The sequence below is a fragment of the Cyprinodon tularosa genome, unplaced genomic scaffold, assembly GCF_016077235.1.
Source record: "Cyprinodon tularosa strain WSP-4 unplaced genomic scaffold, ASM1607723v1 ctg1398, whole genome shotgun sequence".
Lineage (NCBI taxonomy): Eukaryota > Metazoa > Chordata > Actinopteri > Cyprinodontiformes > Cyprinodontidae > Cyprinodon > Cyprinodon tularosa.
In genome coordinates this window covers 1-65,166 of record NW_024038219.1, presented here as the reverse complement: position 1 = coordinate 65,166, position 65,166 = coordinate 1, and the positions used below count along the sequence as shown (strand labels likewise).

The 65,166-nt window shown below is 37.1% G+C and overlaps 2 protein-coding genes across 2 annotated transcripts; both read left to right on the top strand.

Moving 5' to 3' along the window:
* Window positions 1-8,730: 8,730 nt before the first annotated feature.
* On the top strand, window positions 8,731-11,977 carry LOC119778831 (thiosulfate:glutathione sulfurtransferase-like). The gene is made up of 4 exons (XM_038278217.1): window positions 8,731-8,983; window positions 11,156-11,281; window positions 11,381-11,543; window positions 11,637-11,977. Exons 1-4 carry the CDS (start codon window positions 8,803-8,805, stop codon window positions 11,689-11,691), a joined length of 525 nt encoding a protein of 174 aa, XP_038134145.1. The 5' UTR covers window positions 8,731-8,802; the 3' UTR covers window positions 11,692-11,977.
* A 9,772-nt stretch (window positions 11,978-21,749) lies between these two features.
* Window positions 21,750-59,529, top strand: LOC119778832 (D(3) dopamine receptor-like; the record flags this gene model as incomplete). Its single annotated transcript, XM_038278219.1, has 5 exons — window positions 21,750-22,280; window positions 25,712-26,038; window positions 45,360-45,472; window positions 50,636-50,772; window positions 59,336-59,529. Coding segments are annotated over exons 2-5 (729 nt in total), but the record flags the coding sequence as incomplete, so codon positions are not given.
* Window positions 59,530-65,166: the final 5,637 nt, after the last annotated feature.

Here is a 65,166-nt window from a genome sequence, read left to right as displayed (position 1 = left end):
CAGATTTTGCTCTTGCAAACTCTCCAAAGATGTCTTGTACGTCTTTGCTTTATTTCCTTCTCTCCATTCATGTCAGGTAATGGAATGTATGTCTCTGTTGTTCTGCAGTTTCTGGTGTAGGTTTGTGCATTGTCTTATTTCTAAGTGTATGCATTGTCTTATATTGGATTAAACTCTGTAATTCTGTGATGTCAACATGCCTTGCTGATTTTCATAGTGACCACACGCAGCTCGCCGAGTGGACCTGGGGAAGGGAAGAAAATGAAAAGCCAACCTTTTTCCAAAGTTAACTATGTTAGAATATTTTCTTCCTTTACAGAGTCCTGGCCAAGAGGCGGCAAAGTTACATGATAAACAAAGTTACATTAAATTAAATGACAGGTACATAATAAAAAAAACATAATTACAGATCATTGAGGCTGCTTCACATTCTTTCACTTTCAACTTAAAAGCATTTAAAGATAAAAACTCACTCAACTTCCAGTTTCTTTGTAAAAAAAATTCCACGCACAAGGAGCGGTGTAGCCAAAGGCTTTCTTTCAGAGTTCTCTGTGGGCAAAAGGAACAGTGAGCAACAGCTGATCGTTGGATCTCAGGGCATAAGATGCCATGCTTTTTGGTGTAAGTAGGGTACAAATGTAAAAGGGCAGTAATCCAAGAAGGGCTTTGTAAATAAGTGTACCAATGACACTTCCTTCTCGTAGAGAGGGAAGGCCATCCCACCTGAGAGTACAGGTCACAGTGACGTGTCATGGCTCTACAGTCTGTGATGAACCTTAATGAAGCATAGGAAACAGAATCCAACATTTGAAGTCATGAAGAATTAGCATTCTTATAAAAAAGGTCACCATACTGTAATCTAAGACCGACAGAGACAGGGCGCTTTTTTTATTCAAAAGAAAAACCTGTCTTATTAAAAATTTCTTAACAAGTTTATCAATAAAAGGTTTGATGGTAAGGAAGTCATCAATTACATTTCCAAGGTGTTTATTTTCATGTACACCTCAAACACATTCCCCTCCAGAGTGGAATGTGCTTATAAGGATGGGCCTTCAGGTGCTTTATGGTATCAGTGCTCCATCTACAGGTTGCTTAAGTGCAAACAGAATTGACAAAGAAGAGTCAGGTATTTTGAACCACAAAGAGTTGATCATTAAGGGCCTTAAAATGCCCCTTAACTTAACCTTTACTGTTGTGGGTGTGTCTCTAAGTAAAAGTCAGAAAGTTCAGAAATTTGCAGAATTTCAACAAATATTTCAGCAAACTAAAAGAAGTTGAACCTCACGAGTATTAAAGTTGTGAGACTGCTGGAAATATAAGCAGGCTTTGAAAGGATAGAGGAGACCAGGATGGTTTAATATATATAAAACACTTTTTGCATATCTAAATCCCCTTATTTTTGAGATACATGTCTCCGATATTTCTACATTATGTTTCTTACTACATATTAATTGATATTGATAAAAACTTTGGATGTTTGTCACATGCATGACAGATTGTAAAAAGGCACTTGAAAACGACTTTGCTACGACCTCCCCCAACTCATGTTCAAGTTATAAAGGTAATACAAAAGGAGCAAAAACAGAGGCTATTGTAGATTACATTTCACAGGTGTATTAGAATAACATATCAACCCAGAACACTGCCACTTTATGACTGTGAATCACTGGATGGACCTCACCATGGAGATTAATCACAAAATAAAGTAAATGTAGTGAAGAACTAACCCTGCAGATCACCCACAATGTAACGTTAATCTCAGTAAGACATGTTGATCTTTTTTACGTACTGTCTGTTGGTCTGTAAAATAAAAAACATTTAAATGTGTTTCATAGTTGTGAGAAAATATGCTAAAGCATTAGGAGCAGAAATCCTTACGCATGAAGATACATTTAAATAGATTTTTTAAAGCCATCAAATATCACTTCTTTTCATTTAGGTTGAGGGTCTAAATGTAGAGATGAGGAGGCAGAGATGAGTATTTGCTGATTTAATGGCAAACGGAAACAAAATCCAAGAACACAATGCAGAAAACAAAAAACCAGTAGACATCAGAGGAAAACACATATGAAGAGCCAAGTAACGACAAGACACCAGCAATGATGAACTGCAGGGGAGGTGTACTGTATCTATGGGGAACAGAACAATGAATCAGCTAATGAGCTGAATATGGAGCAGGTGTGGATAGAAGTAATTAGAAGGGAGCTAGGGGAAAAGAGAGTAACTCAAAGAATGCAGCACAGCTTAAATAGTACACAGAATGGAAAATAAACTAAAGATCAACAAAACAGAATGACATAGATAACTCAAAACTCAAAGGGGAGAACATAACAGTTATATCTTTAAAATGATATATATAAGCTAACGTGTCCTGTCCTTAAAATGCACCATATTTATAACATGTTAATCGTTGTAAAGCTTTAAGAAAGAAATCTGCTAATGGGATTTAATCTGATCAAAGGACTTTATGTTAACTCTAGTCTCCTTTGGACGGTCCAAGCCTCCATTGGGTCCTAAGCAAAAATTGATATGGTGCCCCTCTGAATCAGCCCATAATATAGAAAGCTGCGATCAACAGTCATATGATTTTACCATTTACAAACCTACCTTAAACTCTTCACAGCACTGGCAGTGCTTTCTACAGTTTACTATATGTTTATGTCATTTTAGCATGTCATTTGTTTATAGTAGAGGTATCATATGATGTTTGTCTACCTTGTTTTTAGAATACTCCCCCAGGAATGTGCCAAAATGATCATCAATGCAACAACAAAATGAATAAAAAGATTTGATAAAAAAAAAAACATTAATTCAATCAAACAAAACCAGACATAATTTAATAAAATAAACAATAAAACATCAAGCACAAAACTAAATAATGTAAATAAATCGTTTTTTTTAGTTTGGAATAATGTTTTGCATATATTGGAAATTATGCAATTATTCAGTTCTAAAATTAAGTTGGTTTTGCTCAGATAGCAGTAGCAAAATCAAAATTTATACAAACAAGTGTTTATTGTTTACTTAGTCTGGGGGGGCTTTCTAGTGGCCTAAAGCAGCCATTTAGTTTGCATCGCCTTGGGCTGACCTGAAAAAAAAAAAATGATTTGAGTGGAATGGAGAGAATCTGCTGAGCAAGTGTAAAAGAAAATCTGCTCCCAGAGAAATTCTGTTTTGAAAGACTTCCTAAGCCGATTCATTGTGTAAAACAGAAAAGGACAGCTTTATATTCCAAATTTGGTCAGCTGGCCGAGATTCGATGTAACGTCTGTAAGCTTTTGCATAAAATAAGGTTTTCATCATGACAATAAAAAGCTGAAAATGCCTAAACAGTTGTTTATTCGGGCCAAATGTAACTGGAGCAGGTCCATTCAAAATGAGAACATGGTATTTTAATTTACAGAGGAAGTTTTGCTCTTTTACTGCATATTACAAGCTAGAAGCCAGTGTTTACAGTGAACCACGTCCTTTTTGTCTAGTTAGTGACAGATCAAACTGCGATCAGGTACTACATGCCATTTTCTTTTTATTTACAGTATTACACTGTTCAAACTTTATCACACACTATAGTATTCGTCCGTCTAGTTTTACATAAACATAAACTTCAAAAACAAACTATTCTTAAAAAAAACAGACTGCATGAGGTATGCAATGTGAATGTTCCTCTGTCTTGTCAGCTCATTGGATACTACCATAACTTGATGCATTTAATCTAGTTTAATTGGCTTGATCATGTGACTAAATACTTCTAAGAATATTTTGTATTTGGTCACATCCCAGCTAATTTTTTATTTTTTTATAGGGATTGCATCTGGTATTTAAATCATAGATTAGCTTATAGTTCTACTTACCATGAAATACAAATAAAAAAGTCAAATATTTGATCAAAAAACATTTTGTGTTGTTATGAGGAGTTTGATTTTTCAGTCAAAATGTTAAATATATGTAAAATATCCACCTTTTTCAATAGCCTGCACTGGAGGGTTAGATTTTAAACATTCTTGAATGTGATCTGGAGAAAAACTAAATCTCTCCAAGGGACACAGCTCATCTCTCACAGAAAAGATAAAACAAAAATAAAGCACATGAAGGTTTGTTGTTGCAATATGACAGTGTATGGAAAAGGTCAAATAGTGAGAAAACTTTTGGAAGGCCATGAAAAAAGGCTACATTTCATGAACTCAATGCATTTCCTCTCATGGGTGGGATAATTTTCAACAGGAGGAAGGATTAAAATATTCAGTAGCTTGTCTAATATTTTTGCAGTATTTGTGTTTGCCAGTGAGATTGTGATAATTGTCGTTTAATCCCAAACACATTTATGAAGTGAGCCAAGAAAACTCCAGATTGGTCTATTAATAAATAGATCAAATACGGTCTCAGTTATTCTCTTTGAAAACGATTATAGCTCTCATTTGTGCAACAGCCCTCAAACTGCCTGGAGCCTTGCTGCAGAGCCCCGCACATTAACAGCTATGAAGTGGAGTTTTCTTGTAAATTATCTTTAAAGCTCTCAGATTTATTTTTTGACTGCCTGAAGTGTCTGATTTAATGCTCGCCTGCAGTGCCCTGCTATCAACTTTGGCTGAATGCTATAAACAGGAGAAAAGCCATTACTTTGCAAGTTTTTCCACAGGAAATCTTTTCTTGCGCTTTACCATCAAAGTGTGATATAATGCACAACTGAGCATGATTGTGTGTGAGAAATAGAAGTCATTTGCAAAAGCAGACTTTACAGCTTTTTTGGGGCAGTTGATGTGGATGGAGATCTCCTGGGTCACTGATGAGGTGCTTTAGTAAGCATCAAGTAAGAGCGCTTAGCCTTTATAGTGATGCTTCACCAAACTCCCTATTAACGCATCGGATGACTTCCCCTGAGGGAATAAAATATGGAGCTGTATGCAGTATGCTTCCTTTCAGCAGTGGTGGTTGATCACTGGAAAGCTGTGTTTCCTTGCTCTTTTTTTTCCTTTTTTTAGTTAAAGACTGAAAGTTTCCTATAGAGATTAATGAAAGTAAGTATGGATAGCAACTCAGCAGATTAACAAAGGGAGAGTCTACTAATCAAAGAGCCAACAACTGTGAAAAATTAGTTTCTCTGGGGGGCTGTCTTGCCGAAAGGAAGATTATAAAATCACAAGATTTTTAGAAACATGCCAGGGTACTTACACGTCAAGCTACATCGTTCTTTGTAAGGATGTGAACTGAGATGAGAAGAAGCATGGAGCTGGAAACACATTATGTGCATGGATTGTTAGCTTTGCTAAAAATTCAAATGTGTTGACTTCAGACACAGCTGAAAAAGAATGGATCGATAGCAACATACGTCCCGTTTTTCTTAGAGCGCATTCAAAATTGGCAAATATTCAACCCGTTTAACAGTCACGACTGTTATCATTTTGATAGAGGAACAGTGTGTTTTTCTAGATTACAATGTTTACATGTTGTAAAATCTTGTAATATATAGCATTTGGTAATTGGTTCAGTCTCACAAAAAAACATAGGGTAAACCTTACCTGAAGGACTGTTATGTTACTTATAGAGTAGCCTTATTTTCTATTTGTGTGAATCTATGTGGTGTGTATTAAACAATTATTTAGTTTGATAACATGTAAATGACATTTGCAATGCTGAATAACATGCATACATCTTCAATTAAAGGTGATAATGACCCAGAACAATTTGACTAGGTCCCTATAACCACCAAAGGGTACAGCTAATACAGAACAGCTAAGTGGGAGGCAGTGGAAGCGATTATCATGAATGGTTGCTATTATCACAAGGCACAAATCTCACATGAAAAGGTGATAACAGTTCTTCACATATATGACTTTAATTTATGCCAGGAATCTATGGAAGCTGTGAAGTGCACAGTCTTCACCTGTTTGAAAAGAAAGATCTCTATCCCCAGTCTATCGAAAGAGAGAGTATCTGAAATTCATTTAAAAGATGATTATTAAATTAATTTAATGTGATGCTTAGTGAGCGAACATATTGAGCCAATGTCCCGTTGCTTAAAGAAATGTAGCACTAGGTCCTGCAAGACAAGATTTTCAGTATGTGTTGCATGGCTGAGCACTGAGGACATCCCTTGAGGCTATAAAAACAGCACAAGTGTGAGATGGGGAAATATGCTGCTTTTGCTCAGTAAAACAGATGTCTAACTATTTAAGTGTCCCCAAGGAGACAAAAGGGAACAACAGTTATTCAAGGTTACTTAAATAATTTTAAGGAATGATTTTCATTATCTCTGTTGTAACTCTCTGTTTTAACTTATAAGCCAAAGGGCTGCTGGATGTCTACAAGTGAAAAAATAAATTAAATGAATTTGGATAACATTGAAGTTGTGTATGATATAAAAAGTCTACATATAGTGTATTTATGCAAGGCTTTGAAATTCAGAAAAAATAAAAAAATAAGAAGAGAAAGAAACTGCATTTAAGTGGTTAAAAAAACAGTCAAATGAAATAAAAATACAGGATATTGTACATCACTGAAATGCAAAGAAGATAAGTAAGATATTAATTAAATAAACTATTTAAATTTGAAGTTAGCATCAAAATAACAAGGAGATGGATGTGTCTCTGATTTTAATATAACTTTCAAGGGGAACAGATCATTAATAAAAACTATTTGATTGTAAGGCTGCACAGTGTTGCAGTGCGCAGCACAGCTGCCTTGCAGCAAGAAGGTTCTGGGTTTTATTCCTGGCCTGGGGAATTTATGCATGGAGCTTGCGTATCTTCCCCATGCATGTGTGGGTTATCTCTGGGTACTCCTGCTTCCTCCCACAGTCCAAAAACATAACTGTTAAGTTAATTGGCTTCTCTAAAGTCTCCTTGGCTGTGAGTGTGTGTGTGTGTGGGTGAATGGTTGTTTGTCTCTGTGTTGCCCTGCGATGGACTGGCGACCTGTCTAGGCTGTACCCCCTCGCGACCACAGCAGAGATAACCGTGAATTCTGAAATTTAAGTGAGATTTCTGAGAAAAAAGTCAGAATTCTGAGATTAAAGTCAGAAATCTGAAATTAAAGTCAGAATTCTACGATTAAGATGTAATAAAATTCAGAAATCTGTCAATTTTTTTTTTCAGTGGCCATAATCCTCTTCCGTATAACCACAATAAAGGGATCAACGAGAAGAGACACCTCTGCTAGGGAGGTGGAAGGCCGGAAAGATTGCATGTGGATGGTCGTTTGGTGCATGGCGCGTGTTTTGAAGCTGCTTATGGAGAAATGTCTTGGGCCGTGAGTAGTGAGGAAACAGGAAGCGATTCTTGTGGGATGGAAGAGGGAAATAGTGACAATGAAGGTTGGAAGATAGCAACATCAAAAAATGAGAAAAAGCGGAAAAAACAGAGATCAGTTCAAGGGGAATCTAGTTCAGAACAATCCAGTGATGATCATTCCATACATTCCACAGCACAACAAAATGAATTCAAAGTCATATTCAAAGTCGTTAATCAGGCAGACTCTTTTACAAATTGGAATCCGGTTCACTTAACAAAAACCATCAATAAACTTGTCGGAGAAGTCAGAGGTGCCAGAATTCTGTACAGTGGAGACCTGCTAATTATCTGCAGAGACAGCGCCCAGCAAGGCAAAGCAATACGGATCAACAAAATTGACGGGATAAGAGTTCAGTGCAGCTTAATGGAGAACAAAAAGTTCAGCAGGGGAGTCATTGGAGGAGTTCCTCTAAAAATTTCTGAAAAAGAGATTCTGGAAAACATAAGAGGTGCAAAAGTAAAAGAAGTAAAACGGTTAAAAACAACAAGAAACGGAGAAAGATCTGACAGTTTATCTGTGCTAATTAAATTCGAAGAAGAGCAATTACCAAGCAAAGTATTCATCGGTTACATAAGCTATAATGTCAAAATCTACAATCCTCCACCATTGAGATGTTTCAAATGCCAAAAATTCGGTCACATTGCAGCAGTTTGTAAAGGGAAACAGAGGTGTGGAAGGTGTGCAGGAGAACATGAGTACGGAAAATGTGGAAAAGAAGCTAAAATAAAATGCTGTAATTGTGGTGGAGAACATACTGCTGCCTATCGCGGCTGTGAAGCAAGCAAAAGGTCTGAGGAAATTAAAAAAATGAAATTTGAGCTCGGAATAACCTACGCTGAAGCTGCAAAAAGGATCCCATCTCAGTCAGAAAAACCCAAACCTACAGTTCAACACACAGCAAATTCCAAACCTCTAGAGAAATCTCTAAAAATTGATGAAGACTCACTTATTGTTAAAAAGACAAATTTTGTTCTTTTCATGGTAGAAGTTATTAATTGTACTGCACAGACAACAAAAAAAACGGAAAAAATCAAAATAATAGTGAAGGCTGCAGAAAAATATCTGGACATTAAAGATTTGAACTGGGAGATGGTTGGAAGTATGATGGGAGGACCGATGGGACCATCAGAAACTGGCAGAGTTAAGATGACCTAGAGTAAATTAAAATTATATGGGCAAATGTGATTTAGTATTATGTTGGTTTAAGTTACACAGGTTTTTTTTTTTTTTTTTTTTTTTTTTTTTTTTGGGGGGGTGAATCGTTTCCTGTTTTCTTGCTTTACTCCATATCAGTTGGTGGCGGTAATGCACAATTCACAAGTCTGCCAACCGCCATAAAATCCCATAAGAAGAAGAAGAAGACACCTCTGCTAGTTGGTGGTCATCCAGAGGGGGCGCTGTCGCGGTTTCGTACCTTTCGAAACAAAGAAGCAGCCAGGAGACCTTTTATATTTCCAAAGAAGAAGAACCCGGCTTTACTAATCCTTTCGTACTGTACGTCATATTCAGTTGGTGATGATCTTGTCGCACAGTAGTCTGTACACTATTCCTGTCCTCATAATGCTGTCCCTCCTGGGGTCACGAAGTCTATGTCAAGTTGTTACCGAAGTCAACCGAAGGTCTTATCCGACTGTAGCTTCGTTTATCCGGAGTTACACCACCCCCACTCCAACATGCGGAGGAACATATGACGACGGTAAATGAAATAAAAAAGAGATTTTATAGGACCGTGTCCTTCTGGAGTCACCTCTGAAAGCACACATGCATGAATGTGACATTTATATTTAACATAAGAGCTGTTTTTTTTTCTTTTCGTTTTTTGGTAGATATTATGTTCTAATTGCTTAATGTTTTAAGTCTGCTTCTTAATTCTGGCATTTCTGCTTACGGCAAGTTGGGAAACGGCTAACTCTTCCTGTAAAGTTGTGGGAGTTGCTGAGCCATGGGTTTGATTTTACGAGAGTATTTTAATGTTTTTGAACGCTTGTTCACCTTAACCTCTGAACGTTCAGAGACTTTTCTGCTCAGTCACGGTGACTGATGGTTTTACATGGAAACCTGCATTGTTTTTTTTTTATCAACTGTGTAACACTCTTCCTTAGGAATCCAGCTGTCAGACCAGATTACAACCTATTTTTATGAGCTGATTTTACACCCAGCCTTATGTGTTTGATTAACATACATTTTGTTTTTGATCAGAGCTGTTTGACATTCTGATTTTGGGAATTTACTTTTTGGATAAGTTGTACATTTAACTGAAATTCTTCATCAGCAGCACAGAAGATGTTAAAGCAGCTGGAAACATGCAGGAGCTGGCTTTACTAAAGTTGGTGAAATTGTTTTGTAGATAGTAAAAATCATCCATCCTTGGTTAGTAAAGCATTTTTCTGGATGATTTAAAAACAGTTAAAAGAAAAAAACCCAAAACATTAAGAATACACCTGACAAAAGTTCCAGTGCTCTGAAAGTGAACTTGGTCACCACAGTTTTTATTGATAGTTGACAGCTTTTACAACTATAACCACTAAAAGCACAGACTAAACATTATATATAAACTTATATTAAATACTTTATACCACCTTTCAAAATTATTAACAAAATACATAATTATAAAAAGTGAAAAGTCAGAAGAATGTGAAAAGGTAGACAAGAAATGCTCTGACTTTTCAATATCAGTGTATCTTGAAACCTTCTCCGGAATGTAAACAAAGACGGTAAAGTTGAGCATTTATTTTTTCTTTATGTACAAACTTAAAGTCCTTCTTATCTAGTCTGGTCCATAAACCCTTTAACCTTAGCTTAGCCTGTTATGCAATCATTTTCTGAAAAAGTTTATTTTTTTTCTCTTGGGCTGCTGTTTGCCTCGACGTACTGAACAGGGTATTATAATTCTGTGAGAAGTTGCTTGACATAGAATGTGGTTTCAAATAGTTTTAAAGATGCATTATTTGGTTTACAAATTCTAACATTTGGTTTGTGAGAGTTCTTTGACGGGATTTCCTCAGCAGATTTTGATGAAAAATAATCAATACATGTCAGTATGGACTAGGGTTGTCAAAAATATTAATACTTCAAAAAGTGCCGATAGTTGATGCTGTAATCGGTTTCAAAACTATTTTTGCTATTCTTAAATTTTAGTTTTCTGTAGTATCTATGAATTAAAATAATAATTCCTCATGCAAACTCTGATTACAATTAAATTGTTTTACTTTTGGATTAATAAATTCCCCTTTAAGATTAATAAAGTGTTTTTGAATTAAATTGTTTGCATTAATTTGCACACTTATTTAAATAGCAACTGTGTTTCTATTTAGAAATTATGCTCCATGCTGAGATAGAATGATTTTTTATGCTGATAAAAAAAAATTTTATGCCTCTAATTATTTCTTTCTTTTTTTTTTATCTCCATGGTAGTGTATCGACAATCATATCTATGTTGAATGTTTTCCTGGTATAGATACCAAGTTTGAAATGTTGGTACCGTGAAAACCCTATAGTAGCAATAGATTAGGTAGATTTATATTGAGGGAAAGATTTGAAGTCGGTTTGTTTCTCCTCAAGATTTTGATAATTATAGCTTATAGATGCTGCAGACGTGCAATTCAGAAACAGGCCTTTAGATATAATGAACCTTGATGTTTTTTCTGAAAAACTGTATCTTAGAGAGTGCTGAGTAAAACTCTTGTTGCATTTGATGTAAAATCTTTATTACAAGCTGTTTTTAAAAGCGCCACCAGGTTTTGGTGAAGTGATAAAAAGCTGTTTGGAGGCTCATTAGCATAACATCAGGGAAGAGCTGACTGGAAAATGTCATTGTTTCAATAAAAACATTGTAACTATGACCTTTAACCTCTCTTTTTCTTCATAGAAGCGTCAATAGTGACCCCCTCACAGTTGAAGTCCATGCTGTCCAGCCGTAACATTCAGCTTTTTGATGTGAGGAACCCAGATGAATACCAGGAAGGCCACATTCCTCAAGCAGTCAACCTTCCATGTAAGTAGCAATGCATGTACAGTCTAGTTCAAAGCGATTTATCTAGAGGTTTATCTTTACCATTTCCTTCGCAATGACTGATTTTTTCTTTTTTTCAAGTGGATGTTGTGGAGGAGTCTCTGAAGCTGCCTGCTGAGCAATTTCAGCAGAAGTTTGTAGTCAAGGCTCCTGGGAAAGATGATGCCAACATAGTGTTTCACTGCAAAACCGGCATCAGGAGCGCTGAGGCTCTGGGCATTGCTCGTCAACTGGGATTTCACAGGTAAAAACAGGCACATCTCCATTTACAAATCGTTGACAAAGCAGGAGCTGAGATAACCCCTTATTTTTTTTCCTGCATGCGTCTTTTTCTCAGGGCAAGACATCTGAAAGGAGGATATAGTGCCTGGGTTGAGCAGGAAGGAAACTGAATCCCAGTAAAAATCTACTTGCCATCAGAGACAGCTTTTTAGAAGTGCAAAATACTAAAGCAACACTCCAAAACGTAAACATTTTTCACTTTGGCAGCTTGCGAAACTTTGGTTGTTTTAAGTTATGACATTTTAGAAGCTTTATTTAAACCTACGGATTTTAATGACAGTAACTATGAAATCTGGGTAACTACTGAAAGTGTCTTTTATTCTAGATAAAGTCGTAGGACATGTGCTCAGTGTAAAAATGTTTCATGATAATAAAGTGTTCCAAGTTTTAAAAGGTCTCTTTCTGGAGTTTTCCTTTTGAAATAATCATACAGGTTTGTACAGTAAATTTTATTTCTGCAGCTGAAATCGAGTGTTGTAGGTTCCTAATTACTATGCTGCGTTGGATGATTTTGCAGCAAACATTTTCTTTAAAGTCTCTACACCACTGAACATGAAGAAACCGATATCAGTAACCCTTCTTTTGTGAACTTCTGGTAAGATTGAGAAAGTTTAAATTGAGGAGAAAAAATAATTAAAATGAAAACAATGGCTGAATCTTTGGTTTTTTTCTACCTGAACTTGATTTAGAGGAAGACATTGGAAAGGGAACAGCAAGGCTGTAACAAACCTTTGGTTTGTGATATATATAAAAATTGAACTATCAAAATCTATGGTTGTTGAGGTAATATGGTTGATCTCAGTTTCAGTTTATTTTATTTATATAGCACAAATTCACAACACGTCGTCTCAAGGCACTTTACAGTTCAACCAGATCATCCAGTCAAATTGATTCAAAGTTTTCGATTTAAGGAAAACCAGTTGATTGCAATGACTCATTGACTCGGATGCAATCCCTCACACTAAGCATGCTTGTAGCGACAGTGGAGAGGAAAAACTACCTTTTAACACGAAGAAACCTCCAGCAGAACCAGGCTCAGCTCTCTCATATGCTTATATTAAAGTCCTCCACATCTGTCTTATTGAGCTTTGGACCATAATGGCAGTGAGACGTCAGAATTAGGATTTTAAAATAAAATGGGAGATTTAACTGTATAGATGTTACAATTATAAAGGGCTAGGGTTGGTTGGAAGGATCTTCTGTAGAGGTCTGTCTTGCACTAAGTCTGGAGAAGCCTCTTACTGAAGACAATCTGTTAATGCTTTAACAGTATAATGATGAGGGTGATCATGCTGATCCTTTTTTTTTTTCGGAGAAATTCCCTGTAAAATCATCTCCCAAGGAGTCCCTAGAACAGAGCCGGCCTTATTTATAAACTTTTTAAGTTATTTGCTAGATGCTGTTTTCCCAGTAGATAGTGGCAAAAGGATTTATAGAAGATACACAGCATCTTGCTGCAAACGCTGAAGGTTTTCCAAGCAGGACTTGGACAATTTAACATCCTAGTCTGAATAAAACCTTGTTCTTGTTGCACATTGGATATTCTGTTTGTTTTCCAAAAAGATTTCCTTTTCTGTTGAAGGAAACATACTTTTAAACATTTATTTCATTAATTTCTAAGAACCTTTATTTTAAAAACATAAGCACCATTTTAATCACTTTCAGTTAGAATTGTATCTTTTTTTTATGAAACAGGAAAAATAGATTGATGGGAAAGAGCAATGGTAAAAAAATCTGGAAGTGTGGTCGATTTAAGACTTACCTCAGTAGGGTTTTAGGATTGTTGAAATATCACATAAGTATTTAAACCATGCCAAACCCTTTGTAGGAGATATTTTGATATCTACATTGAGTTCATAACTGTGAGAAAAAACCCTTCATGGCTTTGGGTAGTTCAGTGCACAAAGGTCTATGTTGGTAGCCACAGCACAATGGAAGTTGGAACTTTTGACTTTAAATAGCTCCGCTTTAGAAATAATTCCATATAAATGAACCACATGGGATCAGAAACTCTCTGTAAATCATCATATTTCCGCATAAACTTCACTTGAAATTGGACAAACAACAAAGTAATCTATTGTTTCAAATGGAAAGGATGAAATACTTTGTAGAAAGTGAGTGTACATGTTAAACTACAGGCTTATGAGTTCAGATTTTATCTGCTACTCTGACTATTGAAGTAGAGTTTAAATTTACCTCTACAGAAAGTTTTAAACTGATTGAACAACTGAGATCTCAAACACAAAGCAGAATCATTCATATATAATTTACAATTGGGCAGGTTTTCAGCTAAAACACTTTTTTTTCCATCACTGTCAAACTGTGCTATATTAAGAATTTTTAGATTTAGAGAAATAAAGCAAGTCTGCCTCTTCAGAAATAAAATATAGAACAAAGTGCGACAAGCCTGTACTGGCTTTGCAGGGATGTCCTTTCCTTTGAGGTCTGTATGGTTGTCTTGGTGAGGCAATGTAAATCCCCAGGCATTGCCTTGGAGCAGTTACCATGTGCCACCAGTTCTGCTCCCATCCTGATTTGTTTAACCTTTAAATAAAGAAAGAAGCAATTGAAGGAACCCCTTAATAAAAACCTGCCTTGTTTTGCATTACAATGGATGCCAATTGCTTTATGCAACCAAACCATGGAGTCTGTAACCAGAGCAGTAAACATGAGGCCATCACATTCCAGGCTTCATTTTGATTCTATTTATAGTGGAGCTGCTAATTGATTTCATTGCTTAGTGCTTTCTTTTTTTTTTTTGTATGGGTTAAAATAGATGCTCAAAGCAGTTTAAAAATACTGATATATCTTGCTGCATAAAACAAAAATCCTCCACTTTTTTAATGAGCTTTAAATGTGGTTTTGTGATTGTTAAATGCCATTGACCCAAAAACATTCCTTAATATACCCAATTGGGGTCTGACAACGGGCAAAAGTTTTTCATCTGTTTTCGTCTGAAACTTAATTGCCTCCGATTTTGCAGAGGCAATCTGGATTCAGTGTGCCTGCAGAAAGGTGATCAAATCAAACGGAATGAATTATGAAGTTAATAAAATCCATTTGATCACATTCACTTAAAGCTACAGTGTGTAATAATTACAGGCATATAAAGTCAGAAATTGAATATATTATACATAACTATGTTATTTATCATCACCTATGAGCTCAGCCTTTTAACCTTAATATTTGCGTTGCCTTAGAATTCGTTATTTATAATTACATAGGAGCGGGTCTCGCAGCCATGGAGGCTGACATCTTTGCGCTACGGCAAGCGCAGAGGCAACAAACTAGCGATTGCGAGATCTCCCATTACGCTCGAAAATAACTACGGCAAGTTAAGAGAGATGAACTGAGACGGTACTGAACAGTAGATGGCAGTATTATGTCTGAGAAGCGTTTAGTCTGCCTGAAACCAAAGAAGAAGAAGAAGCAGGTATACTGCGCCTCAGTAACAAGAAAGGTAAACAAGGCGGCAGGCGTGAGTGACTTTGCAAACTGTTTGGCACTGTGTGGCCAAACATCAGACGAATGGAGGATCATGCCTACTCTGTATCACAACGAAAAGCGGCGGACACCGAACCCCCGTCATCTAAGAAGCGGAAACACGACGAGAATAAACGCAAGCGTGACAAGAAACGACAAAAAACACGGATCAACATTGGCACGGCATTTACACGATGGAAGTCACTGATGGAGGAAAAAGGTTTTCAAAGTGACGCTCAAGTTGCCAGTTTTCTCTTGGACAGGTAATTAATCCTACACACACAATTGTCTAATATCACTGCAGTTTTTGGAGTACAGGATGCTCAGACCTGTCTAAAACAATAACATGCTGCGTGATGATGCTGTTACTCTCCAGTATACTTATTCAGCAACGTCCCTGACGTTTCACAGGTAATGATTCAGTAATTTTCTGTAAAATAATTTTCTGGATATATACCTCGGTTACTTCTCTCCGGCTCCTTTGGAGATCTTCAAGCCTTTCCTCCTCTGCTCTCACCCCGCTGGCTCCCCTCCCTCGCCTGGCCCTAGCTGCACGCCCACCACGGCCTCTCTGCCCTCGTCCTCTTCCTCTCCCTCGCCTTGTAACCCCCGTGCCACAAACAAGACTTGGACTCTGTAAACGGGGAATATATATTCTTCCAGCGAACACAATCTCGCTGTTAAACTAATGACTACAATTACTTCGTCTGTTTATATCACCATGCAAAGCAGCTCACCAAAACGTCACAACGATGTAGAAAAAATAACGAGTATATTTATTATCTAAAGTCTACATGAAATCTATACCCTACACAGACTAATGAAATACTATCTGTAAAATTATCTATGTAAACAAACCTCATCACTTGAGAAGGTACAGTAGGTGATTCCGACGTCGTGGAAGACATTTTGTCCCGTAACGCTCGCCGTACTGTTGGGGGGGAGAAGCGGTGGGGGGGAGACGTTCATGTTGCTGCAGTCTGCAGTCTGACCGCTAGATGTCGCTGAAAATTACACACTGTAGCTTTAATTTACGTTGTTTGAGCCCCTTTTTAAACACTACCCGCTAGCGTGATTAAACTCGTGGGGTATGTGCAGTGACAGAAGAGCTCATTTGCTCTTTGTCGTTTTGATTCAATTAAAGAAGCAGAGCACAGTTTCCCCACGTTGGGCCTCTGTGGCCAGACATCCTTTATGAATACAACCCTGTGGTAACCTATAGCTGTTTAATTGTTCTATTTTTGGTCTCTAGGTTTTTTCTTTTTGTACAGCACATTGGTAAACTATTATGCGGTTAAAATTCTTTACAAACCTGGTTAAAGGTTAAGGTTAAATTATTTATGCATGGGTTTAAAAATGAAAAGTTCTTAGGTTACAAGTTTTTTTATTTAAATATTTATATAAACATGATTGTAGTTCTCTATAGTGCCACTTTATCATGTAATTTATTCGTAGTCCTATGCATAAATATTTATTTATATGACCTCTGAGTTCATGACAGTTTACTTCAAGTCCTCTTCAATCACATCATCCACATCCAAGAGTGTTCTCAGCATTGCTTAATTTCCAGCAGTGGATAGTAACAAAGTACATTTACTTGATTACTGTATTTAAGTTATTTCTTTGAGTATATTTACTTTACATGAGGAATTTTTTTGAGGGGGTACTTATAAATTTCACACCACTACAGTTCAAAGTCAAATATTGTATTTTCTACTTCACTCCATTTCCAGGAAGCTGCGAATTACTTGGTCCTTTTGGCTCAGCTTAGATTTGTAATCCTCTGTTGCTGTTTTTCTTTCTTGAAATGACATTTCAACACCACTGTTTTAGAGATTTGCATGACGTTCCACAAATGTGAGAAACTCAGTAGGATTGTAAATTGAGTAGGATGAGTTCTCAAGACAGAGTTGAGAAGAGAGCTTGGTGAGAGTATGAGGAAAATCTAACCACTCCTGATTTTTTTAATGGTTTGTTTTTAAATAAGAAATAAGAATCAAAGGTTTTCTCCATATTTTTTTGTATCATCTTTATGGTTAAGTTTTTTTCCAGGTGGTTTCTGAAAGTTACAAGGTTCTTTAAAATTACTATGAAAATCAGAAAGAAATGTACTGATATTAGAAAATGTAATTTTTATTTTTGAAAACTTTTAAATGCATGTACTTTTGAATACTTAAGTATTTTCAAAATGAATACTTTAATACTTAAACTTGAGTGAATTATTGACCGTGTAACTTACTTATAGTTGAGTAAGATTTGACTATGTACTACAGTACTACTACTACTAAGTACTACAGATGAGAACTTCGTCCACCACTGCCCGTTAACAACCTGCACATCACAGCCAATCAAGTTGAAAATTAGCTTTTTAGGCTTAATAGATTTTCTTTCTGTGAATGCATGAGTGGTTCTAGACAGGGGCATTAGGGGCCAGTGCCCCACAGAACTCTACCTGGCCTCTGTCCTGAAAATTAAATGTCCAAATGTTCTTGAAATGAGTGTATTTTCCCTTAAGTATAGCAGGCAGGTCAAACAAGTTAACCATGGCAAAAACTTTTAAAATAAGAAAAAAAAAAACTCCATTAACTTTTTTAAAATTTCAAATCTTATATAATTTTTAAAAGTACAAATACTCAGTCCTTTGTTAGATCATCATAACTACCTGCTCAAATGAAGTGTAAATATTCTTATTTTTAACTAATTTTTCCTTCTTTTTTAGATCATTCTTTGCTGTGTAATAGTAAATAAATTTTTCGTAAAGACATGCACTGACAGAGGAGAACATAACTGATTTGTACTTTGGACCAATTTCATATTTTGCCTTTACGATTCCTTTGACAATTATTTAGAAATTCCAGAAAGCTTAAAGCTTCAGTCGTATTAAGATCGGTTCACAGTTTTCTTCTGTTAGGTCAGGAGTCTGCAATTTTGGCTTAGTGGCTCATAATATAGTAAAAGATGCCCTCTTGCTCTGTTTGCATTGCAAATTGTGTCTAGAATTGCCACTTTGTGAATGTTTAGTTTACTATGAGCTCTGTGGGGTAAAAATGGTCAGGTTTGTATTTTCTCTTTTTTGTGTGTCATTTGCAAATTGTATTTGCAGTGTTCAGGTAAAAATGTACAGGAAAAATGGTATAAGATATGCAGCTGAGGTCTTGATATCAAGTGTCAAATTCTGAACCACTTCATTGAGGGTTGGTGGCCCCTACACATGCTTTGCCCAAAGTAAGGCTGCTTCAAATTATCAGCAACATTAGATTAAAAATTTACACTTTCCCTCTTTAATTGCTTTCATGCAGACATGTTAAATGTAATTTATTTCGAATACTTAAAGCTTCAAGGAGAGATTTCCTTTGTTGTGAAAAAAACCTAGGTACATCCAAAAAAAGACGAGCAAGTGCAAGGTCCAATACCTAAAGACTAATCAATGCTGCAACCAAAGTTTCCTCGGCAATGAAAGGAAGCAAAACAAAACTTTTACAAAAACATATGAAGGAAGACTGACTGACTGACTAATGGGAATAGGTTTTACAGTACATATATAATTAGATTTTATAAGATGAAGTCCAAATTAGTTTTTGACATCTGAAAAATCAAATGTAATATAAATATATTTATATAAAACAACGAGAGAATATTAAGGTATAACCCAGACCAGTACATTTACAGATTAGTATTGCAGCCAGCAAACTCTTTACACCCAATCGCATAGTTTTACATTAATGAAAACCTTATTTTGCTATTAATAAAAACTTCTTAAATCATTATTAAACTTAAGTATACCATAAAAAAAATAGTGAAGTAGTAAATCTAGTAATAAAATGTTTTTTTTTGTCCGTGGCCATGGTTGGAATGTTTGACATACAGATGAAAAATGAAATATATCAACCAGTAGATGGCAGCAAAAAGCAAGACAGAGTTAAACAGAAAAAAAAAAAAAATTTTTTCTCTTAATTCCAGTCCTCTATTATTTTTGCAGCGCTGATCTCTCAGTCCTGACCTTCACACCACCATCTGTCAAGACAGATATAGATCCTGACAGTAACAGCTCTGTGAGGAGCCATCAAGGGTCTAATCTTCACAAGGTCCCTCATTCAGGTGGACATACATTACCTTACTCTCCTTGTCCCTGCCCTTTCCAAGCACATCCTTCCGCGATAATGTAGGAGAGGTGTGGATGCCCACTTAATGAAGGAAAAAACAGTCTTATTAATTACACACTTCTACTGAATGCCACTGAGAGACTGAGATCTACTGAATGTGGCGTATCAGAAAGGCATTGGTTTCCAATGGTAAATCCAACTTAAGCTTATTGGAGTCAAACAACTCGCTCTAACATCCACATTACCTCTCATTGGGATTCTTCCAGCTCACCACAAAGCATATCAGAAATGATCCAGCATGTTGTTGACTAGCAGATGGATAGGTCATGTTTCCTTTGAGTCCCAAGGACGTTTGGACAGTTATACATTAGTTAAATCACAACATGCTGTGTGCTTGGAGTGAAAAATGATCTGCTGATTGTGGTTGCCACTGTGGTTACAGTCCATCAACTTCCTGCTGCTCATTGCATTTAAAAAATGCACTTCACTGATGCTTTGTAATGAGTTTCACTCCCTGACTTTGTCTGTTTTGAAGATACCTGGAAATATGAAGCCATTACTTTCCAGATTACGCACTCAAAAAAAATAAAATCGCGCAAGCAGAAACTTGATATTTAAAAGGGAAATAACCCTTTCTAATTACACTTTTATTCGGTTCCATGGTTGTCTTCTCAGGAAACAGACTTCTTGAGTATAGAAGTATACCTCAGTTTATTAAAAATTAAATAATAAATAGATAAACAATACAACTATTACTTCAATTTGTGTTAGTGATTAAAACTGAGCACAAACACACATGATTAATCGGATACATAATAATATCATTGTTAAGAAAAGAAACCCTTCCATATAGAAAGCCAATATTCTTAGTTTCAGCTACCACAGTATACATGTCAGATTAAATAATACTACTTATACTTCAGCGATAGTATCTAGGTGTTACTTTATTGTATGTCTTGTAACATGTCTGTTGGATGTGCTGTTCTTTTTATGTCTCTTTGCAGGTGATGAAGCAAATATTTCATCGTTATCTCTCTTTTATTTCCTCTTTCTTTCATCTTTCCTCCTTTTTTTATGTTTTCTTTTCCTGTTCCTGTTACTGCTAACCCTAACCTTAACCCGAACCCACCTCTATATCATTACTGCTTCATAGTTACCAAAGCGACTCTTACTTCTTTGTCTTTTAGCTATTTTATAAATGTATATTCCTATCGAATAGCTTAAAATATGGGAATCATGATTAGACAGAATATATGAAAACACCTGTCTGTGCATTATTCTTGCAAGGATAATAATGTTTTTCTCTCAGTGAAGTGAATTGATGAATTATATGAACCTCTCAATTTCCTTTGCTAAAAGTACTGGTGCCCAGTGGCGGTTCTAGACCAAATGTACCAGGGGACCAGGAGGGGGCCAGAGTGTCTTCATGGGGGCACAGAAAAGCATGGAATAAAAAACAGGGCAAGGGATACAAATGTATTAAGAGAGCTGCATGAAGTGAAATTTCTATTCAATTAGGTTTAGTAAAATTTTTATTTCCAATAAGGTCAACAACTTTAAGTTAATTAAGTTTCTATAAAGTCTGAATTAGAACTAAAAAAAAATTGATAAATTCAGCTGTAAAAATTAGAGTATTTTTTCCAAATTTGTTTTGAAAAAAACAAACATTTAGCAGATGAAAACTGGGATCCTATCTCAATGCCATTGAAGCTATTGCCGTATTGTTTTTAAATAATTAGTAAACCATAATTTGAAAAGGAGGTCAATATACATTTATAGTTTAGGAATTTTGCATATTTTTCACTTAATTTAAGTTAAAATGACCATTTTCTATAAAAACTGAATTAGAACTCAAGAAAAACTGATAAATTAAGCATTAGAATATTTCAAATTTATTTAGAAAAAAAAATTAGCAGATATAAACTGGGATCCTATCTCAATACCATTGAAGCAATGCCTTTTTTTTTTTTTATAATTAGTAAACCATAATTTGAAAAGGAGGTCAACATACATTAATAATTTAGGAATTTTACATATTTTTCCACTTAATTTAAGTTAAAATGACCATTTTTAAAAATATCTGACTTAGAACTCAAGAAAAACTGATAAATTCAGCTGTAAAAATTTGAGTACTTTTTCAAATTTGTTTTGAAAAAACCCCCAAAACATTTAGCAGATAAAAACTGGGATCCTATCTCAATACCATTGAAGCTATCGCCTTATTGATTTAAATAATTAGTAAACCATAATTTGAAAAGAAAAAAAATGAAATAGATCCAAATGACCTCTCTGTTACCATGTCTGTTCCAGCCCATCATCATTAGAATTTCTTTTAAGTATTATGTCTTCAGTAAAGGGGCCAGGACATGATCTACGGTGGCACTGGCCCCGTTGGCCCCTATCTAGAACCGCCCGTGCGGGTGCCCCATCCCAACATCATTACTCCACCATGGCAACCCCTTAGAAAACCTTTTTGCAGATGCCCCTAGTGAAAAAAAGGTGTGGCATTCTCAAACATTTCCCCCTCAATAGTCAGACTGCCATCATCGATCTCATTCTGACTCAATTGCTCGTTTAAAGAGGCCAACGTTAAGCTATTTTAGTTTAAACGACCCTTCCAGCAAAGAACGACCCAGGCAGGGTCACCATCGCTTCCAACCTGGGACCAGATAACGTACATGTTAATGGTTTTTAAAGGAAAAACTATTTATTTGCTTGTATGTAATATTTACCCAATCCCCCTCCTGCTCCTTTTACGCGCCTCCGCTGCGCCTGCAAAAAAACACCAAAGCGCAAAAGCGCAGAACGCATGTGAGCAGCCTCCTCTGGAGCGATGACATTTCGGTGGAGATGAAGTAACCAGCTTGGTGTGTCAAAGAGCTGCTTGCAGTTACTGTATAGCTCACCCACCCTGCGCGCAATGGCACGGAGCGCTCCAACAGCTGGAGCTGGAGGCTGTCACCGGATAAGTTTCATGTCAGCTCGGACTAAGCGGCTCCATGATGGCATCTGGTGAATTCTCCACTGGGAAACGGTGACATGTGTCCACTTTGCGTTTAAAGAGGGGGGGCGCGCTCCGAATACAGCACCATTAAGGACTATAAATGTTATAGGTAAGCTTCATTCCGAGCTTTTTTTGCGTCTTAAACTGGCTTTAGTAGCTATTTTGATCACTTGTATAATAGTCATGGACTTTATTTAACATCTGCCTTTTTTCAGAAGTCTCTATTAGACGCTCTATTCTCAAAAGTTTATGAAATTTGGGCTCATTTAAAGATTTTACGATTGTTAATATTTGATGAATTTCATATAAATCAAAGAAGCAGAAAAACAACCGGATTGTGTCAGTCTTGATTGCCTATAAATCATTCTTGCTATGCGTCCTTTCAAGGGCTCCCATCCTTTAAAAACGCCCTGGCAGATTTCAGAGTACATTAACTATGCACTAAAAGGTCATGGGATGCACAGCAGATTGTTTCCTGAAGCAAAAGGGTAAAAATGAGTCTAATTTCAGAGTATAAATAAACCCTTGACTGCGCTCATATTAAAAATTTATTTTTATTCATGGATTTGCATTCTTTACAATTCCCTGAAATAATTTATGATTGCAATGTTATGCAGCTTCCAAAAATATTTTTTGGCTTAAAATTTACCATTGCACTTCTTGCTTTTCTGTCTCAGTGCCTTGACTTCCTCTGCTTCTTCAGTTTCTCCATTAATGTGATACTGGGTCCATTCAGGAACTGGCTGGAATAATAAACCGGGGAAAATCTTTAGAAACTTGAGTGCAAGCCAGGTCTAAACCCAACCCGCAGCCTTTTTTGCTAAATTCTTACATTTCTGCTCTTGAGGGAGAGAGGAGCAGAATAAGAGGGATCTTTTTGAGCTCCTATACATAAACTAGACATTTTTATGTAAGAAAGTGAGACTATGGCAAATTATTTCAGAACCCTTTCTGCCTTTTATGTGACATTTATCATTTTAATTAAACTAAAATGACTAAAAGGGAAAACTGAATATAAAATATATGATTTGTTTGCAAGGTTATTTTTGAAAAAACATATGTGTTAATATCTGTTTCGAACATAAGAACATAATTAGTTCCAAATATAATCCATTTAGTTTTTTTTTGTTTTTTTTACATTAACTATTTGACTAGCTAAACCCATAATTTAGATCAAAGTGATATTATGGACAAAGGTGTCTGTCAGGAGAAAGGCAGAGAAAATCCACGGCAACATATACTGTATGTAGATAGATCCAATACTGTGGCAAAAGGAGTTAGACATTTCCAGATAGTGCTGGTTGTGTTCTTTGTGTGACAGAAATCTCCAAAACTTCCATGAGAATGTATTATGGTCTTTTGAAACCAAACATGGATAATTTTGTAACAATTTAAAAAAGTAATTTTGTGAGGGAGCATCACCAAAACAATAACCAATACCATCAGTGGAACATAGGGGTAGCAGCATGTTACTCTGGGCTTATATAAACAGAACTTAACTTATTTTCAAAGCAGTTAAAGTATAGTACAGTTATAAATGTCAGTCTTGAAGAAACCAGACATAAAAAAAAAAAAATAATTTCCCACTCTTCAAAGTCCAAACATTTTATCCAGATCATCCATAGAATTAGTTAAAATGGAAGACATTTAAGGTTTAGGAACGTTGGTCTGCATTTCAGATCAAAGTCTTATAGAATATTTGTGGGACTGTGTGAGGAAAGCTGAAGAAAACAAAAAATCAAAGCTGATGGATTTGGGGAACTTTTTCTAGGAAGAGTGAGAAAATATTGAGAAGTCAAGACATGGGGAGCTGAGAGACCAAAGGAGATTCATTGCTGAAAATGAATGAAATGATGCTAAATTTGAAGGTGTGCATACTTATGGAGCCTAGGTGGAAGTTCAACTGAATAAACTCGCCTTCTTCCGCCTATGACACAGCCCATCAGCTTTGAACCACGCCTCCACGAAAGCCAATCAGCATCCAAAGTTCATCTTAAAAGGCCTCCGATCCACATCGTCTGCTACCTAGTGCGCAGGCGGTAGATGCGCTGTGTGACTTCATTCAGATGACCCCGTTTCAACCCACCTCCAGCCCCTCCTCAACCATCACAGCTAAACTTCATCAGAGTGTCATTCCTCCCAGACTCTTACTGCGTTCCGCATCTCATTTCAACTGGTCTGGCAGAAGACTGCCATGTTTAGCCTGGTTCTGCCAAAGGCTTCTTCCCAACGGGGATTTTTTTCTCTCCACTGTCGCTCCATGCTTGCTCATCACGGACAGGTTCTCTCAACCTGTGTTATCCAACTGGACTTCCATCTTCCAGGTCCCTGAGTAAAGCTCTAGTATCACTGGATCCACTGGATCTCCCCATAAAGCTCAGCATACCGTCTCACTAACCAGCAGACTACAGACTGACCAACTTCATCTATCTCCACTCCACCACCAGTTTCAGGCCTGGGGGGAACAGCCCTATTCTTTACTTCTGTTCATGCATATCTATCAAAATTAAGTGCTATGTTTCCTGTCAAGGTCTGAGCGCCAAAGACAAAGTAATTGTATCAATAAATTTCTCCTAATTGTCTTTTCTCTCCGTTTGAGTTTTTCAGATTGAAATAAAACCAGGTTAATGTAGCTTTTATTCTTTGCATTCCCGCCAAGACAGATTTACTTCTGAAGTTAAAATGTAAACGATAAATACCATATTAAAGGTGAAGAAAGAGCTGAATTTATATATATATATATATATATATATATATATATATATATATATATATATATATATATATATATATATATATATATATATATATATATATATATATATAGGTCTAAATTAGCTTTTTAACAGGGATTGCAGATTTTTGTTATATCTGCTTCTGTAGGCACAGGTGTGAGCATGAGTACCACTCTGATGTTTGGCTTCAGGCCAGGCTGGGGGGTTTGGAGACAAATGAGAGGGAAGATGAAGTGCAAGGAGCAGAAAATGGGACTACAGCCAACTGGACATCTCAGGAATGGTAGCTTGCACTTGTGATGTGTTAACCTTACTGACTCTGCTCAAAAGCATGCAACTACAGCCCTCAACAAAGCTAACATATCATTTTAATAGTTGTACCAAACTAAATAAATGTCTTGCGCTGTTTAAAGCATTAATTTCTGCAGCGTCTTTAGTTAAGCGTGCCTACTGGAAGCAATAAGGATGACAGTATTACCTCTGCTTCTCATTTAACAGGAAAACTAAAGACAGTGTCGCATGGAAACAGGAGTGATGCGCAGAAAATAGGATTTCAGCTGGGATTTCAACCTTTACGTTTCTTTTATCAGTTTATCTGTTTTTTCTGTTGCTAAGAAGCAGTTTTCCCAGACGGAGCTTTGTTGTGAAATTGTGCTCCCATCATCAGAGGACAATTATGCTGCACTTATCTGACTAATGAGCTGTTAGAAATATATTTTCCATGTTTGCATGGGAATCCAAAGGAGAGGATGTACTGTGACTATCAGACGAGCGCTAAACAATGCTCCTTTTCTTGTTTTGGTAGGTTTGCCAAGTATCTCACCTCCCATGTAACTGGGGAAAAGCCATGGCAATGTTTAGCAGTGCAGAGCGACTCTGGAACGAGTCGGACCGACCTGGCTGGGATCAGAAGAATGAGAGCACGGACTCTTTGGGGGAGGATGAGCGCAACTACTACGCCATGCTGTACTCCCTGCTCATCTTGGCCATTGTGTTTGGGAACGTGTTGGTGTGCCTGGCTGTGCTGAGGGAGCGCTCTCTCCAGACCACAACAAACTACCTGGTGGTCAGCCTGGCTGTGGCTGACCTGCTGGTTGCCTCGCTGGTCATGCCCTGGGCCGTATACCTGGAGGTTGGTACCTGAACTTATAAATTGGCTAACAAAGAACATAAGAAGTAATGTTTTTTTAGTTCTCCACATCCCTATAATATCCTAAAAAAAGTATTTAAACCCTTACTAAACTAGGTGTAAATATTTTGGATCATCTAACCTACTATTATATCAACAAAACTTATTCTAAATGGAAACAAGATGCAGATTATAAATGATGATGTCCATGTTGTCCAAACCACTAGAACAAAATGTTGTTTTTTTTATAATTATTTAACTGATTACATTATTTTTTTTTGCCTTACTTTCAGAAGCCTTAAGGCTGGGCATACACTGTACAACTTTTTTCCCTTTTTGGGGCGATTCTCCAGTCGTGCAAGAATATTTTCGTTGGACTCCTGATCAAGAATCGTACGATCAGAAGAAAATAAAACATTTTTGAAATTCAGTCCACCCTCGTGAGGTGTGGGTGGTTAAATCCTGCTGTTGAAGCAGAGCTACAAGCATCTACGAGCCAATTTACCAGAACTTCTAGCAGTATGCATGTGCAAACAATGGAGTTCTTCTTCCAGATTGATGAGTCCGACTGGCGTCAGCTCTTGGTGCTGAGTCCGACGTGTGGTTTTTGGATGTGCAGTGTGAGCATGTAGATCGCATCAGAGCATCGGGCCGTACAGTGTGAGAACATACACGGGATCTGTGAAGTTTTAAACCCTGCAGTTTCGTCATACAGTTTAAACTGTAGCTGAGTACAACAATTGAAATTATCGTACAATGTATGCCCGGCTTTACCCAACCTGGTTACTGCCTGACCTGTAAAAGAAAAAAAAAAAACCACACAATTAACATGGAAGCTGCTTAGCATATAAAGCCGGCTAATTAAAAAAGGCATCACTCTGTTGGAAAGCCATGTACAATGCTTTAGGGTTCCCTTTTAGGGTTGCTGAAAATGCAAACACTGGTGAATGTAGAAAGGAGTCACCAGGAAAACATAATTACTCCAAAAAGGCATAATTTAATAATCTAGGAGATCAAAAAGGTTCTGAAAACTAAAACTGAAAACTTCTGAAATTATTACATACTTTTCAATAAATGATAAGCGTTTTTAAGTAGGAGTAATTGTTATTTGAATGGTCTTTACTGGAGACATCCATGTTTGTCAAAGAGCACTAGTGAGCACTACTGCCACCCACCAGTTTGTGGCATCACTTGTGGTCCTTTGAAGTAACACAAGCCTCAGTTGCCTTAGTCAATCGCCAAAAAATGTTCAGGTTCCTTTTTTTCCCATCAAATGGACTGTAGCTTTGCATTACATGGTTTCGTTATACAAAGTTGTTTTACATTTAGCTGTGACAGTATAACAGATCAATGATTAATGAATGCATTGCAACTGGCCAAGATCTACTTTATCATGTCGGCAAGTATTAGTGATGGTGCATGCTGACCAGAGATGTTGAGAGAGATGTGAAATTCTAATGCTTTACTTCTGAATGCTTGCAGAGTTTATTTAATGATTGTGTTTCCATCCCATCTATGGCATATTTACTGTACGTTTGAAACCATGTCAAGTGAGCATAAAAGCTTTTTTAGAAAATTTTGTAACTTGATTAAAATATAAAGATATTTCTATCAACCTCTTCTATTATGACCCTTCAAATTGCGCATATAAAATCACTGATGGAAATATATGATGTCGCTAAACAAAAGGAAAGAGAATGGGAAATAATTATTTAAATAGCCGACACTCAAGGAAAACCTGTCGCTGAAAAGATCAAACAAAAATGTTTAATTGTCAAAACCATTGGGCTGATCCACCAGACCTTTGGAAAAATACTCACTGGGCTGACAAGATAAAAGTGAAAAATTTTGGAAGATATGCATGTTTTAAATTTTGCATAAAACTAACCCAGCTTCCAGAATAAGTTATTTTAGAGTCAGGTTACAGTTACCCTGTTACATACAGTATGGACAGGTTTGCATGAATATGCTTTTTTCTTTAATAAATAAAAACCTCATTTTAATTCAACCTAGAGAAACTCCCACAAAGAAAAGAAGCAATTAGAAAGATTTTATTGACAAGAATTAAAATAAGTTCTTTTTGCGCTCTGACACAATGTCTCAGAGGAGACATTATGCTGTAAGTCGTCATGAGCCTGTATGAATAACTTAAGAAGATGATTAGAGTAATCTTCCCCCTGGGCCCATCCATACTAGCATCGTCCATATTACAGATTTCAAGTAACAAAGTACAAATACTTGCCTTAATTAAGTATACATTTCGACTTTCTATACTTTTCTGGAGTAATTCTTTTTTAGACAACTTTTCACTTCTATGCCTTACATTTATTTGCATTTATCTCAACTTTCTACTCCTTATATTTTAAAAATAGACTTTATTTTCGTTTCATTTAAGCAAATTTTCATTATGGCCTGTTGATGTTTAAAAAACGTTAAAACCGTCAAAATAATTAGTTTCATCCAGACAATTTCTTTGTGGTTGGACTTAGTACTGCGCCAAGTTGTTGTTCGCCATCTACCAAAATAAATAGTGTTTCAAGATGATGCAAAGGTAAATTTGACACCGTTACCATTAGTTATAAGGAAGTATAAGAATAAGTATATTAAAAGGAAGGTATCATCCAGAATTGTAGGAAAAATGTTCCTTTAGTTGCCTAGTACAATAAAGCATTTCAATTTTTTTTTCCTGCATTAGTTTTACTTTTATATTTTAAGTAATTTTAAAAATGGTACTTTCACACGTTTACTTGAATAAAAAGCTTAAGTTGGTAATTTAACTTCTACAAAAGTGTTTTTAATCAATACAATGTATACTTCTACTTGAATAATAAACATTAGTAGTTTTGACACCTCTATTCCATACCACCAATAGAAGTTGAATTTGCCAAAATGTTTATATTTTCTTTTATATGATAGTCTTGCTCTCTCATTTTTAAAAACATGTTTACCATTCTGAATTAGACAAAAATATTTAGATTCAAATAGATCATTGTAAGAACAGTTGTTTTAAAGGATAGAATGCTCTTCGTAATGCCTTTTATATGCTGCATCATAAAAGGAATTACCCTGTTACTAATGAGATTTGTACAGAGTAACTTGTTGTAGACTAGACTGCAGCCATGCTGCAGTGCTAATTCCAGCTCTTGCATACACATGAGTAATGAGTAAAAGCTCATTTTTATTTTTACTGAATCTACAACATTAATGTTAAGAGTGTTATTTTAGGATTGCCCAACTTCCTTCTAATAATTAGTATATTTCAAGTGTTACCTGATTTGAAAACTGTATTGTTCATATAGTTCTACATATATTTTATTAGATTAAATTCAGGTTAAACAGTTTGACTATTCAAGCAATTTTAATATGAATACATATTCAGGAGTTTAACAGTAATCATTCAAAAAAATCAAACATGCCAGTTATTTTCTTTAATTACTTTATAATTTTCTCTTTTATTTTCATTTTTTCACTAATTAACTACAAAGGGCATATCTACCACAATTTCATTAATTAAAGCCTATTTAATCCTAATTTATGTCATAAATTGTTTATAATTAGGTTGGCATTTTGTCTTGACTTTAAATGGCTCTTGTATTTTTTTTGTCTTTTTTTTCTAATCACTGTACTTTAAATTCTGATAAGCACCAGTGAATAATAATGTTCTAAAATAATACCATTATCTCAAATTGCTAAATAATTACTCAGTGATATACTAATTCATTGAAGTCTTAGACCTAATTGATGATAAGTATAAGAGCCCTGAAAGAGTATAGGTTAAATAGAAAAGGCTATTCATCTTAATTAATTGTTATTTACCATCTAATTGTTAATTTACTTCAGCACCTCCTGTCATGCTCATTGCTCGGCAACGCCATTACGTGTACCTCAAGCATCCACGTTTAATCAAAGAAAAAGACTGCACTCTAAAGACAGGCTGTAAGAGAGTAATGTTTATATTTGGCACCACTGAAGCATCTAATTGTGTTTTATCCAGGATGGACTTCACACAGGGCCGGATTTAGAAAATGTTTGGGCCCTAGGCAAAGGGTTAGGGTTAGACACACTTAATATCATAAGCATTCTGATGGCATTTTAGCGAAAAGATTTTTATCAAAAACATAATTAATGTGCACAAATAAGTAATACTTGTATTAACCATACATGTTTAAGGAGTTTTATTGGGCCCCCTGGCACTTGGGGTTCTAGGCAATCACCTAGTTTTGCCTAAATATAAATCCGTTATGCTGTCCTAGCTTTTTTTTTTTTTTGCCTTCATTTTGGATTAAATCAATTATTTAATTTCATAAATACTGGAGCATTAACAGAGCATAATATAAAATTTCCAAATAATTTAGTTTTAAGGCTAAATGCAAACGAAAGCAGTTCTAAGATCAGGGAGGAAGAAAATATACCAAGCTTAATACTAAATACCTTATGAATCTGCTCAAGTAAGCACCATCAGCTGCAGGAAGAAAAGGGGAGGATTATGTTATTGTGACCACAGGGTGTCTATTTAGCTGCTTCACAGAAATGTGATGATCTCTCTTTCTGCTGCGAGGATGAACAAATCATACGCTTCCTCCCAAGTTACCTTATCCTTCGATGGTTGAGCTGAGCTATGACCTCTGCCTGAATAAAAGTGGCAGCTACTTGCAGCAGAGAATGAGCAATCTCTTTTCACAGCTCACCCTAAATTATTCTTCTTAGTTTTGAACACCTGACTTGTCTACAGCAACAGCTTCATAAAAGTACAAGGACTTGCTAAAGTATTCGTACCCCATAAATATTTTCCCATTTTGTCACAGCCAAAAACTTTGATATATTTATTTGGTAGTTTATGTGATTTACCACCTACAAGATAGTGTAAATATTTGAAACTAGAGGAAAAAACTGAAGGTGGTTTTGAATGCTGTCTTTTTATAAACATAATATGTAACATGGAAGATGTATGAGTATCCAGCCCCAGAGTCAAAACTTTGTAGAGCTGCCTTTTTGTACAATTTGAAACCACCTACAACTGCAAGTCTTTAGGTGAATGTCTCTAGTATCTGAGCTTTGCAAATTTAAAGACTGAAATCCTATTCTGCTTTACAAATTAAGCGGAACAGGCTAATCCCATTTAGAGATGCAGTCAAGAGGCCCATGGTCAGTCTGGATGAATTGCAGATATCTACAGCTTAGGTGGGAGACTATACAATCAGTCATAGACTGCACACATCTGTTTTTTTCTTAGCCATTTCTTAAATACATCCTTAAAAAGTCTAGTTTAAAGTTTGCTAGAAGCCACCGGAGATACACAGCAAACATGTGGAAAAAAAGGTGCTCTGGTCAGATGAAACCAAAATCAAACTGGCAACAATGCAAAATAGTATGTTTGGCATAAAAGCAAATCAGCCTGAACACAACACCCCCACTGTTAAACATGGTGGTGACAGCATCATGGTGTGGGCCTGCTTTTCTTCAGCAGGAACAGGGAAGATAGTTCAAATTTATAGGAAGATGGATGGAGCCAAATACCAGAGATTTTTCTGGTTGAAAACCTGAGATTTGTCTTCCAACAAGACAATGATCAAAATGATCAAGCAAAATGTACAATGTAATTGTTCACAAATAAAGGTATCCAGGTGTTAGAATGGCCAAGTCATGATTCAGACCTGAATCCAATCAAGAATCTGTGAAAAGAACTGAAAACTGCTGTTCACAAACGATCTCCATCCAAACTCACTGAACTCTAGCTGTTTTGCAAGTAAGAATCGGCAAAAATGTCAGTCTCTCGATTTGCAAAACTGATTGAGACATAATCGCAGCAAAAGGTGGCGCAACAAAGTATTAACTCCAGGGGGTTGAATCATTTTGCACACCCAATTCTTTCAGTTTTTTATATGTTAAAATGTCCATTAAATTTTATTCCACTATATGACTGTGTCCTACTTGTTGTTGATTCTTCACAAACAATTACAATTTTATATCTTTATGTTTGAACCCTGAAATGTGGCAAAAGGTCAAAAAGGGGCCGAATGCTTTCGCAAAGGACTGTATATGTTATCTCCTATTAAAAATATGCTTTGGTGAAAAAAATACATCACAACATCATAATGCTTACTAAGAGATTGAGCATTGCTCTTTTAGATGTTCAAATTGTGGGATACTTTTTTTTCCCAACCTTCCACCTTGAATATATATATATATACCAGTCATTAAAAAGTAATAAAAAAAAGTAGAAAAATACTTGCTTCATAATTGATCTGTGGGCATCAAATTGCTTCAATGTTATTTTATGGGTCAAATGGCACAATTTGACACAATACGGCCCATTTGGAGAGGTTTGGAGACGCTGGTGACACCAACAGTTCAAGGCCCCACAGAAATGTTCTGCAGTTGTGGTTGACATGATGTAGAACAAATGTTATACAATGAGACATGCCTTTTATTAAGCATGTTTTCTATTAGTGCTGTCAAAAAAAAAACTATTATTTTTTTGAGAATAAAAAAACAACTTTGAGTAATTTTTGAAGGTTAGTTTATATTTTCAGAAACCAGAAGGTGTTAGCTTTCACATGATGTGTCACACATGTCATTTGGGCGTACATTTCCTCAGTTATTTGCTTTTCCATTTGGTTATGGAAAATAGGCAAGGATTATCCAAAATTTGGTGGGTGAAACAAAAGGGAACACAATGTAGCATATCTGTAAAAAACAGTATACTATATTTTAAATTAATGCAAATGGATCATAACAAATAAGGTCAATAGGCTAGTTCTCAGAAGATAGATACAACTCATGAAACAGCAGACAGAGACTAGAAGTTTGCAGTTGCGAGTGCTTTGTATTTATAGTGAGGAAAATTTTATACATATTTACATCAGTGAATCATCCAAATGGCCATATATAATGCGCAAAAAAGAAAGAAAACAAAACAATAAAGAGGAAAAAGAAAAACAAAATTTATCAATTCCACAATTAATGAAACCACATCCCTTCAGTCCATTCACCCCGAGCTGGGGTTGATTAAAGGTCCCAAGCAAATTTCTTCTAAAGTGCTTGGTACAGTGCAGGTTGTGGACTGACAAAAGTCAGAGCAGAGTGGAAACAAAATTGTTCGTTGGCTGCAAGGAGCCTCCTACCAGCCTGGCAGGAGATCCAAAGTCTTTGTGCACCCAAAGTGCAATCTTTCTTGGGCTCTAGGCCTGGACCTTCAGCTCGCCATCAACACCTGGCCAATTCCATAGTTTGTATGTTAGACAAACAGCTTTTTTCATGTCATCTCGGCTAAGTAGTTAGCTCCTGCAGCTCTGCTTCTCCCAACATGCCATAGTCTTTCATACTTCCCCACTTCAACTAATATACCTAACTGATAGGCTGTTGCACATGTGACCCTGATACTCAACAGCAATTGGCTGTGTAGCAATGAGGGGATGGAAGTGAAAAAACATTCACAGAATGATCACTGGAATCTTTCTCCATTATCTAAACATGTAAATGGAAAATCACTGGGATTTACACCCGGGTTACAACAAGTGTTGTCTATTTACTTATTAGTGGTTTTTTCAAGGCTATTTTTTTTACATGAGGTTTTATTAAGATTTTTCAGACTATAGTGGGTGGCTGGGAAATTTCACATTTTCACTTGTAAATGGTTTTATAAATAAAGTAAAGGTGGCACTGTTTAATGCATATTGTACCTCTCTGAACACCGCTCACCTGTGGACTACATATAGAAAAATCAACCTACAAAGGCTGCAGGTGGCATATAATGATGCTATGCGGCTACTTTTGAAACAGCCAAGATGGACCAGTGCAAATGAGATGTCTGTCACAGCAAGTGTCAATACCATACAAGCTTTTTTATGAAAGCAAATATATAAGTTTATTTGTAGGTTAAATGCATCTGGAAATTACCTTGTCACTTACTGATACCACACATAGTGCAATCCGATATCAGTCTAAGCTGTGGAGACACTGGTATTCCTGTCTTCTTAAAGTCCCTATTTAGTCGATAATAGTACTTGTTTTTGTGTTTTTTATTATTAACTATTTTTATTTTTTTTCTATGTATGTATTTACTGTATTGGACCATGAGTCCGGAATAAAGTTTTTATCTTATCTATAGACAACATCTAAATTTCATTCATTCTGCTTCGCAGTTAGCCACGACTCTGTACAGAACAAGTACATTAAGTCTAAAACCCATATTATTTATTTTATTAAACTATTTTCCCTTGAGATTGTGATATGATCCACATAAAAAAAAAAAATTAATGGATTAATATTTTTACTGTTCAGTTCAGTCAGGTTGGATTTTATTGATTCCCTATTTGTGCTTGATCTGACTTAATTAAAAGCATGGAGTTTTAATCATATCAGTTTATGCCTGTGTAGAATATCAGCAACAGAAGAGCTTCATAGGGAAAATCTATGCTATTCTTTTTTAATACCATGCAATGCAATGCAATCTTAAGTCAGGGTGATTTGCATACCACCTAGTGTCTCGAATATTAACCAGTTATTGTTCTTATGAGTCTACCATCTTGCAGTTAGTGAAACTGGTGAGCATAAGGCTATAATGAGAAAGCTACGCTCTCAAAAAGAGATCAATGCTGCCCGCAGCAGTTTACTAAAGAACGTGTGGGTGAAGTTGAAAACTGTTCAGAAATGTGTTCTGGATCTATGATGAGCAAAATATGAATTTTGGTTCTTAATAGGAAAGACACATAGACAGAGTTTCTACGTCATTCTGATACATAATGGTGAAAGAGTCATTTTTCAGTATACAGTCAGCTGCAGTGGGGGGCCAAAGTGGCTCATTATTCCTATCAAGAGATTGTTCAATAGAAAGATGAAAGGCTTTTTCAATCAAAGTTATGTCAAAGAAAAAATATTGTTGTAAGTTTTAGATGTCAGAGAGTTGTCCTTCAGACACGTAGGCACGTATAAGAATCTCAATTCGTGAGTGTCAAACAAATCACTGAATGATCCAGTATTTAAGGCGGACAAACAGTTAAATGTTTCAGAGCGTTTATTGACAACAGATTCGGAGTAAGTGGCGACTGAGCTAAGGACGGTAGGAACCTCTGTGGGTGGAGACTACAAGTTAGGGACCAGGTCTTTCTGGAGGTGAATGATCATGAAAGTGCGAGTCACTATCGTAGTCTTATAGTTCAATCCGCACCCAGAGGTACCAATGTATTGGTGGTTGGAGGACAGGCAGGAGATCAGAACCGAACAGACAAACATAGGCAGGATAATCGATAGGGTGAAGCCAAAGCCTTTATCGGTTATCGATCAAGAGCAGGTAGTCAGATAACAAGCACGCAAGAATAAGTCTCACCAAATGCTCGAAATAATCTGGCACTAATGACTTGTCTGAATGCTGGTTCTATGGTGACTGAGTTCGAATTCAGCAACTGCATCCTCCGAATGCAAGATTCATCGGCCGATTATGTCATAGCGCGGCGCCGAGGTCTGTTCGGATTGGAAAGGTCCTCGTTATGTGGCCGGCAAATGAAGGCTTAATTTTGCTTGAAGTACGGGTCTGGTGTATCCTATGTAGCCTCGGGTATCCCGTGATTCATTGCGAGTCCAAGCAAGCCAGCTACTCCGTGCTCAGAGGAAAAAGGGAAATGACAACGAACAGTTTTGAATGTTTTAAGTGCAGTTTAATAAAATAAAAGTATGTGAATAATTACATCTGAAATTAATGAAAATAGTTTGTTTTTGAACGTTTTTTTCTGAAAGTTTTTTTCTGTCGCTGTGCAAATGGGTTTGGTTGACATTTAAGCACAGATTATAATATCTCTGAAGTGTGAGGACTATAAATGTGATATTCGTGACGATGGTGCTGGGCTGCACGGTGGCTCCTGACCTGTTTGACTTGACAGCCAAAGCTCTTTTCACGGACCTTAAAAGACCCAGTCCAGGTAGACCAAGTTCATGGAGGATGCAGCCTCTAAAATTGAACACACCCAGAGACTAATGCAGGTGGATCAGATGAGCGGGTAATGAGAACTGGGCAGAGTTAAGCAGGTGTATGAAATAAGTAATCCGACCAGGCATCAGTGCTGAGATCAGGACAGTGAGAAATCAAAAAAGGAGGGTTAAAGTCTACCAGTGGAATGAATAAACTCAAATTCTTCACATTTTTCAAGCTGAACTTATTGATTGTTACACATTTTATGAAAAATGTACAAATATCAGATCATTTCTTATCTTTTTCATGAGAAAGCAAATATCCAAATATGGTTTTCTAATTAAATCTGTTTTAGTGAGTTTTAGAGTTATTTTTATTTTTTTTCTGGCTTGAATTAGTATTTTTTTTTTTTATAAGATGTCGATGCCAAAAAGAATGATCCATAGTTATCAACACATTTTTTTTTATATATACCCCCTTTAATATATCTTTATGCTTAAATTAAAACCCAGGTTTTTTCATAAGGAAGTTTTTTCACCTTGAAATTTTCTATTTGCAACCAGCCAGACAACTGTTTCTGCCCCTGCTGCGTCTTTGTAGTTAGACATGCAGCACACCTTACTGCTGACACATTGTTCACATACATAATCTAACAGTGTCACAATGAAATACCTCCTGATTCCCACTGAGTTAACATACTCTATCAGTGGATTGTTATTAGATGTGTGAAAACATTTATTTCAGTGTTGTCGTTTATAAGACAAGTTGTGTGTTGTTTAAAAAAGTGGGTGTTGTTGAGATCTAGATTTAGAAACAAATTAGCACTAAGCTACCAGAAAATGTGATCGGTTCAAAGCTTCTTTTAGGCCAACCTGTTTCTGCAACAGTGTCTGAGATCCAGTGAAAAGACACTACAAGCTTTGAAAAACATCAATACACCTTCGACATATTCAGTTGATGCAGCGTTGAAACCACAACGTTTAACTGAAAAGTATTGAGTCTGTTTGTATTCAGGCAATTTTCTCCAATACTAAATAAAATATAGGGCAACCATTTGGCTTCATACAACCCTTAGTCACAGACTCCACAATTATCTTCTCTCTTGTTATATGTAATGTACTTAGTTCAGGTCAGTTATAAAGTTTCAATTCTGAAAAAAATTTCACTTCGGAGCACTAAACAAGACAAACCTATTTAAATGTATTTACGAGGGCATATAGTCAATTTAGTCCTTTTATATAAACATATTTAATTAACTGGTGGTAAACTTCTGCAGATGTAGATGCACCAGATTCACACAGGTCACCATCCAGTGAATTGATGTGAGATCTTGGACTAATAGAACTATCTTGGTCTTTACTTCACAATAAATTGAGCTTGAGTAACAACACTAATGTACTTTACAGGAAGGGTCAGAACAGACTTAACCTTTTTCAGTAGACTGAGTTCTTTTTGAGTACCTCCTACTCTCTAAAAGACCTTTGACTCTGTGTTTACAACCATGCTGTTATTTATATAGCTCCTTTCCACTCAATATGAGATGTTTGGATCAATGCAGCATTGCGCACAGTTTTCTCTATGCTTGTATATGGGCTTGTTTTTTTTACTTTTAATGTTGATAGGTCTTTAATTGATCTTTTTGTTGCTCATTTGTTGTGATTCATTTGTCCTATATGTACCTGGGCTTCCATTTTCCTAATTGCTTTGCCATTGACCCATCTGGATGTCCACACTGTGGAACAATGAAGGATATTTATATTCCAATTTATTATATTCTATTCTTTCTAATAAAATTTACTCACATAGATCCCAGATCAATCCTTGTTATAAATCAGTTTATATAAAAAATAGTTTATCATAAAACCTTCTCTATCTATGGAGGTTGCAGCAATCCCAGCAATCTCATGACTGAAGATGTGGTAACAGTTGACAGGTAAACATTACCTTTATCGAAGAGTTGCAAGTAGAAAGCCAAAACTGAATAGAAGCCACACAAAAAAAAAACAAAACTGTTTATTGTTTGTCACAGGCCAGGAAGCAAAGCAGATATCTGGAATAGGGTGCTTCAGTCTGAAGAGATCAACATAGTTTTTCGCATAGATTTCAAATGTTACATCTAGCAAAAAAAATGAAAATGAGGCGCATTCCCAGTATATACGATAGTAGTGGCAGACTCATTCTACCAAAACATCTTTTTTTTGTTTAACAGGAACAGGGAATCTGTTCATGGTGCTATATAATGGAGGATTGTCCTGTATTTACAGGTGCTGGTCATAAAATTAGAATATCATGAAAAAGTAGATTGATTTCAGTAATTCCATTTAAAAAGTGAAACTTGTATATTATATTCATACATTACATACAAACTCATATATTTCAGATGTTTATTTTGTTTAATTTTGATGATTACAAATGACAACAAATGAAAATCTCAAATTCATCATATCAGAAAATTTGAATATTGTGAAAAGGTTCAAAATTGATGGCCCCTGGTGCCACACTCTAATCAGCTAATTAACTCAAACCACCTGCAAAAGCCTTTAAATGGTCTTTCAGTCTAGTTCTATAGGCTACACAATCATGGGGAAGACTGCTGACTTGACAGTTGTCCAAAAGACGACCATCGACACCTTGCACAAGGAGGGCAAGACACAAAAGGTCATCGCTAAAGAGGCTGGCTGTTCACAGAGCTCAGTGTCCAAGCACATTAATAGAGAGGCGAAGGGAAGGAAAAGATGTGGTCGAAAAAAGTGTACAGGCAAGAGAGATAACCGCACCCTGGAGAGGATTGTGAAACAAAACCCCTTCAAAAATGTGGGGGAGATTCACAAAGAGTGGACTGCAGCTGGAGTGAGTGCTTCAAGAACCACCACACACAGACGTATGAAAGACATGGGTTTCTGCTGTCGCATTCCTTGTGTCAAGCCACTCTTGAACCACAGACAGCGTCAGAAGCGTCTAAAGAGAAACAGGACTGGACTGCTGGTGAGTGGTCCAAAGTCATGTTCTCTGATGAAAGTAAATTTTGCATTTCCTTTGGAAATCAAGGTCCCAGAGTCTGGAGGAAAAGAAGAGAGGCACTTCATCCACGTTGCTTGAAGTCCAGTGTAAATTTTCCACAGTCAGTGATGGTTTGGGGTGCCATGTCATCTGCTGGTGTTGGTCCATTGTGTTTTCTGAGGTCCAGGGTCAACGCAGCCAGATACCAGGAAGTTTTAGAGCACTTCATGCTTCCTGCAGCTGACCAACTTTTTGGAGATGCAGATTTCATTTTCCAACAGGACTTGGCACCTGCACACAGTGCCAAAGCTACCAGTACCTGGTTGAAGGACCATGGTATCCCTGTTCTTAATTGGCCAGCAAACTCTCCTGACCTTAACCCCATAGAAAATCTATGGGGTATTGTGAAGAAGAAGATGCAATACACCAGACCCAACAATTCAGAAGAGCTAAAAGCCACTATTAGAGCAACCTGGGCTATCATAACACCTGAGCAGTGCCACAGACTGATCGACTCCATGCCACGCCGCATTGCTGCAGTAATACAGGCCAAAGGAGGCCCAACTAAATACTGAGTGCTGTACATGCTCATACTTTTCATGTTCATACTTTTCAGTTGGCCAACATTTCTATAAATCCTTTGTTTTTATTGGTCTTCAGTAATATTCTAATTTTCTGATATGATGAATTTGAGATTTTCATTTGTTGTCATTTGTAATCATCAAAATTAAACAAAATAAACATCTGAAATATATGAGTTTGTATGTAATGTATGAATATAATATACAAGTTTCACTTTTTAAATGGAATTACTGAAATCAATCTACTTTTTCATGATATTCTAATTTTATGACCAGCACCTGTAGAAGCTTAAGAAGACAGGCTATTGGAGGGAGGTAAAGTTCATCATCCATCAGTACAGCAACCTATAACAGAGCTTCAAAAATCCTTTTATTCAAAGCACATTATTGGGATAGAACAATCTTGACCTAAATTTGTTTGAGATTATGTGACAAAACTATGTGAAAAGCTTAGAGATGTACCATAAAAATATATAAAAGCTGTATTTACAATAAATACTGATTATACAAAGCAGGTATGCCAGAGGGCTGTATAATTGTTCGTGCCAAACCTAAATATCTTTTGGTTCATAAAACAATGAAGTAAAACCTTAATTTTCCTTCAGTTTCAAAATTTTCCTCTCGTTTTTGTTGGTCCATCACAAAAGACAAAATATTAAAAAAAAAAAGCTCAGAGGGCAATAATACATTTACAAGGCTCTGAGGAGAGCATAATTAGTACTTTGGACCTATTAGTGGTAAATTAAAAGTTTTTTTTTAATCACATAAAGTATGATCTGAATTCAGAAATGAACTATGAATACCAACTAAGTGTCAGGGTCATGGAGAAATGAGCAAATTAAGCAGAGACACAGCAAACAAAAAAGACCAAGGATTAATAATCAAAGTGCCAGCAGAGCTGCAAAACCAAGAATGTAGTCAAAGCATGACTAACAGCGTCAATTTCCAGCTACAATTTTGCAGCAAGCTGTGTGCAGAGCAGGGGCCTTTTCTTGGAGCTTGATTGTAGATTGGCTGCAGCTGGACACCCAGCTTTCACACAAGAGTATTCCAACTCCTGTAATTAAGCATAGAAGAGCAGGAAGTTGAGGCTCTGCTGAACAGAAGAGTGAGAAGGCTGTCAGTGTCGTGTTGCAGTATAGCACACCTAAACCAGTCTGAGATTTAAATTTTATTAGCCAACTATGTGTTTAAATTTTGAATTAATCGCCTCAAATTTTAGCACACTTGGTAATCTTATATTTAGTAATGCTGACAAGGTATTTTTTTTATTGTTACCAAAATATACAAACCTACAAAATAACCTACCTACCCAACACATAAACAGGAGAAAACTGGGGTTAAACAAAAGGGCAGCTCTCCCCTACAAAAAAACATCCAAGCAGGTTTACTTAACAGCCCGTTAGATTCAACAAGGAACACAGAGGTGTATGGCAGACAAATGGCTCAGAGGCCCTGAAGTACTGCTTCACAGGCCTTAAATAGTCTTCAGGTGATCTTGATTGGACAGACTCAGGAAGCAGCAGCCAGTCTTAAAGGCAGAGCCTAAACAGAGCAAGGTGTTAATTTGATGCAAGAACAAAGAAATCCAACTTGGGGATGTAACATTATGCTTCGTAAGAACAAAATTATATGTTTGAAATAAGTGGGTTTTATTTTAGATAAAATACAATTATTAAAAGTGGATTTAAGCAGATATTTTTACAGTACAGTTTTCCCTGTATGACGCTGTATTTAAAATGTTTGAAAAAAGGTGTTTCTTTAAATCGATCCCCATTTTAAAAAGTATGTTTTTACTAATTCAACATTAATTACTTTTACAATAACAACACTACTTCATTCATATCTTTTTTTATTATTTATTTTCAACAAAACTTGTGAAAATAAATTTTGAATGCCCTAAATGGGACCCTCAATATCTGAATGGATAAGAAAACATAAAGCTGCCATTATTCCAAGCAATCAGCAGAGAATCCTTATCAATGCTTGTCAGGTGTTTATGGAGAAATACTAAGTCATGCTTTTTTTTCAGGTCATTTCTGAATCATTTGAGAAGCATTTCCATTGATTTCTGCATCCTTGCTTAATAGTCAGAGTAGGCTATATGGTGTCTGTGAATTGTGCCTCTAAAGTTTTTAAAGTACAGAAAGCTGTATTGTCTGGTATTTCTCATCTTCCTCTTAGCAATACATCATGGATTCCCTATGGACATTAAATGTAGCTTAGTTTGCTGCCCTTTTAGAAACAATGGTTGTTAAAGCAGGAGATGAGATTTTGTGATAGGTACCAAAGTGCAGGTGAATGGGGGGAAAAAAGGAGCATCTTCCCAAAGCTTTTCAGCAGAGGTGTGAGGTGATCTATTAATAACAAATTACTCTACAAATCACCACTTATAATCTAATCTGTATACTGGCACTTAAATTGAACTTAACCCAGTGAGATTTTTTTTTGTTTTGCAATGATTGTCTCATTACTGACAAAGTGGCTGAACGGTTGTTATTACAGCTGAATTTTCCTATTTGTCAAAACAGTACCTGCTGTTACACAATTACCCCGCAGCTAAAGGAATCAATCACCATAGCTCCCTGTCCAGGTTATAATAGAACATACCCACACATTTGCCTTAGTAGCGAGTTATCCTGCGTCAACAGGAAAGGCAGCACAAGCTTCTGGCATTGCTGAGATACCGTCTCGAAGCAAGTGGCTTGAAGTTTTAAGGCTTTGGCCCATTAGGTTCACAAAAGCCTCCCTTAACCTCTGTTGATGAGGGGAGTTAAAAATCCTCCACCTCAAAATTTCTAATCATGGCGTAACTACCAGCCTTCAAAGCTATCCACCCTGAATATTCACAGACATTTGTTTTCCTTTTGATTTGCCCCACATCTTTCAATCAGTATATCTGAATATAGCACATTGGAAACACCCGCATTCTCTAACAGATAAGGTATGTTCTTCTATAACATTTTTCAAAGAATCCCAAAATAAGTTTAGCAACGGCAGCCTCTATAAACCACCAGGCAATGGAAGTGTACTCTCCACGTCAGATTTTTAAAATAAAAGATCAAACGAGACATAAGATGATAAAAAAAAAAAATCAGTCATGCATAGCGAAATCTAGTGTGGGTGCCCCAGATTAGAAATACACTCGGCAACAGTAAGTCACACAGGCAGGGAGAGGATGTTCCTTACACATCCTTCGGCACTCTTTAAAAAAACCCTACTCACAGATTGTAAAAAATTTAGGGTGTAATTTATAAACTGTGAGAATCAATTTCTGTAAGCTCTTTTTTTTCTGTCTCTTGCCATTGGGAAAACGGTGAGCTCCAAACTCCTGAGAGATGGTAAAGGTAGCACAGTCCATATATACAGTATGTATATGTATTTGAGTAATTTACTAGATGTACAGGGGTTTTGTTTTGAGGCCTATACATTTTTTTGTTATAGATATTTCTCTGTACTTTACCTGTTTTTCTAATATTTATCATTTTTTTTTTTAAGTAAGAGAAAAAAAAATCACTTTCTGTTTTGTGTTTTTCCTGACATGCTGATGATGATAATACTGCATTTTACCAGTTGAAAGAAACAGTCAAATGGAAAAGATGTAAAGAGAAATAAAAAAATCATCTCTGTGTTAGTTTTACTTTAAAAAAAGGCCTTGCACTACAAAATCTCATACTGCAAATAAGAGAGAGATTCTTGTCTATTTACACTGTTATATGGGCATGTTTGTATTCTCATGTGTGCCTGCCACCTCCCTGTGCAGAAAGGTATGCACTCTCATCTCTGATTTGGGAGATTTGTTAATGAGGTGATAGTGTTTGGATCCCATCTGTCTCTGTCAGACAGCCATTACCGAGTGGGGATGTGGGAGATAAGGGTCTTGTTGGTTTGGCCTGTGTTGTGTTCCCCTTTTATGGAAAGCAGTGAGAGCAATTTAAGTCAGAGTCCTCCTTTTAACTTTCTTATTTAGATTTAGAGTCATGAGGATCAAAGAACACCTTTATAGAAAGCTTACACTGGCCACTACAATACCACGGCTTAGAAAATGTATGCATACCCCTTTAAATCTTATATATTATCCTTTTACAACCACAATATTCAAAGGGATCATACTGTAGCTAAACACAAAATAGTGTATATTTGTGAAGTGAGGGATACATCTAAAAATATAAATAGTCTAGCATTAATTTCTATTATTAATGAAACGCCCCAGAATAAAATACAGTACACCCAGCTGCCTTCAGAAACCACCTATTTAGTAAATAGTCCACCTGTGTGTAATTTAATCTGATTATTAATCAACTGCTCTTTAAAGGTCTCAGAGGTCTCTTAAGCTCTGTTCATACTGCAGGCATTAATGCTTAATTCTAATATTTTTGTGAAAAGCAATTATTTTGCATGGTTGTTCATATTTCCTAAAATAGGCGTTTTGTATCTGATCTCCTGTGTGAACTGCATTCATACCACTTTAGTGTCCTGCGTGCACAGTAGAGGACATAATGCATGGCAGTAAACATGGATGGTAGTTCTGGGGCGCATCTTGCGATCTTTAGCAACCTCAGCCAGTGCACTAACACCACGATTTTTTCAACATGTCTGAAAACAAAGGGGGAGAGGGGGGCTTTTCCCAATATAGCTCTCAGAATTGATGTCCTAGAGCTAGATGATAGCCCAACAGATTTGCTTTCACCAGCAGATGATTATGACTGTCGCCATAAGGTTCTGCTTGGATATGCTTGGATGCTTTGAGTCAGTGGTAGAAATATTGTGCCTGCTAGATGAAGCGCCCCCCCACATGATGTCTTAAAGGGCATGATTTTTTTGCAACTGAGCATTTTGAGCACACACTAGATAAAAGTTGGACAAAGGAAGTGAGAAAGATTTACATTTTTATTTGCAAAGGCTTCAGGACACATATGACTGTCACAAAATGTTTATAAAGTGAAGTTTGTTTTATGACGGACCTGTAAGCTGTGACATCACTGTCATGGTGCAGGGCCAGCTTTACTGACTTGATAAAATGTATTTGTGTATTATGAAATCTCTATACATATTCAATATTTATTGTTAAAGGGCACTCTCACATTGGGCACCAAGAACCTGCCCCTTTTTTAGTGTGTGCAATAGAGAAGTTGCACTGGAACTACATTATTTGCATTTGATAGTTAGTAATAGGGTGACCAAACGTCCGTATTTCCCAGGACATGTCTGTATGTCCTGTTTTTTAAATTACCTTCATTGGACCATTACATTTACAAGCACTAGGGCACTGCACACGGCGCTGCGTGTGACGCACATTTCCAAATTTCCTAAGACATCACTATCCACGTAAATTGACTGGGCCTGTTAAGGTGAGCATTAATCTGTGAATCATCTGTGAGGCCCATGGTAATAGAAGATGATCAAGCTATCCACAGTTGGGGTGAAACAGTTTGATGATATCAAAAGTATTATTATTCCAAAACACAAAGCTAGCTTTTATGGAAAAAATATCAGGAAATAAGACATTTTTTAAAATCTTGGCTGAATACAACTGCACACCCTATTGTTTTAGCTCGCATTAGATTGTTTTTCTTTCATTTTCGTTTTAATAAACTTATTTATATACTAATATATATTTTAAGAGTATGTGAGTAAATATGAAACAAAACAATGCAGCCATGGCTTGTTTTTTCTGCTTGCTTGTGCGTAAGATACACCCTGCATTTGTGTGTTCATTTTTCCAATCCCTCTGCCTTCTGTCACCTGCACGACGAAATGCACTCACCCGTGCGTCATGGTGATGGAGAGGAAGAGAAATGCGGGCTCTGTTAATCAGCCTGTCTGTCCTGTGCAGGTGGTTGGCGGCGCCTGGCTTTTCAGCAGACTCTACTGTAACATCTTCGTCACGCTGGATGTCATGATGTGCACTGCCAGTATACTCAACCTGTGCGCTATCAGCATTGACAGGTGAGTGCGGACCTCCTCAGTGCATTTACTGGGACTTTTGATGACATCTTTCAGTCCTCTCATGTCACATGATGATGGATGTTTTGAAGTCTAATGCTGGATAGTGACTTTTTATGATTATGTTTTCTTTGATCTGGTTGTTTTACTTTAAATGGAGAACATTGCAATTTCCCACACCTCCCTTTTGTGTTTGTGTATGAAAGTTTCTTTTGGATGTGGACTGCATATTTACATTATTTATTTGTGTAGTTTCCTTCCTGTCTCACAGTTGATATTTAAAGTCTCTCGAAGGTCTTTGAACTTACAGGCCAGAGGCACCAAGAGAATAGTAAAATTAATAAAGGTCTAAGCAAGACCCAGAGGTGCTGAGGGATCTATTTATACAGCTCCTATCAGGGATTCGGTTAGGAAAGCTTCAGATGAAGCTGTGCATTTCCATGACACTGCATAGCAGTTAATCTCCCTTTAGTCCCAGGTTTGCTCTGCATGTGTTAGCTTATGAAAATAACCTCCTTAACTGACAATAAATAGAGAGTTCTTGTCTTACAGGGAGTTTATTTTAGTTAAAATTTGAGCAGCTCTTCTCTCAGTGTGGAATAATTTTAATATAAACATATGGTAGTAAATCTGTGTCGCTGGGATTTGAATTAAAAATGCCACTGAAATTTAAATGTTGTATGTTTGTACTTACTGTTTCAGTATTAAAACATAATCAGAACACATTTTGGCCTAAAAAAAAATTTATTGTCATTATTTCTACACAGTTGAAATGTTATTTATTTTCTCTTCAAGCTAAAAATTCACATTACTTTTTCAAAGTGATTACATTTTCAATACTTATTTTTCAGTTTAATTTTTAAGTGTTAAAAAAATCTGCATATAAAAAAATTCAACCTTTCATGCATATAAAAAAAATTCAAATGTAGAAATTAACATTTTCTACATGTTCCAGATCAAAAATAACTGAAGTTCAATAAAGTATTTTTTATTTTATCATCAATAAAATTCAATTTCTAATTTTTCTTTCTGTTCATTAATTCATCTCAAAGCCATTTTTGACATACATTTCTAATTATTTATACATGTTTCCAGGTTGTAACCATTTTGTAACGTTGCAGACCGAGGGTCCAATATTTAGACACAATAACTTTTAACAAATTTATTAAAGTGTACAAAGTGAACAGGGACCCAATAAGCAGGAACAGGGATGTAGTTAGTGGCTGGGTTGTATATCAAAGTGAACTGAGCAAAAAAAAAATAAAATAACTGGGCAGAAGAAAAAAAAGTTAACTCACTTAGATGGAGATTCTTTTCTTGGAGTCTGAAGAGAAAAAACAGAACTACAGTAGTTGGTCATGGGACAGAACCAGGTTTGAGCTGAGGAGTTTAAATCAGGAGGTATCTGAGGGGAAAGGCGAGAATCTTAAGTCAGAAGGCAAAAACCAGGTCAGTGTCCAGAAATGAAAAAGCTCAGAATAGTTTGGCTTGGACAGGATATATTTAATGGAATCTGTGAGGCAAAAGCAAGGTCAATCCGGCATGGAAGGAACGCTAGACATCTACTCACTCTGGTATGAGGTCTGGTTAAATAGGCAGAGGAGCAGGTGGTAAGCATGAGCACTGATGAGAAGATGCAGAGCTGCACAGGTGAGAAGAATGAGGGATAATGACACCAGGAGCAGAGCTGAATGTAAACTGAGTGTTAACAAACCAGGATTATGACACATTTAGCTGCTGGCTTTAAGTAAAGTTAAAAGAATGTAGATGTTCTACATTATTCTACGCATCTTATGCATCAAAGGAGCTCCCAGTTATGAATGTTATGAATGGTTTTAAAGCCTTACTCTAATGTCTCCAGACATCCTTTTTGTTACCTTGTGTAAAACAGCTCAGACTTTATCTCATCTGATATCAATATCAATAAAACCTTTTCCCAAAGGGAAATGCGAATCAGGATTAAAATCTTACATACAACCTACCTCTTAGTGGACGGTGACAGTATTGTTTGAGCATCTTCCAGTTTATGATCAGTTTTACATTTGATTGTTTTCAGTAGTGAATATTAAAATCTTTCACCTAAAGGTGGCAACTTGTTGGTCAGATGGTTGAGACAAAATTGGATGTTTTAATTGGACAAATAACAAAATTCAAATAAAAAAGGTTTTGAAAAATGTTTTGAAAAAAAGAGTATGCTTAATAGGGCTGGGTAAAAAAATCGATTTAATCGATTTTGAATCGATTCCTTTACATTTTTGTTAAATCGATGTCTAGGAAATGAGATCGATTTGTTTTATAGTGACGCGCGTGAGCAGGAAAGATGCACTCAAGATGCACTCAAGATGACTTCAAGCCAGACAGCTACAAATATAGCCAATAGGTTGACTGAAGTGATTAACAAATGGGGGCTGACCAGAAAACACCCTGTAGTTGTTTCAGACAACGCTGCACATGTGGTTTGCACAGTGGAGATAATGCAGCCATGCATGTCTGCTGTGTCCCCACTGTGTCACATCTGCTGCTTGAATGAGGCTTCACTTTTTTACTTTTCACAAACAAGTTTGCACTTATGAGACAGTTTGTTCACATCTCAAGTTTAAACTGTCCGATTTACAAGTTTGCACTTTGTGTTTAATATGACAGGAAGAAAATAAAACACGTGATTATTTTGAAACACAGTTGAACAACTTTCATTATTGTAAAAAGCGATCGAATCGAAATTAATCGATTTAGAACTGTATGTATCAAAATCTAATCAATTCAGGACTTTGGCGAAAATACCCAGCCCTAATGCTTAAAATCCTTGCGTAATCAGGTATGTAACTGATCAAAAAGTCCTCAAATATCCAGCCAGAATGATCCTACGACTTTGCTCATGTCTGGGGCAACATTGACGATGGATGCAGGAGTTTGTCCTTTTGTGGATTTAACTAATCCACAAAAGGTGAATGACTGAATGTAATGTAAAGCGCTTTGGTCTTTTACCATCTAATGGCTACAAAAAGGGGATTGGTTTTCTCATAATTAAAAACCCATTGAATATAATGATATTCCCGCTCTTGATAACTGCGTACAGCAGTGACTGTTAAGTATGCATGGTTTTATCTACCCAGCAATGCTTAGAAATACATAAATTAAAGTGGTCATAGTTTGTTTTTTTCTATAATAATGTTTCAAAGGAGGTTCAGCAATCAAATAAGCTAATTCTAATTAGAAAATCCCTAAAAGTTCTCCTAATTTACTACAAAGTTTTATTGCATTTTTTTACTTTACAGTTTAAAAACTTTCTGCTTTAAAGACAAATATTCCCATTTCTAAAATGTATGAGATTTCTTTTGAATTTGCTTCCATGTTAAAAATCTAATGGAATATTTTAAAGTATCCTTCATCAAAAACCTCCTCAGGCTTTCTGAAGGCTTTTTCAACTTTTTCTTTGGACTATACTTTTTATACCTCTGTTTTTGGATTAAATTAAACATGCTAACATTAAGTCAAAGGAATAGACTTGACCTTAACTATGTAGAAAAGTTTTTTAAGTAAATTTAAAAGTGTGATATGTCCCAGAAAACTGAAATATTCAAATGAACTCCACTATTTTTAATTAGAACACTCTTCAAATATGTATCCAGGGTTATATCAGGAGCTTGCTGGTGGTTGAAAAAATTAGCAACCTCCTAAGTGGCATTTATTTTAGTATTCCTCGAGGTGCAGTTTATATTCGAGCTTGTTTTGTAAATTGATTAGGACTACCAGCAATGCATTACAACTTGCACAAATTTACAAATTTTTTTTATTTCTTTTTCTAAATCCTTACATGTTGGTTATACGGTGTACCCTCTCTCAGCTTAGTGTGCAGAGCTACTTTTATCCACCCTGAGTACAAGAAGAAAAAAAGCCTTAAAACGAAAATAATAAATATAGAGATTGGTACGTTTAGATAGAATCATGCATGCTGTTATATAACCTTCTTTTTCAAAATACGATTGGCTTTTGAAGTTAGGCATCATGGCACTTACTCAAAGTAGAATATGGGTAGGCCTAAAGGCAAATCCTTTACTTAAGCTGTTCGTATGTCAGTAATCATGTAGTCTCAAACCTTCCTCTCCTTTTCTCTCATTGGGCAGGTTTCCTAAAGTCAATGACAGACAGATTTAACAAATAGAAATAGAATAGAAATAGAGGGGAAATTAACTGTTTTATCAAGGTATTAATCACCAACACAGATTAGCTGGAGAATTTTTCTTTTTGCTTTTTGTTTGTGTAATTGTGTATTGTTAGACACCCTCTCACCTTTTACAACCAGTTAATTTACACCAGAGAGGTGTGATTATTTGGGACAATTTTCTGTGATTGATTATTGTGTGAGTCAATCTTGCTCCCATAGCATAATTGTGCAGTTTTGTGTCATTAGGAGCATTTGTTGCCACTGGTCATAAGTAATACCTTAAAAACCCTGTTGTATATTAATATGTTTATAACAATAGATACTGTGAGACTGTTAGACAGAAAGAAATACACACAACAATTTTGATTATTATTGGATCCAGTCAGAGGTGAAGTTAATTTAGAGCAAAAGAGATTTCTGTCTTAGAGTAGAACCACTTATTGTAAAATAAATCATAAGCCTTGTGCTTTGCAATTAACCAAACACCTTTTAACCTGGCGAAACCTTGGCAACAAGGGTAGTAAAAGAATGAACAAAGAGTTGGTGCCAATGTGGGCTTAACTTTCCATTTTCTACTCAGAGCAGGTTCAGAGTAATCATTTGAGAATAAATAACATTGGCAGTCATCTGGCTCTAAACAACACAATGCTGCACCAACTTGAGGTTGAGCTCCAATACAATTGCAATTTTTTATAGCGTAATCAAATTTTTTTTCTCTCCCTATTTTGCTATTACCCAGTGCTCCTTATGCACTTGTGGCATATATAGCACACTGATTAATTATTAAACCGGAGTCCCTGTAGAGTCTAGGTTTTGGTCTTTATATTATCTACAGCTTTCTCTCCGCATATTTCAAAGGATCCCAAAGACCAACATTTTTTTTTGAAAGGGGGATAGGTATTTTTACTCTCTTCTGTCCTTTATAGTCCTGTACCTGAATGTGACAATCTTTTCTCCCTGTAAGCTCAAACTTTTTCCCCTGCGTGTGTTTTTGTACCCAGGTACACAGCAGTGGTAATGCCAGTCTTGTACAACACAACTCATCGGTCGAGGAAAAGAGTCTTTGCCATGATTGCTACAGTGTGGGTCCTTGCTTTCGCAGTCTCTTGTCCCTTGCTGTTTGGCTTTAACACCACAGGTAACAACCATATTCTACGTATGCTTTCAAGTTCAGCTGTGCCATTGTAACAAACAGCACTGAAGCACAAGAGGGTTTAAAATGAGACTGCTTGTTGTTTAAAGGTAGCAGGAGGCATGACACAAAAACTAGACTTTTTTGCACAAACTAAAGCAAGTTATTTTTTCATAGCACTATCCATAAGCAATGTAATTCAGTGTACCTTGAAGGAAGCTAACTAAAAGTAAACATTACATTAAAAACCAAGAATAATGCTCAAATGAAGGTAAAACTTTAAAAAATTGAAATTAAATTTAAGTGAAATTAACTGAATACATTTTAAACTAAGTCAGAAAACTACAATTAATAATAATATTATAATTCCCGATGTACTGACGTAGTTTCTGCACATCTCAGAGCTAAATGCTGCCTCACACGTTCCCTTTACTGTACACAGAGTAAAAAAGGGAACATGTTCTGGATGAACAAAAAGGTTCACATTAGTTGATCCCAATCATAAATCCCAGAACTAGTAATGTTTCTATTTCCTTACTATTAGGCAACAGAGCAAGGATCAATCATTTATTTTCCTTTATGTAGTGACAATAATCTAAAAGACAAGATTTATTTTCTTATTAACATCCATTGTCTTGGTTCGTATGACATCTGTTGTGTGGAAGTACAATCCAACCACAGTCAGCAGGTCCTAGCTGAAAACATCAAAGTATGTGATTTGCCGTGCTGTATGCTTAACCTAATTTAACTTCATGCATCACATGGGTAGTAGAACTGCAAAACATCTTTATTTTGTATTATTTTTTACAGTGTTCCATATGGCAATGTGGCAATAAGAATAATTGTCTTGATGCCAAAAAGAGCCCAACAGATTTAACTTTCACAAGAGGAGCAGTACTGCTATCGCCATAGTGTTCTACTTGATTTATGCATATAAATTGCTTTGTTATAATTAATGCAGGGAATATTACAGATTATATGGACACTGCAATGTACGTAGTACAGGAAATGAAAAACAAAAAAAGGGGAAAAGATGAAAGAAAGAGTAGATAAAAGGGAGATAATGATAAAACATCTCCAGTCTGCTTCACCACCTGCAAAGAGATGTAAAAACAACAAGAACTGCAAAACATCGAACTGTAAAGAAAAGAAGCATGGAGGGAAGTATGTCTCTCTGCACAGAGTTTATCAGGCTCATTGACTGACAGAAGTTTTTAGGGTCTGCTGGTCCTGAAAGCACAGACCTGATAAGCAACTTTAAAATTAAATTTAATCCCCCGATTATAACCCTTTCAGGCCAATTTGGAAATGATCTCTTTACAAAGGGACTAAAAGCCATTATTTGACAAAGGACCTGATATGATGCATTTCTCTCCAAACTGAAACCAACCTATTCGGTCTCCTGTTTTTGTAGTCATTATTTTTGTTTGAAAAAATAAATATATTGGAGTGATTTGGTAAATTAGAGGTATTTACTTTATCACCAGCATATATATTAGCCTGACGTAGTCCGACTCAATTCTAGTCAGAATATGAGTCTGATACTGCTCCATAGAGCTGTGATTATGGGGCGTGTTTTGAACGAACCAGGAAAAAAAATGCCTCTGCACTCAATTGGATAGACCTACAACCAATAAGAGCAACGGAGTGCGTGACGTATCTTAAGCGAGGCATAGTTGTTGTCCACAAAAATCAAAGCGTGCAGTTTCACGCCTAGAATAAGAAGATGAGACTGGGTCCTGTTTTGGGCTCCGGTTTTTCCGCTCGCACTTCTCCTCTTGCCTATTTATTTTAATTGTAATTATTAATTAATTTATTTATTTACCTATTTATTTGTTATTTATTTATTTTTTTTTTTTCTCTTCCTCGGTGGGGGGGAGCGGTTGCGGGCGGGTCGGTGTCTGGTGTCCGCTGTCGCATTGTGGGGGCCCCTTTTTTTTTTTTTTTTTTTTTTTTTTTTTTTTCTCTTTATTTCTTTGGGGGGTTTGGCATGTCTGTTTTCTCGGGGGGCAGGCGGGCCTGCTGGGTGGGGGTCCTGCTGGCGGCGCGCCGCTGGTGTGTGGGGGTCCGGGCGGCTCCGGCGGGGGTAGTGTTGGGGGCCCGGTCTGGGCGGGCTGGCTGCGCTGGCTGGGTATTCGGGTGGGTTTTCCCTCCTGGAGGCATGGCGGGGCTGCTCTGTTCCCACTGATTGCGGCGGGTGGGGCTGCGGGGCGGGTGGGGGCCTGGGGTGGCTATGACCGGCGCGTGGTGGGGGGCCGGGGCGGCGGAGCTGCTCTGGCCGCGTGTCGGGGCCTGGTGCGGGCTGCGGGGGGTGTGGCGGACGTGGCTGGGCTGCTTTGGCATCGTCCGGTGGGGGGGCGGCGCGGTTCGCTCCGCTCTGGCTTTGTGCTGCCCCTCGGGCTGCTGGGGGGGGTGGTTGCGCCGGCTGCGGTCTGCTCCTCTTGCGGTTTTGCGCCGGGCGGCTTTTCTGCTCTCGGGCTGATTCTGTGCGCGGTGTGTTTCGTTGCGCGCTGTTGGCATCGGTCTTGGTGGGGTGGGGCTGCGCTTTTGGCCGGGGGGGGCGTTTTGGGGGGGGTCCCGCGGCGCTCGTGGCCGGTTCGCGGCGGATGCGCATGGGCCCCGGCCGGGGGCGGGGCCGCCTTAGTGTTTTCCTTGGTGGTGCGGTCGCGGTGGGTGTTGCGGCCGGTCGCCGGGGCTTGGTGCGGGGGGGCGGGGCGTGTTTCGGTGCTCTGTGGGGCTGGGGCGTTTCGGTCGGCGCCGTGGGGGGGCTGGTGTTCGGCGCCCGGCCCTACTTCGGGGTGGCCGGCTGCCGGCGGGGCCCGCAGACTCGTCCCCGCGGCTCCCCGGGGCGCCGGCATGGCGGTGGCTGGGGGGCTTCCTCGTGGCTGTCTCTCCTCCTGCCTTGGTGGGGTCTGATTTCCGGGGCTGGCCCCGCCTTGGTGCCTTCGCTTCTGGGGTCCCCTTGGGCGCCTGGGGCTTTGGGTCTCCCGGCGCTGGACTCAGTGCTCTGGGGGGTGTGCCTCTCCGGCTCTCCACAACCACTATTGAGCATTTTTTTCTATGGTTAAAACTTTACATGCACAAGTTCACCCTCACAAACAACTACAGGTGCTAGGCTTCAGGTACTTAGAGATTCACTTCCAAACAGAAACCCCACATTCATATCTTCAGGTAACACAGAGTACATGTCAGACTTAATAATATTACTTTAGTGATAGTTTCAAGGTGTTTGCTTTATTGTATATCTCGTACCATGTTTTTTGGTTGTGCTGTTCTTTTTTTTTTTTTTTTTTTTTTTTTTTTTTTTCTCCATCTCATTACAGGTGTTGAAGCAGACTGAAAATGTTTTGTCATTGTCTCCTTCCTATCTCCTCTTTCTTTCATCTTTTGTCCTGTTTTTTTCTTTTTCCTTCTTCTTCTTCTGTTTTTCTGCTCTACTTAAAAAAAAAAAAAAAAAAAAAAAAAAAGAAGATGAGACTTGATCGCGTTTCTCTGTTCCTCTTTTAAAATTAATTTGCTGTCGATATCTTCTAGAACAGACCTAATAGCAGAATCTACTCACCTAAACTCTCCAGCGGCAGCCATTATTGTTGTCACCCAAGCGCGCATTGGTCACGTGGTTGATAACGTTACTCTTGATCATCTGTCCATCATCGTATAAAGCCCGCCCTGACAATTTGATTGGATCGCCTGACAGTGGGCTTTAATACTCGCGCTACTATGGAGCAGAGCCAGACCGAACTTCCCCGAACTCAAACCTTGTGGGCGGGACTAAGTTCGGACTGGCACCCAGGCTACATATATATGGTATGTCAATCCAATCAGGGAATGCAGATAACAGGTCAAAGTTGTCCCAGAATGAAGGATGGGGATTTCTACAAGAAAGGGCCATTAATAGATTTTTTTTTTATTACTAAATTGCAACAGTTCTGCAATATAAGATCTAGACTAGTTTAGTTCAGTACCAGACAGTTTCAACTGGCCTCTTAGTCTCTGTACTGAGATTTAGTTACACCAAATCAAGGATATTTCCTGTTCAAACAGACAGCAGTTCTAATCTTTACCAATTTATTGCGCCCTGTTTGAAAAACTGACAGAAAATTAATTAGAGCCAGTTCATTTTTTAAGAAGTCAATTTCTGTTAGGTGGTTTTCTAACCCATGTGTATAAATATCTGAATTAGAATGCAATGTTAAAGTATAAAATTGCTTCTGCAGTTCTAGAGGACATCACTAGTGGAAGGAGGACAAATAAATAACATAACATAGTTTGTCTGGTGATGAGGAGGAAGTAATCAGGGTCCAGGGTAGCTGTCTAACACAGATGGGAAGAGGTTCTTTGGAGGGTAGAAGTCTTATGAAAAAAGAGGAAATTATTAGCCTAGGGGTCGTCGGTCATGGAGCCTGATTTCCAAATATTTACTGTTATGGTGAAGGGGAGCTAGATGGCTTGATCCTTTTACAGGATAGAAACCAGGTAACCTTAGGATATACACTCAGGTGTGGAATGACCTGCAGACAGCTCCTCTTAAGCTCCAATGATGAGCCTGAAGAGATGTGCAAAACTGCTACAGTGTAGCTACACTCAGTATGAACCTGCCTTCTCAGTGAGACAGAAAAAAGACAACAAAAAAAACTGGATCCTTGACAGTTTAATCATAAACTGCCTTTTCCATAACCTTTGCTGAAAAGTTAGTTTTGGCCTGTCATTTGTTTAGGCTTTAGATTATGGCCCCTGTAACAGAGGCTGGATTGCTGCAGACCAGTGTGAAACATTGTCTATCCTGTGTGAAAATGTGCCGACCTTTGTCAATTTCCGAAACAAGATTGCAGACGATGTTTATGGTGTTAAAATAGCAGGTTACAATGCTGTATGTTTATATTGCTGACAAGGTTTATTACAATGTTAATGTAATGTTGCTGAGGATATGAGTGAAAGTAGAGTAAAGGAAAGAGGGAAAAACGATCAGGCTCTAAAAGGTTTTTCCCAATCTGAGTTCCTGGTGAAATAGCCTTCGCATAAGAAAAAAAAGAATACAATTTCTAATTTTCTCAGTGCTGACATTAAAGGGCAAACAATTACGCCATTTAAAATATAGCTATACATTACATGTTTTCTCTTGTAGAACAAGTACTGAAGGACAGTGTATTACAACACTTCAATGATGCTGAAGGTACCTTTCAAAACTGTCTGTACTCCTTTTCTCTCTTATAAACTCAATTGGACAATACATTCTTGGGTCTTTAAGCCAACTAAGAATAATACAACGTTAAGTATCATATGGAAATGCAAAAAGAATAGACAAGGCATGTTTTCAACAATTTTTATGCAAACCTTTTTGAAGTATGTTTATTTTTAACCTCTCAAATTTAATACCGTAAAATAAAATGTAGTACAATCACTTGTCTTCATAAGTGAAGGTGCTGATAGCATCATGCTGCGGGGTTGCAGCCTGTTAGAGTTTATAGGATGTCAGCTGAGGAAAGTACTATATACAGAACAGTGCTTGAAATGGGTGTTGATGTTCTAGAAGGCTGATGAGCTGTAACATGCAGTCAGGACTAAAATGGAGCAAATTGGAGTGGAGATGTCCAAATCTTGTCCAAAAGAGTTTCTTTCTGCAAACATTTGGAAAATATACTCCCTCCTAAACCACTAGCTACGTTTACATGGACAAAAACATGGATTAAAGGCCTGATTAGATCAAAAAATGTTTCATGTAAACATGTCAGACTGACAATTCTGTCTAATTAAATTCAGTCCAATTGCAAAGAATTTTCATTCCAAAAGAGAGAGGTGGATTTGCCAATCGCCTTTCCGATTAGTGTCTACATGTATGTACACAGCCATTCAGATCTTTGGAGTAAACAAATCTTCACTGTAAATGTGAGCAATATCAGCGTGACATTTTCCTCTTTACTCCTAACCTTCATCCACTGGCTTCCGATCCTTGGAGGAGGAGGTGGCACTAAATTCAAATCAATTGAATTCAGTTTATTTCTATAGCGCAAATTCACAACACATGTCATCTCAAGGAACTTTACAGTTTACCAGATCATACAGTCAAATTGATTCCTAGTTTTCTATCTAAGGAAAACCAGTTGATTGCATCGACTCATTGACTCAAATGCAATCCCTCACACTAAGCGTGCTTGTAGCGACAGTGGAGAGGAAAAACTCCCTTTTAACAGGAAGAAACCTCCAGTAGAACCAGGCTCAGTGTGAGCGGCCATCTGCCGAGGCCGACTGGGGTTCAAGGAGACAGAAGCAGAGATACAAAAAGCAACTGTAAAAGGCGGCCCCGTCCAGGAAACACACAGCCAGGCAGACGAGCTCCGAGCCAACTCCCATGTCAGAGGATGAAGAGAGCACATCCAGCCAGTCACGGTCAGAGAAACAGGACTACACTGGAAAAACAGGCCGATCTCCAGCATCTATAAACAAGGATGTTGATGGCAGTAGTACAGCTGATATTTCTCTCCAGGATGGCGTCACAGCCAAACAGGAATAGAGGAGACAAAGCTACTATGAGAAAAAGCAGAGAGAGCATAACGTTAGAGATTGAACTAACAGATTCTGCAGATTGGGAGTCATCAAAAACATGACATTTGCCTTGCTAGAATTGCATCCTTCTTTTAGCTTCTCCTCATTTTGCCTTGCTGCACTCCTAAGTCACTTTCTCCATAGGTATAACATGTAAATCAATTGCTCCGGGAAGGAAAAGTGTTCAGTTTAAAAGCACCTATCATCTGGGTCCATCAGGACCCTTAACCTCAGAATGCTCCATCGTTAGCTACAAGCTGCTCACTTATCCATATGGAAAGGTTTGATCACACCTGACAAACTGTTTAGTAAAAGTTGAAGTTCTTAAATAAAGCTCATTCTAAATATATTCTTTGGGACTTTGAAGACAAAGGTTTAAGAGAAAAATGAAAAAGATTCAACAAAAATGACTTGCATTAAAAAGTGGTTCTAAAAAGCTACTTCACTAATGTGCTTCAAACTTTTAAGACTCTTTATTTGAAAATGTTTTATTATTTGTTATTTATATTTATACATAAAACACACTCTTAATCACTCATATTTTCCTTGATGACAAACATGATAGTATCCTTACAACAGTAACCCACATCCAAACAATAGATTACTGGGCAGCATCTTAAGTGCCTATCAAAAAGCAGAAGTGAATGTGCACAACTGTTTAATTAAAAATAATGACAGACATAATAACAGACTGCTTCAATTAAACGCATTTTCTTTTCCCCACTGTAATCATAATTAAATAATAAAACAAGTACTGATTGCAGAAACTTTGCCATTTGGTGCTATGTGTTGGATGGATGGCTAGATTGGTGGGTTCACATCAGGGCTCAGACGTTTTGTCTTTCTTTGAGTGCAATGCAATGAAAATTAACAACTTGGAAGAAAAAGCAGCGTAACTGACAGCTTGAATGACTTGATAATATAAATCAAAAATAGGAGCCAGTTTCAGAGACCAGACATATTGTTCACTTAAAAGCTGAAGAGGCGGCCCTTCTTTATTGCCAAATTGCTTTAAATTACAATTATATAAGCTCACCTTGTGGAGATTTAACTCTGGAATTTTAATTCAATAACATGCTCTGCTGCATATTCGTATCTTGAATTCATGATGGATTACTGTTAAATCATTCATATGCACAATATCAAAGAGCATAAAGAATCAAGGTCACAGGTCTACTGGAACTGATGCCCTGTAGCTCTTTAAGCGGGATCCCATGATCCTGGGGCTGTGATGCTCCCTAATATCGAAGTACATGAAGGGTCAAAACAAAAGATAAACAACTAACAGTTACTATTCTGCACAAGTTACCATCCCCATGGTAAAGTGGTCTAAGCCTCTGACTGTAATGTCAGGGTGTGAATCTCAAATGTCAGAAGTGGAATCCAGTGTGAAAACTTTGCCTAGACTGAATAAGTTGTTATGACCTGCTGTGGCGTCCCATAAATATGGAAGCAGCTCAAAAGTCACAACTAGAGAGCTCTACAGAAGGTAGATTAAAGAGAGATAAATTTATCATACACTTGGCAAAGTGAACAGAGTTTTTGTAGACTTTGCTAAAACTGCATGCTATAACAGCTGAAAAAAGCAAGATGAATGGAAAATTGTGATGACAGAATCATGCTGTCTGGTTGCTTTTCCTCAGCAGGGGCAGATAAGAAAGTGTAAGATGCTGCAAAGATGGACGCAGATAAATAAAAAGTAATCCTAAAGAAGAGCTGTTCAGAGGTAGTGGAACATTACAAACTGGGTTGGAAAATGTGACTACGCACTAAATGCACTGATGACTGTAGACTGATTTACTTCGGTGAAGAGTATAAAAGGAGAAAAAATCTGCCATATCTTACTGACACCATTTATATTTTGTTTCAGGATAGGTGATGCCTTCTTTGAACTTGCGTTTATTTGACGTGTCCGTGTTATCCACCTTCTTGATACCAGAAAATCACACTTTTGCTTAACTAGGCCTTAAAACTCTCTGGACAAATTGTGTAATGCACAGACACTTTCCCTGTTTTTCTACCACAGATGATCCTTTGGTGTGCTCTATTTCAAACCCTGACTTTGTGATATACTCCTCCGTGGTGTCTTTCTACCTGCCGTTCATCGTCACTCTGCTGGTATATATCCGAATCTACGTCTTCCTCAGGATGAGGAGGAAAAGGATCGCCTTCGGACAGGCAAGCGGAAAAGTTCAGCCTGGTTCCACTCAGCCTTCAATGGTAAGTTTAATGCATACCTTTTCCTATGGTTTACTTTCAAAATTGTGCTTTTTCCTTTAGCAGAACTCTTTGATAATGGCATTTAAAGATAGCTTCTATACAATATATATATTAGTATTAGATAAACAGCAATGGATAATTTTTGCTGTTCGCATTTTTTTGTTTTGATCAATATGTATTTTTCAGATTTTTCACTCATACAGGTTTAATTCACTCATTCTCTTTTATTCTGATTCATGATTGATATTGATTTAATCAGATATAGAGAAAAAATGTACGAATATGGTCAGGAAATTTTCGTAAATGTACTGCAGTAAACAGAAATGAATGGAGCGAATGGTTTCCCTATTTAAAGCCACAATCAGGAGCAAATTAACAGTCTGCATTGTGAAGATAGCATTTCAAGTGATATGAATGATACTGACTGGGCAAATGGAGCAAATCAAAACTGCAATTTGTGCAGTGGATCTGCAAATAGAGCGACTTCAACAATATGACATGTTATCTCAATTTTCATTGCATTAACTACTCAGGGACTGACTCTGGTTGTGAAGCAAGGTGAAGAAGCGCAGCGGAGACTAAGCTCTTTTCATTCAAAAACTCACAGCAGATTTCATCCCTTGACACATGTTATGTCCTTATTCTGTGGAAAATACTGCTGGAGGTGACCATCATCCAGCTGCAGCTCCTGGAGTAATCATTGATACTCGCCAAATCTAAAGCCTCTCTGGAGGATCTTGTCGACCCATGGACACCAATGCCATTGTTAGGTGCTCCACATTACGTACAGCATCTTGACTAACTCGATAAAATTAAGGTTTTTCATTTTGAGTTGAACAGACAAGAGAACCCAGCAAGCAGATAGGAGCTCCTCCTTATTGATTATGTGAACTAGGGAAAATGTTGACTTGTCGTTGTGAATCATTTGTGATTGTGAATTATATTAGGGTAGGAAACACTAAGCTCTTTCAACGAGCACTCATGGATAAATTGAAATTACCCCCACACCAACACAATATTAATGCTTTGATATATACAGTATGAAATGGAAAATACCGGATCTTAACTTACTGGTTGTCTTCTTTCTCAATCCAGTTAAGATGTCTTGTCCTTTTTTTTTGGGAGTGGGGGTGGGGGGTATCCTATAGTTAATTTTTGTCAGACCCCTGCTAAGAATGCATATGTGAGAAAAATTAGCATTCTTAGAGATGACCCCAAAAATGTAATTAAAAAAGTGCCCTCAAGGCATACCAAAAGTATTAAATATTAAACATCCTTCTCCTTCATCCTTGGAAGACAATATAGACATAGATTTGTAGCATTTAGTGCTTATATAAAGTGCAGCTGTGCTGAAACTGATTATAAAATTGGCAGGTGGTTTTATTTGATCGTAAGCAAGGGTGTTCCGTGTGTATATGATGTTGTTCACTGAGAAGAAGTGAGTGTGTCAACTTGAAAGTATGATGAAATGTGGGTGACTGCAGTGGGGCAGTGGGGGCGATCGCTTACATAGCTTTGGGAAATTAACTGTTCCTGAGTCCATTTGTTTTTTTTATGTTTCTGATATAGATTACAGCATCATTTTCCTGATGAATGTCAAGAAAACACAGACTCAGTGGTTGAGATCTCTGTGTGTAACACTTCTCTGGACTTGTGCATTGTAATCCAAGTCCACGGTTCTCATTTATAAAACACACAGACTAAAAGTGTTTGTACGCCAAACATTTGAAAATGGTATAAAACTATTTATAAAACCATATTCACACATAAATCCAAGCCATCTTCCTTCATAAATCCAAGTGTGACTCAAAGTTTGCACACAAGCCTCCACCTCATGTTCAGCCCTCCAACTAGAGGGCTTTACATGAAAGTTGGAATGATATGTTTAGTAGCCACAGTAGTGATAAATAAGCCAAGATCGTCTGTCAGGTCTAGTAAAATGATTTGACATTAGTTTTGTGTCACACACATAACCTAAAAGCTGTTTGAGAAAAGTATAAATTTTGAAGCTTTTGAAGCGACAATCTTATCAAATAGAAAATGTATCAAAATTGGACAAAAGGGAGTTTGCCTTGTCTTTATAGTCTAAAATAATATTTTGACATTCATTTTGTGTAAACAGGTCACAATAATTGAAAATTATTCAACTTTGTTTGTCAGCACTGTTAGTTTGCATATTTATTGATGGTCCCTCGCAGAACAGCTGTATGTTGGAGTAGTGAGCAGCCTCACTGAATTTCTGGGGAATGCTTGGGGGTTGTTTTGAGGATGTTGTTCAAGGTAAACCACAGTCCACCCGGGAGTTAATAGTAATGTTTCAAAGGATGCTAATAGCATTAGCATTGACCTGTTGCCCTTTCCCCGTTGTGTCAAACATTCAGTAAAACTGAAGAAATTATTGTTGTTGTTGTTGATAACATATTATTAGGTAGGATAACTGCACCTGTCCTGAACTTAAGGCAGACAAACACAGCACTACAAGGTTGACAGATCTGTCTGACCGCCTTTCTTGTATCTTATGTTAAAAGCCTAAAACTTACAAACACAAAATGTGCCTAATGTTGTAAAAAGCAGCCCAACTTTCAGCATTCTGCCTCAAAGCATATTTCCCTGCCTAAGGTGTTAAAAAAAACTCAACTGAATGGAACCTCATCAAAGCTGGCAATACTGCTTAGCAGTACCTTGCAGACCAGTAGGAAGCATTCAGTAGGATGTAGTCTTTTTGCAGACCCCCGTCTTCTTAAATGTATCCCCTTGGGCTTCTGATGAGCAGATGAAAACACAGTTGTTGTTTTTTTTTTACTTTTATTATTTTTAGAATAGACACCTTTAACATTAGATATAGTATGAAATAATAAAAAAAAATGAAAAATAAAATGAAAAATAATATTGATTATATACTGTACTATGAAAAAAGTGTAACTTAATCTAAGTCAAAATATACTCACTTTACCCATTCAATGTAAACTTGTAAAATAAAATAATGATGCATTTCCTTAACCTTAAAAAGAAAGTTTAATGAATGAAAGGATGTTATTAGCAAAACATTAAACACCCGCTGTGTAAAAGCTCTGGCTCTGACATTTAGAAAGTTTTAGAAATTATTTCCAGATAAAAGGGCTGAAAAGTGATGTCAAGCAGATCATTCCAATGAAACATTTCTCTGGTGAGATCGTCAGACTGCTGTAATTTTGTGCGAGGCAGCTTTGTTAATGTAAGCTGAGTGCAGCGGAGTGTTCAGAGGAACAGAGGTCTGAAAGGAATGTAAATGTAACGCACAGTTTATGAGCACTGGACACGGCTGTCTGTCCAAATAAAGCTGTGGTAACTTAAATTGACTCGTCAAGTTAAAAATAGTATGTTTAATCAAGAGGGTGTGATAATGTTTTGGCCACTGTGTTTAAGTTATTTCAATCTAAAGTGTGCGCTGGGATCAGACACAACATTAAAACAGCAATTAAATGGTCTGTTCACAATACTGGTTTGTTGGGAGCAATAAAAAGCATGAAGCTCTAAGCCATTTTAGCCAAACTTTGATGCCTGGGTGACTGTCAGAAGATATAAAAGCTAAACTTCAGTGAGTTATGAAATAAAACTAAGTATTAAAAAAAAAACTGGCCAAGAAAGGACAAAATAGACCAAAATAGGCTCACGCCTAATAAAGTTTCCATGATAATTTTGTCTTTTGATTCAATTATTTTACCAAATGAACAGCTAAATTTGCTATTTGAATCAGTGTAAGTTCACCTGAACAAAATGATTAACCTTTAGTAGAAGGACAATTTAGGAGTTTAGCAGGTTTATCTGAAGTGGACCTGATAAAGAACATTGTTAAAAGCTTGGCTTTATTGTTATAAAACAAAAAAGAAAGCCTGAGTTCTGATTTTCTTCTGTTGATACTGTCATGATGGCACTGTTGACTGGCTTAATTATGAATTTAATTCACCTTTCTAACTCTGATCCACCTACTCCTTCCTCTATTTAAGGTGCTTGCATCCAGTCATCAGGGACAGATTATCTCTCTTGAGCCAGTGAGGAGAGTGTGTCCAGCATTACCTTAGTGTTTCTGATTTCCTTTTCTGCCTCTCTACCACTGAGCCCTCCTGTTCCTGTCTGATCTGTTTTAACCTGCCCGCTTCCGGTTATCAGTGGAGATTATTCACGAATATGTGGTGAGAGTGATTCAGTGTTACCTTAGTGTTTTTGACTACCTGATCCTGGCCTGCCTCTCAACCACTGAGGTTGCCTGTTCCCGTCTGATCTGTTTGCCTGACCTGTTTTTGGATTACTGCTGGATTCTGCCTGCTTAACGAACTTGGATGGGTTTCTTATCTGGATTTTGCTCTGGAACCTCTTCGAACTTTGGTCTCCTGGTTCTGAATCCTGAGCATGTCCTTTACACCGGCTTTGGCTTCACCCTCTGGATTATCCTGCCCTCCTTCATCTGCCCGGATCTGGTCTCCTTTTGGTTTTTAAAACCCGTCTTTCCTTTCTGCAGAGGTTCCTGCAATAGACACCCTTGCTGCTGTGAGTGCAGATCCAAAGTTCTTAATAAAAGTAATCCCACTGGCTGTCTTGCTTTGAAGTACTGGTTCTGCTGTTCTGAGCCGTGACAGATACAGTAAATGGAATGACCAGATCTGTCTCTCATTTGACTAAAGATGTGCTGTTAATGTTTTAAAGCCTCTTTGGAAAATTTCAGTTGATTAGAAAGAATATAGCAAAAACCTTTGCATATAACAGCATTTTAGGAATATATCATTATGCAGACTTTAAAAAATTGTGGTGACAATGTGATGGTTCTACAATCATCTGGTGCTTCATGATTTTTCTTTTTTAAACTGATGATAAAATGTATTTTATTTCCAAGAAAATCCTAAAGGAGAATGCCTGGTGGTTACTTTGTGACCTCAAGTACAATTTGGTCATTCTGCCCAGCAGGGAAACGATCTAAAGCACTGCAGCATGTTCATCTCTGGAATGCTAAAAAAAAAGAGTGGAAGGCAGTTGAAATGAATGCTCTTGAGCATTTAAAGCTTGGACTTTAATCCAATTGCATGGGGCTGACCTTCAAGATTGGTCAAAATCCTTCCAGTTTGGTTCTTTAAAAGGATTTTGCAAAGATTAGGGGGACAAAATCCATGAATGGTGATGTTAGATGAATTGTTGACACAAATGCTTCGTATATTTTAAGCAATTGTTTGATGGCGCAACCCCTCATCAATTTCTGGAGGTACTTACCTTTATCAGTGGAGTTAGATTGGTTTGAAAACCATTTCTCATTTAATTAATGAAATTCTCAACTTAAAGCTTTTGTTTCTATTTACTCAAATTAGCTTCGGCCTATGCTGAAACCTCCTAAGTATTCAATCGTGGAGAAAAAAAAGTAGAAAAAAGAAAAAATCCAAGGGGGGAAAAAAGAGGGACTCACTAAACTAAGCTAATGCACATATAATATATCTCACTAAGCTAAAACCAATCAGTGTATCTTATAACTTCACAGAACAAAAAAATTATAATTGTAGAAAAGGCTATGGACATTACAGACTTTTAGTCTGACAAGTAGTGGTTATTTTACTGTACTTCCTTAGTTAGTTTAGGGACTCTTATTTTGACATTGCTAGTTTCAAGATATGA

Bases quoted from the DNA above. Each gene is read 5' to 3' on its own strand.
- LOC119778831 (XM_038278217.1), top strand. From the start codon at position 8,803: ATGATCTTGTCGCACAGTAGTCTGTACACTATTCCTGTCCTCATAATG. The intron at 8,984-11,155 runs GTAAATGAAATA...TTTTCTTCATAG, and splicing joins CGGAGGAACATATGACGACG to AAGCGTCAATAGTGACCCCC. The intron at 11,282-11,380 runs GTAAGTAGCAAT...CTTTTTTTCAAG, and splicing joins TCAAGCAGTCAACCTTCCAT to TGGATGTTGTGGAGGAGTCT.